The 72,089-nt window shown below is 36.0% G+C and overlaps 1 pseudogene; it reads right to left on the bottom strand.

Moving 5' to 3' along the window:
- Window positions 1-42,594: 42,594 nt before the first annotated feature.
- LOC129143130 (endogenous retrovirus group K member 24 Env polyprotein-like) lies at window positions 42,595-44,450 on the bottom strand (annotated as a pseudogene).
- Window positions 44,451-72,089: the final 27,639 nt, after the last annotated feature.

Here is a 72,089-nt window from a genome sequence, read left to right as displayed (position 1 = left end):
TATTAAACTCCTTCACAGTATTCACCTCCTAGAAGAGAACTCTGTATCATGTATGTCTTCTTCAAGCATTGCTTAAATAAAATAAATTATATTTTATCACCAAGATACTGACTGATTTGAATCCAATATTTTAGACCTTGTTATAATATTATTTTTTTAAAATCATATGGGTAAATAAGTAAGCATAAGAAATGAAAAACTCAGCAAACTGATGCAAGGGAGATAAACTTGCTGTAGAATTTTCCAAGGGGGTTAAATTAAGAAAAGTGGGTAATAATGCTTTCAAAAATTATCAGTAAACAGTGATTTATTATAAATCAGGTATCACTGTCAAGGCTATTACCCCAAGCTACTTCCTATGTAATTGATTAGAAATCATTGCAATTTGACCATTAGTTAATTTTTAAAAGCTTATCATATCATATTGAGGTAAGTGGAAAGATACAAGGGCCATAAAAAAAGTACCCTTGCAAGGCTCAAATGTTGGAATAGGTATGAGCTGTTAGTTTTTAATAGTTTAATAATGAAAAAAACAGAATAATAGCTATAAACAAAATTTAAGACATATTTTCATATTGGCAAAATGTAACCGACTTGTATGATGTCTGAATGAAGGCTAATTTTGTGTTTACATAATTATATCCAAACAATAAATTGCATGATTGCTGAAAGAGAACAATATTAAAGCAAGTGTGCAATGTTCTGCCCTCCCATCCATATTCAAATAGCAATTGCAATGTGAAAAAGAAAAATTTAACTTCTTTTCAGTTCTAACTCATAGACTTTTAGGGATTTGAGATGGATGTCTCTTAATTTTGGGTCACCTAAATACTAACTCTAAAAAAGGGATTTAATTGCATGGAAATATATTTGGTAGATTATCCCAGAAAACACTTTCAGTCAGGAAAGAGAAAGAAGCCAGTAAAGGGTGTTTTACTAAGACAGTCACAACCCTGGGCAACTGGAGCTCAATGAAGCTGGTCAGCTCTGGGAGACAGTGTGGAACATGCTTTGCAGCATCCCCAACCAAGGGATGAAAAGACTGGCACATTGATGCAGCAAATCCCTGTTTATCCAGGCTTTAAGACTGCTTCTGGGAGCACTAAATTGTTGGCACTTTCAGGTTGCCCTGTGCAGATACAAAGTATCTCCATGCAGCTGGATAAAATTCTTGCAGCAGTGAATCACAGATGATTGTAAGAAGCAGCCTTTCACATGTAGGGACAGTGAAAGCCATAGCAGGACACTGATGGTGTCAGCTACGATTCTCCCCATACACCACCCAGTTCATTCAAGCCCCACATTAGGGATATTTTGTCCTGTCATTGATTTTCCAAGGTGTGACGGGAAACAATTAAAAATAATTAATAGCAATAGTAAGATGAGTGGAAGAAGCTACTGTCCTACTATTAAAGGTGATCGTAAGTAATGTTTATTATTACCCTTTCTCTACAATGTATTCTATATCCCCCTTGTCATTGGCATATACGCTGGTGTAAGTTACTTGTTTAATGGGGTAACCTAGATCTTCTTCCCTGGTGGTTTATGCCCTTTGTTATCCTGCATTGTAGTACCTTGGTAGCTGCTATTTTCTGTTCAAGTTGTAGAAACACTCTTTTTGTACCTTATACTGATGGTATACTCTACCTTGATAGGGTTGTAATAACAATAATTTATTATAACTACCCTATCAAGGTAGAGTATACCATCAGTATAGAAACTGCTTTTATTGCCTATTGTCCTACAGCCATGAGGAGCACAAAATAACTGCATGAGAAGCACACTTTAGACATAACAGTCTCCTTAGCCTGTCCATTGGCAGAGGACCCGTTTGGGAAACAGCAGAACCTAAAATTATAGATTTGTAAAGAACAAATTCCCCAAATGATTCACTGGGAGTGTGAATGAGAAGAGCCCATTCTTACTTCCACCTCTTGGATTCAAGACCCATGAATTTTAGCTAATGGTCATTGATACGATGTATAAACCACTTTTTGAAAAGCAGTATCCTAAATCTACAGGGTGTCATTCCACAACTGGTATCTTAAATGAACTTTCTAGTATTATATTAAGTTGGCTGCCTGTTAGGTGAAACCAGAAAATTCTGTGTATATTCACTGAATATACATCGAGTGATAAGAAGTAGGATACTTGGGTAATTGCACTGACTGAGCCACTATAAATAAAAAAGCAAATATTATACATACTAAGGATAGAAAAAATAATCCAAGAAAAGATGAATTGTTTCCATGTTTAAAATAAATATTTTCGGCTGGGCACAGTGGCTCATGCCTGTAATCCCAGCACTTTGGGAGGCCGATGTGGGCAGATCATGAGGTCAGGAATTTGAGACCAGCCTAGCCAACATGGTGAAACCCCGTCTCTACTAAAAATACAAAAATTAATTGGACATGGTGGTGTGTGCCTGTAGTCCCAGCTACTCGGGAGGCTGAGGCAGGAGAATCACTTGAACTCAGGAGGCGGAGGTTGTGGTGAGCCGAGATGGCACCGCTGCACTCCAGCCTGGGCAACAGAGCGAGACTTCGCCTCAAAAAAAAAAAAAGAAATGAAAAATTTCCAATGCAATCAACTTTTAATTGATTGGTTCATTAGACTCTTTCTGCTATTTTAAGGGCTCAGCATTGGTCTCTGCTGCTGACAGCTTGACCCTGCATGGATGTAGCTATTTCAGTTATGGGGCCATTACACAAGGCCTAGGGTAGCCATAAGCAGAGGTGTGGTAACATGCACTAGATGAATTATTCTATCAACCTAGTCGTTCTGGGAATTCTCTCTTGTGGATGGTCTCTGGTAAGCATGGACGTGAGACTCAATCCATCATATATATTTCCCTACTTCTGTAGGTAAATCCACCTGACTCTTGCCCCTGATTTCATAGTCACCAATAATTCAGTCTTCTTTTTTCCAGGCCCGTGATTAAACAGAAAGCTATTGACCACCATCCAGAGTGCATAAATATCTTTACATCACTCACTTTTCCCTCCACAACAAGTTGACGACCAGATATTTCCATAAAGTAGCTCACGACATGGCAGGTAACAAGAGCTCTGAGAGAGAGAGAGCCACAGAGGGAGGGCAGGTTGGAAGTAAACTAATCTTGAATGAAAGACCTCCTATCAAACTTTCCATATTCTGTTCCTTGGATCCAGACCAAGCTCAAGGGATTATATGAGGTGCTGACTATCAGGAGCTGGATATCCCTGGGTACCATTCTAGAAGCCACCGACCACAACAAACTTTATCTTTTAGCTCTATCTTTTCAATCTGATAACCTTCAATATCTAACCATGATTACTGACTATTATAACAAAAATCACTACAGTCATAGTTATTCTTATAAATTTTTCACAAATGAAGAATAAAGCTAGCACCTTTGACATCAGAAAAAAGACAAAAATGCCCCTTACCAATTCTATTCATCATTGTACTGGAAGTTCTAAACATGAAGTAAAAAGAGAAAAAAAATAAGAAACAAAACTGTCTGTACATATGAACGTGTCTGTAGAAAATACAAAAGAATACACATATAAAGCATTAGATTTAACAAGAGAGTTTGAAAAAGTTGCTGGAAATTTTATTAATTTACAAAATCAATTGCATACATGAGACAATTACAATTTAAAAATTAAGTTTTGAAAGATTACCATTTAAAATAGCATCAACTCACAGAACAAAAATCAGAAATAAAACAAGGGGCATTGCTATTAACATTACAGAATTTTTAAAAACTGCTATGAACAACCGTATGCCAAAGAATTAAACAGCCTAACTAAAAAGTACAAATTCCAAGGAACACACAAAATATTGAACCTGACTCAAGAAGAAATAGAAAATCTACATAGACCTATAAGTAAAGAGACTGAATTGGGTATTTTTTAATTCTCACAAAAAAACAAAAGATAAAGAAAATACAAGACCAGATCACTTCACTGGTGGATTATACCATAAGTTTAAAGAGAAATTAAAACCAATCATTCTCCAACTCTTCAAAAACTAGAAGAGGAGATAATACTGTCCAACTTTTTCTATAAGGCCAGTATTACTCTGCAACCAAAACCAGACATTAAAAAAGAGAAGAAAACTATAGAGTAATTTTCTATATAAAGAAATTATTTTAATCTTAACTTTTGTCTTCCTAGATCAGTTTTTCCCAATTGTATTTTAATGCGCAGTTATATTTTTTCACTTACTTTATGAAAATTTCTTCTACATTTTATATGCTTTATATATACATTATCCTTTTGATACCTCATATTCTTGCAATAATTTGTACACCTTTATAATTTACAACTTGGTTTCATTTGGTTTACAGTTTATGCTTTGTATTTCTAAAATGACTTACATTTGGTTTTTAAAATTTCTCAGAATTATTTTCTAATCATTGTTTGTAAGTCATTTTAAAGCACAAAGAAAAAGCATATGTGCCACATTTTCTTAATCCAGTCTATCATTGTTGGACATTTGGGTTGGTTCCAAGTCTTTGCTATTGTGAATAGTGCCGCAATAAACATACGTGTGCATGTGTCTTTATAGCAGCATGATTTATAGTCCTTTGGGTATATACCCAGTAATGGGATGGCTGGGTCAAATGGTATTTCTAGTTCTAGATCCCTGAGGAATCGCCACACTGACTTCCACAATGGTTGAACTAGTTTACAGTCCCACCAACAGTGTAAAAGTGTTCCTATTTCTCCACATCCTCTCCAGCACCTGTTGTTTCCTGACTTTTGAATGATTGCCATTCTAACTGGTGTGAGATGATATCTCATAGTGGTTTTGATTTGCATTTCTCTAAAAAATGATGAGTTCATATCCTTTGTAGGGACATGGATGAAATTGGAAACCATCATTCTCAGTAAACTATCGCAAGAACAAAAAACCAAACACCGCATATTTTCACTCATAGGTGGGAATTGAACAATGAGATCACATGGACACAGGAAGGGGAATATCATACTCTGGGGACTGTGGTGGGGAGCGGGGAGGGGGGAGGGATAGCATTGGGAGATATACCTAATGCTAGATGACGAGTTAGTGGGTGCAGTGCACCAGCATGACACATGTATACATATGTAACTAACCTGCACAATGTGCACATGTACCCTAAAACTTAAAGTATAATAAAAAAAAAATTAAAAATAAAAATAAAAAATAAAAATAAAAATAAAAATAAAAATAAAAAAAAGAAAAAGCATAATTGTATACAGAGTTAGGGACTAAGTGACACATACAAGAAAATCAAATAAAACAAAATTGCAAAGGGTAATGGTATATAACCAATGATGATCAAAAATAAGTATAAGAGAAATTCATGCCATATAAAAAGTCTGTGATATCTCTTACATAAAGATAATATGACATTTTAATTAATAAGTACAATGGCAGGAAAAGTAAATTGTGCTATAACAATTGCCAGATGTGGATTTAATTTTTACACAAAATGCCTGAATATTTCTAATTACCATAAATATATGGTTATATGTATGTATTAATATAAGAATATGAGAGTTACACAGAAATAATATAACTAATATTTTTTGAAATTTTCTTATTTTAGTATATCAATTTTGGACAGTAGATACTATGGATATATTGAAGCAAGACTTTAGGAACAATTACTTTGAGTAATTATGACCAGCATACAAATATTGTTCTGTACCTACACCAAATCTGGGAATTTTCTTCAATGCAGTTAAATACTCAAGTCACTGTTAAAAAGTACTGGTGCCTCTTAATGACCTAAGAGAAATAAGGTCATGCTATTCAAAGTGTGGTCCTTAAAATGATGTGGGTCCACAGGTTTTTTTTCTTTCTTTCTTTCTTTCCTTTTCTACAAAAGGAAGAGTTAAAAAATTGAGAGTAAACATTTAGAAACTCTTATAATAGTGTAGCAGAATAATTTATGTCTGTTGGGTCTCATAAAAATTAGGAAAATAAATTATATCAGAAGGATACCTACACATGTATGTTTATCACAGCCCTATTTACAATAGCAGATATGTGGTATCAACCAAAGCGTCCATCAGTGGATGGTTGGATAAATAATATAATACAATGAAATACTAATCAGCCATAAAAAAGTCATTAGTATTTCAATAAAGTCTGCAAAGCTCTCATTTTAAAATATCAGTTTCTGTAACTAGGCAGTAAGATTGTCTAAAATAAAATTTCCCAGCATTCTTCTGAGAATGTTGAATATAAAATACAATCCTGTTTTTTATTTCTTTTATTTTACATTTTTTTTGAGATGGAGTCTCACTCTGTTACCCAGGCTGGAATGCAGTGGCACGATCTCCGCGCACTGCAACCTCCACCTCCCTGGTTCCAGTGATTCTCCTGCCTCAGCCTCCTGAGTAGGTAGGATTACAGGCGTGTGCCACCACTCCTGGCTAATTTTTGTATTTTTAAGAGAGACGGGGTTTCACCATGTTGGCCAGGCTGGTCTTGAACTCTTGACGTCAAGTGTTCTGCCCACCTAGGCCTCCCAAAGTGCTGGGATTACAGGTATGAGCCACTGTGCCTGGCACTCCTGTTGTTTTAATACCATAATAGATGACTTACAGATTTATAATGAGGTTTTGGGAAAGTCAATGATGAGCTGAGCAGGAGCCGGCATACAGGAAAGGGAAATGAGATCTGGAAGAGTTTGGGCAGAAATCTGTGCCACAGATGATCGGCTGCTCTCTGCCACAGGTGAGGTGAGGCCAAGGGGTCATCTCGGATTATTGTTTTGGGATTATAAGAAAATTCAGTAAGATCCAAGAAGAAAAGTTGTGAGATTCCCTAAGTGGCCCACTTCTTTCCATGTTACAGAGGCTTCTTTCTATGCTTGTTGTTGTGTTGTTTTAGTTGTAAAAACTGAGGATTTTTCAGACTGTAAGACAGAGGACCTCAGAGGAATGGGGCTACTCCATCTTCACGAACTAGAGTTTCCAATGTCATTATTTTATTGTTTAACTTAGATTGCTTCAGATTTTTTCCTTCATCTGATGTTTCCAATTCTATTCTCTTGCCTCTCATTGATATGCACATACAGCAACATGCAGATTGCGGTATTTTTAACTTTTGTCTTTCTAACATACTCGAAATAAATTTTCATATTGATGACTATCTATTAAAGTATATACTCTCATTTCTACATGTTTTTGTGTGTTTCCATTCACATTAATGGTAGCACCCCTCACATTTGGCTTTTGCTTTATTCATTAACAATTTTGGAACTCAACCAAAAAATGACATAAATAGCTATGCTAAAATTCTTTTAATTACTGTCTAAAATCACACTCAGGCAGAAAATGTGCTCTATTTATACATTTAAAAATTGATACTTAATATGTCTTTGATTTTTTGCTGAGTTGGGTAATTGTTCCACAAATAACTTTATAAATATTCTCTTGATTATTATTCTGAATGCATCTCCAGATATAGAAATGGAATTGCTGGCCATGGGGCATGTATATTTACAATTTTATTAGAAACTGCTAAATTACTCTTCAAAGCAATGCTAATTTACACTCTGGTCATGTGCTATTACTAGACACTTTGGGTTAGGTTTAAATGCGGAAATGTGCCCTTTTAAAATTTTTCTGATTTCTAGTGGGTTGAGCAACTTTTTGTCCACAAATTCACCATTAAGTTTTGTCTGTAAGTTTTTTAATGTAATTTGTTCATTTTCCATTTATGTCATTTTTTCATTTTCCATTTACTTTTACAGGATTGCAGATTGTTTATGTAATGTGGAAACATGAATAGAGGGCATTTTCTCCCAGCCTGTCATTTATTTTATTCACTTGTTTATTAAGCATACTTTTTAAATTTTTCCTTGGTATTTTTATACTTTAAGATTTTTATTGAAGTATAATCTATTACATACAATGTATAAAGTATGCATATCTGGTGTACGAACTTCTGCCCATCTGTGTAACCATCACACAAATCAAGATACAGAAATCTGCCAGGAGCTCAGAGGCCTCTTGAATGTTCCATCGAAATCATGACCCCCACAAAGGTAACCCCCACTCTTTTTGAAACATCGTTTAATTTTACCTGTTTTTGAACTTTTTGTAAGGTGAGGTATATAGGATGCATTGTTTAGGGTTGTTTGCTCTTCTCTTTTTCTTTTGAGATTCATGCATGCTTTCTCATATAGATTCAGATCATTATCTTTCCATTGTTATATAGGATTTATCATTTGCATACACTACAATTCATTATTCATAATTAACAAATTTTGTTTGTTTAAAAGCTTGGCAATTTTAAATAACTGTGCTATAAATTTTCTTGGGCATATTTTTCTTAAGTGGTTTTACCAATTCACATTCCACTAGTGATTGATCTCGCACTTCTGCGATACTTAGTGGGATCACTTAATTTTTTTTTCTATTTTTTGTGTAGTGGTATCACTAAATACTTGCATTTTCTTAATGATCTTGAGTCCCTATTCACTATCCAATAGATTAACTATTGGATAATCTCAAATTCAAAAGTAAAATTGTTTGAATGATCTTTATTGTTCATTGTCTTCTTACATGTTCTATATATTCTGCATAAATACTTTATATATTCTGCATAAGAAATAAACAAATATTGACCAAGGATATAGTAGAATAATGCAAAGAATAAGGTACTATTGCAAGAGTGGATAAAGCTGGAAACCATCATTCTGAGCAAACTATCGCAAGGACAGAAAACCAGACACCGCATAGTCTCACTCATAGATGGGAATTGAACAATGAGAACACTTGAACACAAGGCAGGGAACATCACACACCGGGGCCTGTCATGGGGTGGAGGTCTCGGCGAGGGATAGCATTAGGAGAAATACCTAATGTAAATGACGAGTTAATGGGTGCAGCAAACCAACATGGCACATGTATACATATGTAACAAACCTGCGCATTGTGCACGTGTACCCCAGAACTTAAAGTATAATTAAAATAAATAAATAAATAAATAATAAGAAAATTCACATATAACTTTCAATTTCCAAAAACTTAAAAAAAAGAGTTAAATTGGAAAAATATCACAAAAATATAAGAAGAATCTTCCATTCTGAATAACTTCATTTATAAAGTTCAAACAAATAAATCTTAACTATGATTGCAGATGTTAGAATAGTGGTTATGGAGTGGGGTATTAAGTGGGAGAGGATAAGAAGAAATCTGCCTGGTTCCTGGAAATGTTTAATCCTGTGTGGGTGAGGACTACAAGAGTACATACTCATACAAAATATGTATTCAACTGTGATTAAGGTCCATGCACTTTACTGCTAATTATTTATACCATGCAAAAAAGTAAATAGCTACCTACTCTAAGGTAACATGAATAGGTCCTTATGTTAGCTTTTGGAAGACATGTTTGTTTAATATTTACATTTATCTTTCTCACTTAGCTCCAAGCTCCTTTTAAAATGATTTTGGGATATGCTGTAGAAGGCAGGGAGCTGTTGGTATTCACAGCTCACTGATTTTCCATATGGATAATAAATTAGTTCAGAAATATTTAGGGAAAGGACCATCTTTTCTTCATTATATTGCAGTGTAACTGTGTTTACATCAGTTGACAGCATGTGTCTCAGGCTGTTTCTGATTTTTGTATTTTTTATGTTTGCCCATTCATCTCCTTGCATCAATACCATACTGTTATAACTACTGTAGCCATATACAATGTAATAAAATTTACCCAACCTGGGATTTAATTTCTTAATTTTTTTTGCTTTGATATCTATCATCATCTTTTGAAACTATGTAGCCATTAACTTTTGAAGTTTTGTTTATCTCCCATGAAGTTTTTCTTCTACTTCTGGGACTTTACTTCCATATAAGTTAGGCTCTTTTTATTTCTTATACGTTCTACTCTGTTTTTTTTTTCAGTCCTTATTTCTCTTCACGTTTCCATCTAGATAAGTTTTTCTTGTCTATATCATTGTCACTAATTCTCTTTTTCTTACTGAATTTCTATAAATACTGATAATTTCAACTCCAAGATTTAAATCTGAGTGGCTTTTAGAAATTCCAGTAACCTGGCAAAATTATTCATGTTTTCTTTAATGTCTTAACTCTATTAACCGTAATTCTGAAAAACATATCTGGGGGTTTGGGGGAAGTCTGGTTTCTCTCTATAGATAAGTAGATAGATATAGATAGCAATACAGATATAGATATGTCTGTAATTTAGTCTTGTATGACATGCCTAATAATTTTTATTGAGTACATAAGTTTGGGTATTATGAATTGTAGAGGTTTTGGATAACATTATATTCTTCCAAAGAGGATGTGATAATTCTCTGGCAGGTTGGTAGAATTTGGGCACATGTTTCTTGTAGATTTCTGATGTGTTCTTTTATAAGGTTAAGGCAGTATCCTTCTATTTTTAGATTGCAAATATGTGTATTTGCGTGTGCATGTGTGTGTGTAAATATTCCAATTGCTCATTTTATACGTTCAAAGGTTCTGCGTTTCTATTATATACTGGAATAAATCCTAGATTGTTAAAATTATCACTTTGTTATTGTATTTAGGATATCAGCGTCTTCATGAATGACAGAGATTGCTTTTTAAATATATTTTCTACTACTTTTCTTCCCTGAATTTGGTGTTAAGATAGTAACTATATAAAGTAAATGTTGTATTGATCCTTTCTTCTATTCTCTTTCTATCCCTTGAATGTTTGGCAGAATTAAAGTATAAAATATGTGTGACAAGTTTATATAAATATCTTGGTGGGATATTTTCACTATTGGCTCAATTTATTTAATGAGTACATATTATTAATTTTCTATTTCTTCATATTTTTCTAGAAAACTATCCATTTCCTCTAAATTAACTGTATGCTATGAATCTCTTAGGGAGGAAATCTAAAAGGGAGATATAGTAAGTTTTTTCATCCTTTTTATTTAAAGGATGTCCTAGGATGGAGAAACATTTGTTTGCTTAGGAAAGAAAGGTGATTTTGCATTATTCAGAGATTGATATTGAAGTTTATTTATTGGGCTTTGAATTTATAATCGTAATTTACCAGTATTATTTCTAAAACACATGGCATACTAGCACTCATGATTTATAGAGTTTGAATGTTTTGTTTCCTCTGGCTAAATATAAATTGATATTTGATCAAAGTGTGTCTGGGGTTGCAATTAGATCTGTGTAGAAAATTACATAATTATGCAGATATAAATAATAACATTTCAATCTGAATGAAATTATGAAGGTAGGTTTGCATGGATAAACCATTATAATTATGAACCTTTGACATGCCATAGTTGTTTTTACTGAGTTGCTGTCCCCCAAGGCCTTCTTAGGAAAACTAAGGAATGGTTTTGCCATGCAGAAAAAAAAGGGGAGATAGAAAATTTAATAATCTAAGACATTATTTAAGAAAAATAATATTTAGTGTTGTGGCAAATAATATTTAAAATTTTGCCTATACAATACTAAATTAGAAGAAAATGAGAAAATAAAGAAAAAAATGAGGGGAAAAAGTCATTGGATTTGTGGAAGAAAGTCTTGGGTTCCCGTAAGCTTTGTTTCTTTATTCTCATTTGTAAAACAATAAAGTTGGGCTAAAAGATATTTATTATTACTTTATGTTTTGAAATTCTGTGACTCTATGAAATAATATTAAGTCAAAAATTAAGAACAAAATATATCTGGGTTTCCTATAGATCTTTGTAGAGCTTTGTTTTGTTTTTGCCCTGTAGATGAAAAAAATCAGTTTTAAGGCAGAGAGTCTATGAAATAGGACGTAGGGATAGTAGTGGATAAAATGTAGATACTCTAAAACTGCCAGGCTGCACATTGCAACAATTCCCTTCTATAAAGTTCAGATTCACCTATCTTCCAAGGATTTTCTCCCTGGTTTCATTAAGAAAGTTTTTATTCTTCACTTTGAAGCCATTATCAGTTGGAAAACAATGCAGAGAATAGCTTAAAATTACATAGCCCTTACTGTTCCCTGTGGGTTTTCAATGTCTGTTTTCCTTCCTTTCTAGCTGTAAAATGTCCTGTGTTGCATGCCAGTTTTGCTGTGAATTCAGCTATGTCCACATATTGAAATCAGCAAAGCCTGACTCCACCGCCCAGGTGTCCTCACTGCTGTGCTGTTTAAGCCAGTACTCCTTCACTTCTTAATTTATTTCATCTTATTTGTGGTCTTTTAAGTGAGGACAAAAGTTACTTTCTACAGTGAAGTGCTTCCAGCCAATCTTGGATGTTTTAACCTCTAAGCAATTATACCCCTGTATGCCTTAAGAAGCAGTTCAGGTCTTTCAAATTGACAATCTGTAACAGATAACTTAAAAAAATTAACCTTTTTGTGGATTCCCTCTTCCACAAGTAATATAATTTTTTGATTTGTAAATCTCTAGGCCCTAAAATATTATGAAATATTTCCATGATGATCTCTGGGGTCAAAATAGAAAAGGTAACATTTGAAACAAAAAGTCATTGATGATATTTACTTCATGGTCCCCAAATAACATTCTTTTTGAATAACAAAAATATTTATCTATGAATAATGATGATAAGAAATTGGCTTAAATGTTAAACTTAGATCTGTACAAAAAGAATTAAGAGACATTAATCGTATTGATCCTTACAAATGCTATAGATGTTTATATATTTTATTAAATACTTGAAATTTTAATCAAACAGTTTCAAAACACCTTTTTATAAATTTGTGGTTTCACTTGAGCATTCTCATAATATATGTATAAAACTCTCATTTAATTTCAGCAGATTAAAATATATTCACGCAAAAAGATTCAAATAAACTATTCAAATCATTTACATAACAAATACCTCAGTGACAGGACAAATTTAAGGCAGAGGGGTATCATATCATATCATGATAAAAGTTGCTTTTACAGATTATCTTATCTTTAAGGATGATTTATTCGGTTGGTGCAAAACTAATTGCCTTTTTTATCATCACTTTCAATGGCAAAAACCACAATTACTTTTGCACCAACCTAATAAAATCTGGACAACATAATGAGATTTTTTCTTTCATTTAAAATTTTGTTTTACTTAGCACAGGCCTGAAATACTTAGAAATCATCTTACTGCATTAAGAACCATATTGCTGGCCATAAGACATCAACTTGAATAAATTAGCTCATTTCTCTAGAGTTCCCTATATATTTACTCTCTAGAAGCTATAGGTTGTCGATTCACTGTGCTAGGTGCATGAAATACAAAGGTAAATAAAGCATGCTCCCAGCCCTTGGGGAGTTTTCAATCACATAAGGATTACATACAAATTTAGAGATTTGTAGAGACAATGTAGTAAGTGCAATCATAAAGATATGCTGAAAGATGCTGCACTGTATTTCATAATCCACGCTTCAGGTTCCTTATTTGACAAAAAGGTGAACATTTTTCATAGCAATTTAGAAGGATTTACAAAAGTTAACACTGGATATTACATTTGGAAAAATATTCTTGAGAGAAGTAGAAAATGCTGTAATTTTGATTATTATAAACCACCACTCTACACTTACAGTAGAAAAATGCTTTAGTCAGATTCTCTGATTAGATAGGCTGGGCCTACACATTTATGCTCATTGTATCTCCTGGGCCACAAACCAAAATTCTCTGATTATCACTGGCACTGGAATTGAAAAAAAAAACAGTAATAAAAGTTTATATAATTTATTTCAGAAAAACTCCAGGTGCCTCTCACTCTCATGGTGTCTTTTGTAGAGAAGGACTAAGTATTATTTCTGAGGCCTCATTATGCTTAGTGTTGTTTTTGTTGACAAAATTATTGCTACGATGTTGAAATGTGAATTCTAATCTAGATGTACTGACATACTAAACACTCTCTATGCTTCTCTTTGCTTAACCATATTTTGCTCACTTTATTGATCCAATATGTGATTGAAATATTTTGGGTATGCAAAAGTTAAATATGAATATTTTTATTTTAAAACATTTTGATCACAAACTAATTAAAAAGCACAAAATTAGCTGAATTAAATTGGCATGTCAAATTTAATATAAAGGATAAATACATCATGACCATGTGAATTTTTCCCCCAAGGAAAAAACAATTCATGTAATTCATCATATTAACAGATTGAAAAGAAAAATTAATGAACAAAATCCACCTATTCCTTATAAAATCCTCTAGGAAACTAAAATAACTGCTAAGTTCTTCAAATTGGTAAAGGGAATTTATAGAAAACCTACATTTAACATTAACAGTCTAAAATGGGAAAAAGCGAATACCTCTCCTACAACTGCAAAAAAGATAAAGTTGTTCCCTCTCACAGCTTCTATTTAGCATTGTACAGAAAGTATTAACTATTTCAATAAAGAAAGGGGGAAAAATCAAATACATAGAAAAAAAGAGGAAAACTATCTTTACCTGCAGAAGAAATCATCTCTGTAGTAAATGTTAAGGACTGCACAAAAGAGCTATTTTCATGCTTAAATTTAGCTGTATGATTCATTTGAGTTCATTTTTAATATGGTGGGAGTTTTTTTTTAACTTGGATCTATTATATATGAGATATTTCTGGACTTTCAGTTTAATTCCATTTTTCTATATGCTTATTGCTTATATTTTTTGTCAATATTACACTGTGCTGATTACTATAGTTTTATAAGAAGTTTGAAATTGGGTGGCATAATATGGGTTGCCTTAGGGCATAAGATACAGTTTTGATATTGTATCAAAAGTTATTAATATATAAAAATTATTGTATTTTTATAGCTAGAAGTGGGATATTAGAAGTGAAATTCAGTTTAAAGAAAACACCATTTACAATACCTTTTAAATTAGCATCAAAGACCAGTACATTTAAAATTATGAAACATTGCACAAAGAAATTAAAGAAGAATTAAGTTAATGGGAAAATACTCTGTGCTCATTTCTCGAAGACTTGGTTTGTTTAAAATGTAATTTCTCCCTAAAATGTTCTATAGATTTCTTGAAATCCCAATCAAAATCACAGCCGGCTTTCTTAAAGTATAAAATAACTTATATATGTGAAAAGATGAAGAGCATAGAATAAACAAAACAATTTTTCAAAGGAGGAAAAAAAAAATGGAGAACTTATGCCATGCAATTTCAAACTTCTTATAAAACTATAGTAATCAGCACAGTGTAATATTGACAAAAAATATAAGCAATAAGCATATAGAAAAATGGAATTAAATGGAAAGTCCAGAAATATCTCATATATAAATAGATCCAAGTTAAAAAAACTCCCATCATATTAAAAATGAACCCAAATGAATCATTCAGCTAAATTTAAGCATGAAAATTTGAATAATATAGACAAAATATTTAGTGATTTTAGGTTAGGCCAAATTTCTTTGCTACAAATAATGGAATTAGAAAATAAAAATAGTAAGGTTTCAAGAAAACTAGAACTCTTTGCTCTAATAAACACACTAATAGGAAAATGAAGACACAAATCACAGAGTCGAAAAAATATTGGCAAAAAGTATATACAATAATGAATTTGTATGCAAAATATATTAAAACATTTTTACAGCTCAGTAATACGACAAGCAACCTAATAAAGTAAAAGGAACAAATTAGGTACATAAATAGAAAAGAAACACATGAAAAGATTCATAAAATTATTGCTATTAAAACAATGCAAATTAAACAGTAACAATAATTTGGGAGTGCCTACTCACTAGAATTGTTAAAATTGAGAAGACTGACAATATCAAGCAGTGTCAAAGATGTGAAAAAATTGGAAATTGCATACATTGTTAGTGAAAATGCAAGATGACACAACTTTGTAAAAAAAAAATCTGTTTCTTATAAAGTGAAAAATCCATTGTAATTGTAGTTATTGTATAACTGATGGGTATACAAAATACCATAAAAGTAAAGGTGACCTAAAACAAGAAAAGTAATTGTAGGCCCATTCCATGCTTACGTTTATAATCAGTAGGTGCCCTTCCTTCCAGTAACTCAGGAACTTGGCTGTTTTCCATCTGTTGGATCTGCCAATGTCTAGGGCTTTTGTATCCTACACTGATCCTGTGCATTCAGGCAACATATGAAGGAAGAAAAAGTGTGACAGATTGCTTCTGCGATCATTTGATTTACTTGATGATATGATAGGACCTAACTACAAGGGATGCTAGAAAAATGTAACGTAACCATGTTCCCATGATGTAGAGGAAGAGTTTTGATGAATCCTTCACAGTATACATCACTATTATAAAATGTACATAATCTCCAAATAGAAATATATCCAAGGAATCATTTTCTTTTATTTTCCTAATGCATAAATATCACCCAATTAGATGCTGCATTATAGAGATTATAGAAAATAACATAAAGACATATTTTATGTGACAAAGGCCAATTTTCACTTCTGGATCACAAGTAATTAGCTATACAACTGGTAGTTAGAAATCAATAAATTGCTGTGTTTCTTATGACCATCTGTCAATCTTTAGTAATCATATGCATTACTTTTGAGTCACACCAGGCTAAATTCTAAGCCAGCAACTGAGTTAAGAGTTAGATATGAGAAGGGAAAATAAATGGTTTTCTTTTTATAGCATAATTCATATCCTTAAATATAAAATAGTTGCAAAAGGGAAAAATTATGAGTAGCTATGTTTAAAAAAGCCTATATATACATGAAAGCTTTTATGTGCTTTTCAAAAATTTTTATAAAAATATATAAATAGGCCGGGCATGGTGGCTCACGCCTGTAATCCCAGCACTTTGGGAGGCTGAGGCATGTGGATCACAAAGTCAGGAGATCGAGACCATCTTGCCTAACATGGTGAAACCCCGTCTCTACTAAAAATACAAAAAATTAGCCGGGTGTGGTGGCGGGCACCTGTAGTCCCAGCTACTCGGGAGGCAGAGCTTGCAGTGAGCTGAGATTGTGCCACTGCACTCCAGCCTGGGCGACAGAGCGAGACTCCAAAAAAAAAAATCATATATATATATATATATAAAATTTTATATATATATAATTTTAAAGAGAGAAGTCACTGTTACTTAACTTAAAATTTTAGGAAGCATTTTAAAAAGTTTTTATTTCCAGATATTTGTAGATTCACATGCAGTCATAAAAACGATACAGAGAGATCTCAAATATTCTTTACCTGGTTCTCCCAGTGGTAACATCTTGCAAAACTATAGTGCAGTACCACAACCAGGATTCTTCATGTTGCATATTTACATGATAGCTGCATTCTCTTCCATCCCTCCCTACCCTTTCTCTTGCAACCACTAACCTGTCTTCAATTTCTAAATTTTGTTGTTTCAAGATAGTTATGTAAATGGAACTATATAATATGTAACAGTTGGCATTTTTTTCACTCAGCATAATTCCATAGAGATAAAGAGATACAAGACAAGACAAGACAAGACAATACAGAGATGCAATACAAGATGACAAATCAATAGATAAAATGGCAACCCTAAATTATATGTCCTCAGTGAAATGTCTTTAAAATACTTTAAACAATAATGGACAAAATGGAAGGAGAAATAGACAAATCTACAATCATGTTCAAAGCTTTTAAAACACTTGTTTTATTTTAGTTACTAAGGCAGCAAACAAGCAAAAAAATAGAATATGGGAGATTTGCAATTAATAAACGATGTAATTGATACTTTTAGAATGTACATCCAACAACTGCAGAATACATATTCTTTTCAGGTGCATATAAAACAGCCACAAAATAGAATATGTCTTGGTCTTCAAAGGAAATTAAACTATTACAAAAAGTGGAAATCATTCAGTATTTTCTCTCACTTCATTGGAATTAAAAGAGAAATTAATAATTAAAAGTTAATTAGAAACTGCTTAAATATGTGAAAATTAAGCAACAAACATAAAATAGCCTATGATTCTAAGAATTAGAAATGAGAAATTTTTTATGATAATTAAAAGGTGACAATAACATTTTGAGATTAAGCTAAAGGAGTTGCTGAAAGGGAAATTTATACATACAAATACACAAATCAGAAAAATAGAAAAGTTTAAAATCAACCTTGTTTAACTAAAGGAGATACAAAATTATAAAATTATTTTAGATAAAGGCTGGAAAAAGTAAACAATAAATATGTGAATAGAAATCAATTAACTGTGATTTCTACTTCTAGTCATGTTATTGTCCTGTTATAAAAACTCGGCACTATGTATGAGAAAGCAGTTTTTTGGCATCAGGCTACATGCAGCATAGAACTATGATTCCAGAATAACATGGAATCAAATTAGGTAACTAGGCTTTTCTTCTGTGGAAGTACATTCTGGACAGTAAAGTGAGAAGACTGAACCAAGTAAAGTGTCTTGGTATTGCACAGTTGATTCAAACAGACCAGAGTTTGAGGATGGGGGAGCTTGAATTTATAGGGAAGAATATGGGAAAGGCAGGAGCTACTCTGAGATGCAGCTTCAGACATCTGCATAAGGATCTGCTTAAATCTATTACAAAAGAAGTATCTGTGCAAGTGTAATTTGAAATCCAGCAGGCCAGGCAGATTATTTCTGAGGAGCTATGAGCTCAACAATTGTAAGAGCCTCCCAGACCTGGCAGACTCTTGAGTTCCAGTAAATCATTGTGGAGAGGCCTCATGAAACACCCAGGCTGTTCAACAGGGACTCCAGCTAACTCAGGTCTTAGCAGAGCTAGACTAGCCCTGGAGAAAAGGCTACTTTAAACCTTCCCTAACAAAGTTTGAAAACAAAGCTTATAATTATTGAATGGATCCACGAGTTACTTAACTCTCTTTCCAAACAAATTCAATATTCTTTAAAAGAAGACCATAAAATCCAAGTGTTAAAGTTAATGAAGCAGGAACACAGGATCATAACCAGGAGAAAGATCAGACAACAGAAATAGGTCAGAGAGGATAGAGTTGATGGGATTTTAAAATAAGGACTCTAAAAGAATTAATATTTAATATAAACATGCACAAGTATTTGGAGGACAAAAACATGAATATGTTGGAAAGGCAAATAGAACATTTTGTAAAATCCTATGACAGATGAAAAATATAATCTCTCAAATGAAAACCTCAACTGATGAAATTAATAATACATAAAACAGAATAAGAAAAAGAAAGATGTTTGAGCTTAAAAACATAGAAAATATCCAAAACGAATCACAGACAGTAAAATACTGAAAAAAGTTAACAATGATCTCATATTAGTCTGTTTAATACAATCACACATTGCTTAATGAAGGGATATGTTCTGAGAAATGCATCCTTACGCGATTTTGTCACTGTATAAAGACTGTGCACTCAGGCTACAATAAATTTGCAAATAATATTGTTTTCTTCAATAATAAATTAACAATAGCTTACTGTAACATTTTGACTTTATAAACTTTTCAATTTTTAAAAATTTTTGACTCTTCGATACTACTTAAAACACAAACACATTGTAGAATGACACAAAATGTTTTATTTCTTCAAATCTTTATTCTATAAGCATTTATTAATTTTAAAATTTCTTTAATTTTGTTTTTACTTGTTAAACATTTTTGTTAAAAACTAAGACACAAACACACATATTAGCCTAGGCCTACACAGTATCAGAATCAGCAAGATGTCACTAGGTGATAAAAATTTTTCATCTCTATTATAATCTTATGGGACAATCTGCATATGTGTGGCCTGTCATTGACCAAAACATGTGGCACATGACTGCCTATGTGAAATTTGAGTCACAGAGAGTGTGTTAAAAAAAAAGCACTTAAAGATATATTGTAAATTTTTTACCAAATTTGATGAAAACGAGAAATCTTGACATCAATGAACATCGAATAGATTAAACGCAAAGGAAACTATGGCAAGGTACATTATTATCAAATTGTGTAAAAACAAATAAAAAAATATCAAATTGTGTAAAAACAAGTAAAAGCCAGAGATGAACAAAAAAAACCATAGAGAAATAAATTTAAAAATAAGAAACAAAACAAGCTAGAATATTATGGAATATTTTGAAAGTGCTAGAAGAAAAGACCTGCTACCTCAACATTGTATATTGACATAATTTATCCTTCAAAATTAAAGGAGGCTTAAATACATTTTATTTAAACAAAACTTTTTTTTAGAATGAGTCACTAGCAAAACTAAACAACAATAAATAAAATAAGAATTTCTTTAGGGAAAAGAAAAGCATATCAAGTGGAAACTTGGAAGGGTGTGGGAACAACAAATATTTAGATAAAAAATGTACTTCTCATTAAAAAATTTATCACAAAGCACTGTTTAAAAATAAGATCAATTAGAATATATTGGGAGGTTTGTAACATACATGAAAATAAAAATATTTGAGAAAACAGCACAAAGAATGGGGTGAGAAGTATCCTGGTGTAAAGCTCTTACACATTGTGCTTGAATTGGTATAACATTACATGGAGGTCAGCTATAATAAATTAAAGCTGCATTTTGAAACCCTTATGTATAGGTATAGAAACTTTTCCATAAAGGGTCAGATAGTAAATATTTTAAACTTGCAGGACATCCATTCTCTGCATCGGCTTCTCAACTATGGCATCAAATAGCAGCCTTAGACAATTACACTGACAAGGTAAAGGAATGTGTTTGGCATGTTCCATTAAAACTTAGTTTGTAAATAACTGATACCTCAAGGCCATAATGTCCAACCACTGCTGTAAAGTAATGACTAAAAATTTCAAACAAATGTTTGAAATTATAAATCAACAAAAGAGATTAAAATTATAAATTTAATTCATAAAATGTAACAAATGTTAAATCAGATTAAAGGGTACAAGCAGTAAATGAATAGACTTAAATCCTATAATATTGATGGCTTTATTACGCATAAATGACCGAAATACTCAAATTAAAAGGTAGAGATTATCAGACTGAATAAAGAAACAAGGCCCAATCATACTGTCTACAAAATAAATCTCATTTTAAATATAAGGATATAGAGAGGTTAAAAATGAAAGCATGAAATACCTAATAAAAAGAAATTACAATGCCAGTTCCCATATTAATTTCAGGCAAAATAATATTTGAACAAAGAGCATTGCCAAGGATATAAATATTTCCTAATTATAAAGGAGTCAGTTTATCCTGAAGACAAAACAATTCTAAGTATGTGTAAATGCATGTAATAACTAAACTTCAAACCATTTGAAACAAAAAGAACTGAAAGAAAAAGGGACAAATATGAAATTAGATTTGGAAATCTTAATAGTCTTTTCCCAGTACTCAATAGTATAACAAAAGTGAAATTTATTACGCTTATAGAAGATTTGAAAAATACTATGATTGATATTTACAGGACACTTCATCCAATGAAACCAGAATACATATTCTCTCCATATGCACATAAGACATTTGCCAGAAAACCCCAAAAAATGAACAAACAAAACGTAAGATGAGCAAAAACAAGTTTTTCCCTGCATAAGTTTCAAATCATAAACAGTGTGTTGTCCAGTTAATAGTTAAATTAAAACTCAATGAGAAAGAAATCTTATTTGAGGAAAAATCATCAAATAGTTGGAGATTAAATAATACATTTCTAAATAGCATATGACCAAAACTCAAGTAACAAGGGTAATTAGAAAATAATTTGAAATAAAATTAAAAACAATTACATAACATATCAAAAATCATGAGGTATAGCTACAACAGGGCTTAGAACATTTTTTATAACTTTAGATGCTTATATTTGACAAGAATAAAATGATCTAAAATCAGTAATGTAAATTTTCACCATAAGGAGATAGAGAATGTAGTGCAAATTAATCTCTTAATAATAAAAAAATTTAGAGATGAGTAGAATTTAATAAAATAGGGATGGAAAAATAATAATCGAAACCAGAAGCTCTTCTGTTTCTTAAAGATTAATAAAATTGATAAACTTCTTGATCATGAACAAAGGAGGAAATCACACACTGCCAATATTAGGAACAGCTATTACAAATATTAAGTGTATAAAAATGAAACACAGTTGATCCTTGAACAACGTGAGGATAAGGGAAGCCAACATGTCATGCAGTTGAAAATTCATATATAACTTTTGACTCCCCAAAATTTTAGCTACTTGACTGGAAGCCTTACCAATAACACAAACAGTTGATAGACACATAATTCATTTATTACATGTATTATATACTATATTCATGTATTACATACCGTATTCTTACTATAAAGTAAGCTCGAGAAAAGAAGATATTAAGAAATAAAGAAGAAAAAATACATTTACCATTAATTAAGTGGAAGTAGATCATCACAAAGGTCTTCATCTTGTTGTCTTCATGTTGAGTGGGTTGAGGAGAGAAAGAGGAGAGGTTGGTATTGTTGTCTCAGGGATGGCAGAGGCAGAAAAGGTGGAGAGGGTGGAAGGGGAGGAATGAGAGGTAGAAGAGGCAGGCATACTCTTTACAGAACTTTAAGAAATTGCATTGCAATTTCTGAGTCTTTGCTTTTTCATTTCTCTAAAAATGTTTCTATTTGGTACCAATCTTTCTTCTATTGGTGGTTTAGTTTGAGTGCCCCTGTCTTAGAAGGGTCCATGTCATAAGAGACATCAAAAGCAGTCACGAACAATCAGAACTCTTCTGCAAGATTGCCTGAAGTCAATTTGTTTTCTGGCACTGTTTCTTCTGCATCTTCTTCCTCATCATTTGGCACTGATTTGGAAGCACTCACCTCCATCATGTTATCATCTGTTATTTACACTGATGTGGTGTCTATTAGCGCTTGAATTTCTCCAAGATCCATATTCTGACACCCTTCATCTCTCACCTTTTTTTTTTTTTTGCCATATCCACAATCTTTTTCATAATTTCTTTGATTGGCTCTGTTTTAAATCCTATGATGTCATGCACAACATCTGGACAGAAATTTATTGTTTTGGGATTGATGGCTTTCATGATGTTTTCTATAACAACAATGGCATATTCAATGCTGTAATTCTTCCAGACTTTCATGATGTTATTCTCTATTGGGGTTCTCTTCCATAACATCGATGATCCTTTCCATAGAGTATCATGTGTAATAAACTTTAAAGGTCCTTATGACCCCCTGATCTAAGGCTGAATTAGAGATGTATTTGACACAGATAGATGACTTCCATGCTTTCAGTGTTGAATTCATGGGGTTCTGCCCTGCCAGGGGCATTGTCCTATACTAAAAGAACTTTAAAATACAGTCCCTTACTGACAAGGTAGTCCTTGACTTCTGGGACAAAGCACCACCGAAACCAATCCAGAAGAAGCATTTCCATTGTCAAGGCCTTATAACTGTACAACCACATAACTATCAGCCGGCATCTGTCTTTCCCTTCAAAAGTCAGGTGTTAGCAGCTTTATAGATAAAGGTAGTTGTGATCATATATCCAACTGCATTTGCACAAAACAACAGAGTAAGCCTATCCCTTCTTGCCTGAAATCCTGGTGCGCAACTCTCTTCCTTACTATTAAATACCATACAGGGCAATTTTTCCTAGAATACGGCACTTTCATCTGCATTAAAAACCTGTTCATACACATATCTTTTTTCCTCAATGATTTTCTTAATGTCACTTGGAAACTCTTCTGCTGTCTCTTGGTCTGAAGAAGCTGTTTCTCCTGTTATCTTGACATTGCTTAAGCAAAACGTCTTTAAAAAATTATCACACTATACTTTGCTGACATTAAATTCTCCAGCTTTAGATCTTTTACCATCCTTCTGCTTTGAATTGTCTTATAATGACTTTGCCTTTTCTTGAGTCATATTACAGTCTATAGTTATGTCTTTCTTACAGCAAACCTGCACCCACATAAAAGCTGCATTTTTAATACAAGATTTAAAAAGTATTTTTCAAAAAGTGTAAGATTTTTGTGCCTGCTGGTGCAGCTGTACTGATGGCTTCACAAATGTCCTTTCTTTTCTATAATGACTTTTACATGGAATTAATTTTCTGGAAATGGCAGGTAACCACAGCTGCAGACTTCAGCCCATGGTACATATTAAGCAAATTAACTTTTTCTTGTAATGTCATGACTTTTCTCTGCTCCTTGGGAATATTTCCAGCATCACTATTAACACTTCATATGGGTCCCATTCTGTTACTCAAGATTTACGATATTACACTAAAAATGATTTTTTAATACATGAGAAAAATGAGATACAACTTTTTACAGACATACAGTTTACTGGAGAAATGAACTGTTCATGCAGAGATGACTAGCACCACAGGCATTTTAAGCAGATACTGGCAATCACAGCAGCAGGCAATAGACAAATTCCTAGGGAGACAGGGATGGGTCCCAAGCGAAATCTGACCTTCAAACCAAAATCAGCTTGAAGCCTGAAAACCAAGCTGCCAGTTACAGGTGGAGTCAGTGACTGGAGTGAAAACTTCCTCAATGCCTTTTAGCCAATCAAATCATGCTTTTTTGAGGCCTATCCGTAGAACAATCAGCATGCACTCCCCTATTTTGAGCCCATAAAAATCCTGGACTCAACCTCACAGATGGCTAACCACTTTCAGGCCCCCTCTCACACAGAGGGCTTTCAGGTCCCCTCTTGCTGCCGAGAGCTTTTCTGTCACTCAATAAAATTCTTCTCTGCCTTGTGGACCCTCTGGTTTCCACGTACCTCATTCCTCTTGGATGTGGGACAATAACGCAGAACTCACTGCGTGGTGGGTGCAAAAAAAGCTGTAAAATTCTTGCTCACCAGGCTATGGGAGTGAAAAAACCTAACCCACTGGGCACCACACACCCCTGTTTGCCGAGCTGCGGGTGAGCTGCGGGCGAGCTGCGGGCAGCAGGAACAAATGAGAGCTGTAACACTCCATGGAGGCTCAGACCTCAGGACTCACCAAGCAAAAGCTGTAACACCTCTTGGGGATCCGTGTTTGCTAGCATCTCGGAGTTTTTGGATGCTGCCGCATCCCCCTCATCCAGACACTGGCGCTCAAGGTGGAACCGTTCATGGCATGCATGGACCAGCTGTGGGCTGAGTGCAGTGCTGCGACGAGTACAGGATCCTGGCTGGCAGCACAAGCCAAGTGCAGCCTGCCAGGCTGATTGGGTGGAGCAAGCCCAGCAGGCCCAAGCAAAGCCCAGGCAGGGGCACTGCTGGCTGCCTGAGATTTCCAGCTGAAAAGCAGCATCAAAAGAATCCTGTGTCAGTCAGTCGTGGTGGCCCACGCCTGTAATCCCAGCACTTTGGGAGGCTGAGGCGGGTGGATCATGAGGTCAGGAGTTCAAGACTAGCCTGGCCAAAATGGTGAAACCCCTTCTCCACTAAAAATATGAAAAATTTAGCTGGGCATGGTGGCGGGCACCTGTAATCCCAGCTACTCAGGAGGCTGAGGCAGAGAATTGCTTGAACGAAGGAGGTGGAGGTTGCAGTGAGCTGAGATAATGCCACTGAGCTGAGATAGCACCACTGCACTTCAGCCTGGGCGACAGAGTGAGACTCCATTTTGGGAAAACAAAAAACAGAACAAAACAAAACAAAAGAATCCTGTGTCATTTCTGGGGGCTTTCCAGGATTGTCAGAAGAGTAAGAGTGAACCTCTCTCATTTTTATTTCTGAAGCTTCTTGTCCTAAGAATTTTTTTCCCCAAAAACAGATAAAGCACCGGGCTCTGTCAGCCAGTTAAGAGCTAATGGCACAGCTGCAGAACACAAGCTTGCTGGGGAGAACTTTGTCAACACTCCACCATTGCCCTTGGGTGTTGGGAATGTTGGCTTTGTTTCAATCCAGCTTCCCTTCACGGAGGTCTAGCCATCTGTGGGAGGGGAAGGAGGTCCTGGGGCAATTGCGGGTATTGGGCTGAAGCTATACCTTGGTGTTATCCAAAGGCCCCTGGACTGGCTCCAGTCCCCGACAGCCCACTAGGGTGTTGGCACTAGGACCTCCAGTCTTTTCTATGTCATTTTTATCCTTTCTTTTGAGGCTGTCATAGCTCCTATCTCGTTTTTATGTTCAATGATAAGGGTTTTGTTGCAAACCAGAGAGAGAAATAATGTAACTGAGCACTTGGCTCAGTCATCAGGAGTATGATTTAGAACAACGTGGTTTCTGTCTATTCTTCGAAGCAAGGAGTATGCCATGATTGAGAGGTTTCTTTTCCCTGTTGAAGAAACCCAGTAGCATAGGACAATAGGCTATTTCCTCCAGGCACGTTCCATCCCCTGCATTTAAGGTTTTTTTCCAACATGTCAGGAGTCAACATAGTCCTGTGAATACAGCAGGCTTTTCTATGCAAGGGATTAGTTTTTTCCTCTTTGGAGGCATCTTATTAGGCCAGATCCCCAATTCCAGAGACTCCTTTTCTTTCCTTTGTTTGAGGAGGATCTGGCTTCACAATGTCACTTTAGCATCACTGCAGTGTATTCTCCAAGCTTTCGTTTGGAAGCTTAGAAAGAAAACTAGATCCGAGGGACCCAGAAGCAGTTGACAGCAGAAAGCTAGGGCACAGCATACGTACACACAACTATCCCTGCCGATTAGGCCTTACTGCTCATGGGTGGAGGACGCACTTGCATTCATAGGTGGCACCTCTAGTGGCCACCGGGACTCAGGAAAGGAAAAGAGGGAAGAAAGGAAGGGATACCTTTTTTTCTCTCCCTCACATACCACAGGTTTTCACTGGAAGAGAGAAAGGAATGAAGGGATGCCTTTCCCCCCGTCTCTCAGATGGGTAATGATATGGTTTGGCTGTGTCCCCACCCAAATCTCATCTTGAATTCTCACGTGTTGTGGGAGGGACCCAGTAGGAGGTAATGAATCATGGGGGCAGGTGTTTCCATGCTGTTCTCGTGATAGTGATTAAGTCTCAGGAGATCTGATGGTTTTAAAAAGGGGAGTTTCCCTGCACAACCTCTCTTCTCCTGTCTGCTGACACATGAGACATGCCTTTCGCCTTCCACCATGACTGTGAGGCCTTCCCGGTCATGGGAACTGTAAGTCCATTAAAACTCTTTCTTTGTTAATTGCCCAGTCTCAGATATGTCTTTATCAGCCGTGTGAAAATGGACTAATAGAGGTAACAAACCATCTTTAGCCTTTACACTCCTCTTGAGTGCATCTTGAATCGCTGAAACTCATTTGAGCCTCAGACACTGGGAAAACAAACAAACAAAAACAAAAAATGAAACAAAGAAAGCACCTCATATTCCTTTCCCAAAAGTTTCGCTGAATTATGATTTGCAGAAAGGACAGGCCTGGCCTCTGGAGGGAAGCATTAATTTCAAAGCTATCCTGCATCTGGACCTTTTCTGTAAACATGGAGGAAAATGGTCTGAGGTCCCATATGTGCAGGCTTTCTTTGCCTTGCAAGGTAATCCTGACCTTCACCAGGGTTGTAGGATTGATTCAGCCCTCCTAGCAGCCATCTCAGGAGAGGCTGCAAGGGCAATTCTAAGGGACTAAGGAAGCAAACCTCAGAGGTCCCTCCAGTGGGAGATTCAGCTCCCTCCAGTCCTGCTCCTCCTGGTCCACCCCATCCTCCCTATCCAAGTTCTCTCTCAAGCTTGCTGCATCCTAGAAATCCTCATATTAGGCACATTCTAGTCTCACTCCTGCCCCTATAAGAAATGCCTGGGGAATATGGTCCCATTAAGGTACAGGTTTCCTTTTCCTTACAGGACGTAAGGCAAATTAAGCAAGTTATCAGATGACCCTGACAGTTAGATAGAAGCTTTCCAGAACTTAACCCAAGTATTTGAACTCTCATGGAAGGATATTATGTTACTTTTGAATCAAATCCTGATGACCACTGAGAAGCAGGCTGCCCTACAAGTGGCAAAGAATCTGGGGATGAGCTTTGTATCTCATAAAGAATCAGGGAAGGGGGTGAGTTGTATCTCATAAAGTATCAGGGAAAGGGGTGAGTCATAAAGTATCAGGGAAGGGGGTGAGTTGGAAGGATAGCAGTAGCGTTGGAGGACCCTAAATGGGACCCCAGTGATGAAATGGGGGAATGGAGCAGAAAACACTTCCAGGTGTGCATATTGGAGGGCTTCCAAAGGACTAGAAGTAAGCCTCCCAATTACTCCAAACTATCCATGACAGACCAGGGATTAGATGAAAATCCCTCTGCTTTCCTGGAAAGGCTAAGAGGGGCCTTGGTACAGTATACCTCTCTATCTCCTCATTCTGTCGAGGGACAACTATTCCTAAAGGATATGTTTATTACTCAGGCAGCCCCTGATATCAGGAGGAAGTGTAAACAGGCCAGGGGACAAGGCAGTACTTTAGAGAATCTCCTGAAAGCGGCCACCTTGGTCTTTTACAACAGGGATCAGGAGGAGGCCTGAAAGAGGAGATATAAGAAAAAGGCAGAGGCTCTAATGGCCACCTTGCAGGCTCACAAGCCCCAGAATCACTGAGATGCACCTGTTAGCTGCTACAAATATGGCAAGCTGGAGCACTTTAGGAAGGACTTCCCAGGCAGCATGAGGAAGCCACGTTGACCCTGTTAAATCTGCAATGGGGATAACTGAACGGTGGACTGTCCCTGGAAATGCAGGTCACCAAGTCCAGAGCTAGTCTCCCAAATTGTCCATCAGGATTGATGGGTCCTGGGACCGCTCTCTCCAGCTCCAATGGTTCAGACCACCATTACCATCCAGGAGCCCTAGCTGATTCTGAACATCAAAGGGAGGAAGGTAGAACTCCTCCTTCATACCTGAGCAGCCATTTGTCTACTCCTTTCCAATCTGGGCCTTCCCTCCTCTCTTAGCATAGCCATGAGGGATGTCTTAGGAAAGCCTTTAACCCAATATTCTTCCCAACCCCTTAGTTGTAACTGGGGAGACCTCTTGTTTACCCACACCTTTCTAATCATGTCTGAAAGCCCAACTCCTCTGTTGGTCAGGGATATTCTGGCCCATATGGGGACTACCATCCTTATGGCTCCAGGATAGACTCTTTGTCTCCTTCTAGGGAAGACTGATATTAACCCAGAAGTTTGGGCAATTCAAGGGGAAATTGGCCAAACCACAACCACCATACCAGTCTGAATCCTCCTTAAGAATACCACCTCCTTCCCTAACCAGAGACAATATTCTTTAAAACCAGAAGTTAGGAAATGACTAGAAGCTATCATTGATAACTTGAAGATGTAGGGCTTCCTCAAACCCTGCAATGGCCCTTGTAATACTTCAATATGGTGGGGGCAGGTATAAAAACTCAATGGAGAATGGAGGAGTGATTTTTCTACCACACTTAGGAAGTTGTAGATAAATAAGCCAGAACTGCACAGTGAAACAATTCACATATCCTGGGAGTATCACCAAGGAATTTAGATAATAAAAGTTAAGTTTGTAACTATATTTGTATTTGTCCATTTGTATATTTGCTAGGATAAGGCAGACTGCATTGACACTAAATATGTAGTTGTTCCACATCATGGAAGTTTATTTCTTGATTATGCAGCAGACATAGGAAGTTATGTTTGCAACAAATATCAAGGATTATGTGTACATTAGTTCTAGTATAGACCTAAACATGTTGGTCCATAAAAAATCATTCAATATATAGAAGCATTTTTCTTTACTATCTAAGAGATCAGGATAGTCCCAGATTTACTGGAACTCTGGATCTTCAACGTGTATGCTCTTGGTCATTTATGAGTTGTTTCCATCTCAGTCCATCGAAAGAAAAAGAAATGGAGACACGCACACTAGACAGACTTAGAAACAGACCTGAGAGTGGCACAATGCAGTTTTGTTCACAAAGTATTGATTAGAAATCACTGGTGTAACTGCATCTAAGTGCAAAGGAGAATGAGAAACATGATTTAAGTGTGCGTGTAGCAGGAAATGGAAATGGATTTTTATGAATAGCTAGAAGCGCAGCCAAAATGTAAAAGAAGTATTGTGTGTTTGGCGATTTTAAGGACAGTTCATACTGGAAGACACAAAAGCTGCAGCGTATAGCTTAGGAAAGGTGGGGAATGCACACATAATCAGTTGATAACAAATGACTATAAAAGAATTTACAAATGAGCCCAAGAAGGAATAGGGCTTGAGGGGGGCAGTAGTCAGCTAGAATTATGTAGCATTTAAAATGTATAGAGACTATTGAATACTTAAGCACAATGTATACAACAACAGCAAAAGTATTGGGAATTGTTGATGTCCATATATCGTTGCTTGCTGTCAAGTAGATTTTTCTCAAAAAGTGCAAGCTTTAAAGATGTAATCTTTTAGATCTGTCCACACCTTTGTATTAAACTGCACGTGACTTCTTTGCAGTTTTCTGTTATAGAGAACAACCTTTCCTAATAGGAAATAACTCAGTAAGCCAGGAGTGTGTTATGTGCTCTATCCATATTTAAAGTTGACGGTATTTTCCCTGTATAAAATTGTGTTTTATCTGGAAGCATTCTTTATTACAACATCATCCAACTGTTGTCTAGATTTTGCAAAAGTAAAAGTCATAGCATTCTGTCGTGATTCCCAGGAGACATTCCATCTGCTTGTTCATATTAAGTTATAGTTGGTTAAATTGAGACCACTCCCCTTTAAATTTATTGATGTCCTAACCCCTAATACCTCAGAAAAATAAACTTATAGGGAAATAATATCATTGTAGATTGTAGATGTAATTGTTTAAGTTAAGATGAGGTGTTACTGAAGTAGGGTAGGCTTCTAATCCAATATGACTGGTTACTTTATATGAGGAGAAATTTGAACAGAGATAAACACACTGGGGAAATGTCATGTGAAGATTGGAATTACACTGCCACAAGCCATGGAATGACGAGAAGCCACGAGAGACTCCCAGAACAGAGTCTTTCCTAGACCTTTTAGAGGTAATAGGGCTCTGCTGACACATTGATCTCAGATGGAAACTGTGAGACAATAAATTTCTGTTTCTTGAGCCTCCCATTTTGTGAGATTTTGTTACAACAGCTTCAGGAAACTAATACTCATGGACGCTAGAGCTTGCACCACTCAAAAAAGGTGTATTTCCCTTCTGTACATAAGGGATTTTTAATGAGATTTCAAATCACTACAAGGATTGCATTTTTTTCTACAGTGGAGTGGATTTCTACAAATGTAATAGTCATCTAAATAGTTGTATTATTCTCATGTCCAGTGATTGTTTTCTGGGTGATAAAATATACCCAATATATTCAATGACCACCTGTAGGTAGTATGCCTTCTTCCATGCATTACTTTTTCTTAAATAATGTTATTTCTTTTAAATATTCTTCCCTGAAAGCATTTATTTCTAATGTAGAAAGCATGTGCCATAGCCGATGAATTGCCATACTGCTTTTTCACAGTTGTATCCCTCTTCCCTCAGTGACTGCATTATAATTTTATCCTTTTGCAAAGCGTTATAGAAAATCTCAACTTCTATGACAATGCAAGATTTTCAGAATAACAAAAAACAACTTAGATTTCAAATAAAAAGATTCTTGAACACTCTCAAAATATTTACCAAAGGAAAAAGAAAAATGTAGGAATTCTGAAATTTTAATTGCAATTACTATATTCTGAAAGTTTACACATATGTATGCATTCTGGAAAGAAGCATACCCCATGCCCCATATTCAATAAATGGCACCTAAAGTATCGTTCACATTTGGTTTTCGGTTCTGTGTTGCTCCATTATATTTTTCTTTGAATTATGTCAAAAGGCGATGAGCAAGTCAAAGATGTTAGCAGGGCATTTTATGGTTTAATGACTCGTAAATACGAGTCAAGGCAAAGAAAGTCTTATTTTTCTCTAAAACAACATTTTCAATAAGTTATTTCCACCAAAGATGCTAACTCTATATTTAAGCCTAGTGTTGAAGGAAATTAGTAAGATACTGCCTGATTGGGCTAAGAGACAGGTGAATCCCTGGGGTAGGCCAGGTAAGGAACAAATATGCAGTCAGCATCTGCTGCCATGGTAATGCCAAGCCTGAGTTCCTTCTTAAAGCTGAAGAACCTTTGCTGGTTCCTTCAAATACCAAGCCTGAGTATGTACACTTTTCTTAATTAATACCTTACGCAAGTGTCCTGGAATAAAAATAACCCTTGATTCTGTCTCACAAACATACCACTGAAGCAAGAATGTGATTCAACACCCAGAACTGCATACTTTCCTTAACTACTAGACAGTCCTGTAGTCAATTTAAATTTCAAATACAGTCTTGATGATTAAAGGATGAAAAGCACCTCTGTCAAGATGAAAATCAATTCTTACCTTCATTCAAAATTAAGACTCTCCTGCACTTCCCCTTGCTTAAGGCTGCAGTTAGTGGCAGCCTGACTTTAGAGAAAGAGTTTATGGATTCTTCATTTTGCTTCTTCACCTTAAACTTCTCCAACCCACCCCCAGCTTGCTACACAATTTCTGATCCTTTTTGAGTCTGGCGAAGCTTGGGAGTGGGGATCAAGAATGGTAAAAAGAGTTGCAACAGAATAAGAAATGTCTCACCTGAACTAGTGTTTTCCTAAAGAGCTGAGCCCACTTTCTTAGGCAGCACTTTTTACCTCTCCAGTGAACCCTATCCCTGGAGATCTCTTTCCTGCATTGGCTCAACTGGATGCATTTCAACCCAGGACGTTCACATGGAACATCTCATATAATCACTATGAACATCACATTTTTCTCTGTTTTTTTTTGCTGACAGATTCTCTCTGCCTCTCTTGGAGAGCTTAAAAGCCAAGGCCCAGTACGACCCCACATTGTTTTTCTCCCTCACACAGCCCATAACTATGCGACAAAAGCAAATTTCCTTGCCTTAATAAATTGAGTCTGGAGATGACGCCGCACACAGCCACTTCTGCCTTTCTGCCATGGGCTATGTCAGCTTTATCAGGGTGAGTCAATCACTACTCCTGCTTCTGTCACAGAACACACCTTTGAAGGTCTTGCAGCCAGCTCTTGCTGGCCTGAGATGAAGGAGGTAATACTCCTACCATTGTTTCCTGTGGGCGGACTTAGTCTGGCAAACGCTTTCCAAAGAAATTTCTGCCTAACGCCCTCCCTCTCTTTCCACTCTTATCCATAAATTTAAATCCTTTATCATGTTGAAGAGTCCAAGCCTCATGGAACCAATTCTTAAAATACTCCTTTGTGATTTCTGCATACAGAAAACTCCCTCACACTCAATTTGGGAATGAATAGCTGTCATATTGACACCTCAGTTGAAACCAATTCAGGAACAGTCCTGCCTTAAAACCATTTTATGTGAAAAGGAAATGATGGGGGATTTCATTTCCAAGCTAAAATAGTATCAGCATTTTTAATTTGAATTTTGATAAACCAATTTTAGTTAGAAAAGTTTCACCAGCATCCTAATGAGAAAATCTACCAAATTCTTCCAAAATAATTTATCTAGCAGTTATCAAATCAATGTTTAAAAAGCACTTGGAGTATAAAGTAATTATTTTTGTCTATCCGTATGCAACATAAAAGTTTACCCAAACTACCGAGTTTTACATGAGCATAGTATTTCATACTGAAAATATATGTGACTTGCAAGACACTTTATGGTATTGGGGCCTCTCTCTTTTAATCTTCTGGCAAATGAAGGTGACAAGAAAACCGGCAGAGCACAGTCATGGTACATAGATGATTTCCAAACAAGGTCTTTTCCAGTGAAAAGATCTCACAACATTGTTTGCACTCAAAATACACATTTGTTTCTCCCAAGATGTGGAAATAATAATAAGAAATAAAGTCTAGGGAAATGAACACTAAAAGAGGGATATAGTTAGAATGTTATATATGTGTATCATAATTTTACTATATATTATAATTTAACTTTAAAATAATAGTCACAGCCAGGCGTGGTGGCTCATGCCTGTAATTCCAGCACTTTGGGAGGCCGAGGTGGGTGGATCACCTGAGGTCAGGAGTTCGAGACCAGCCTGGCTAACATGGCAAAACCCTGTCTCTACTAAAAATACAAAAATTAGCCAGTTGTGGTGGTGTGCGCCTGTAATCCCAGCTACTCGGGAAGCTGAGGCAAGAGAATCACTTGAACTCAGGAGTTGGAAGTTGCAGTGAGCCAAGATTGTGCCACTGCACTCCAGCCTAGGTGACAGAGTGAGACTCCGTCTCAAAAATAATAGTAATAATAATAATAGTAGTCACTAAATAGGAAGAAAAAAATTGAGAAAAGAAAATTATCACCACTAATTTACTTAACAATAAACTGTAATTTTAATATATCCTTTCTCCTATATCTTCTTAAGGTATTTCAAAAGCTGAAAGCATCCCACTTGACCATGATTCATTGTACCTCTTCATTAAAAACCATTAAGGTTCGGCATGGTGGCTCACACCTGTAATACCAACACTTTGGGAGGCCGAGGCAGGGGGATCACCTGAAGTCAGTAGTTTGAGACCAGCCTGGCACACATGGTGAAACCCCATCTCTACTAAAAACACAAAAAATTAACCGGGCATGGTGGCATGCACCTGTAATCCCAGCTACTCAGGAGGTTGAGGCAGGAGAATTGCTTGAACCCGGGAGGCAGAGGTTGCAGTGAGCTGAGATCACGCCACTGCACTCCAGCCAGGGCAACAAGAGCGAAACTGTCTCAAAAATCATTCACAAAGATTGCATATTATCCATCACACTATCGGCCACTATTTATCTAGCCATTTCTTAATTTGATCACATTTCGTCTATTTAAAATTTCTGCACTCATAAGCACTGTTAATTTATGTCTCTGGCCAACAGACAAAATGGACTCCCAATGGCTACCTGAGGGGCTCAAAGTTACAACAGAACCAGGCAGCCACAGCTGGATGTGGGAGTGGCCACATATTCTGTTCTCAGAAAGATGGAAAAGTGCCACAGGATCCCCCTTTCTAGAATCAGGTCAATCCAGTCCTTGTTGTGGGTGCCAGGATAAACTGTGGCAGGAATCTTCACCTTCCTAAGCAGTTCTTTGAAAAAACATCTGAGAGAGACTTTGGGTTTGGGGCTTGGTAATCACCCAATCAGTGCTCAAGTATTTTGGCCAATCAGAATGGAACATGTCTGAATCTTTCATTTGCATAAATAGACCTGTTTGACACTGAGGAGAGGACTCACCCTATTTAGCCAGACCTTTTCTTTGTGTTTTGAAGAGCAAACCTTCACTTGTCCTGGAGGTTATGCTTCCCCAGTCTGCAGATTGTTTTTTTATGAAAAATAAATGTTTCCCTTTGTCCTCTATAGATGCCACGGTCTTCTGTTAACAATACTATTACTCTGGGCATTTTTTAAATTTTGGATTATTTTGTTAAATTTTCAGGTTGACTCTGTTGGTTTGGAAGTTCACCTCAGTAATTTACTCCATTGTTCAGATAGCCAGTATTTTTTTAATGCTCTAGTAATTATATCTTATGCAAATATTATAGAAAGCAACTTCTTTTATGATCAATAGTTTATTGTGTTCACTTCAGAAAATCTTGCTTATTCCAAAGTAATAAGGAAATCTGCTATGTTGTCTCATACGAGCTTTGTCATTTTGTCAATTAGAATTACATCTATTGAACATCTTGAATTAATTTCTTTCTGCATGACATGAAGTAGGGGTTAATGTACTTTTTCTTTTTTCTCTTCTTGTGGAGCTCTAGCTAATCTATTGTTATTTGTTGGGAGAAAATAAACAGATTCTGGTGTATGTACCTACCATCCCAACACAGATTAGTGAAAATAATTAGAATATATTTACAATTTCTTAAAAGTCCATCAAAAACAACATTGGTTTACAGTGAAGCCATAAACATATCTGATGTTTGAGAAATTCCTGGAGGTACTAAAGGAGTTGGAATAAGACCAATAGAGAAACAAAGCTGTAGAAAATCTCAGGCACAAACATATGCAAGATCAGACCGTAGAAAGGGAGAAGACAGAACAACTAAAGGCCTGAAAAATGTGAGCAATGGAAATCTCCAGCAACTATGTTCCAGGGTAGCAAGGCTGCTCTGCCACTCTCTGCACGCTCTCTCCCAAGGACTGCAAATTTGGACAGTTCAGACCTGAGTCAGGTCAGTTTCCCAGGCAATTGTATGTATGTATATAGGTGGGTATATAGGTGTGTATGTGTATATGTATGTGTGTAGACTATATTCTGGCATGTTATTGTAAACTTTGGAAAGGGAGAAAAACTGTGCTCAAAATATATCACATTCAGAAAAATACGGCACTCTTCCCACAGTGTCTTAAGATGGTAACAGATTATAGCTACTAGATAAAGCATCAGCAGATACTCAAACAAGATATTTCATGCACAAAAATAATCATACAAAGTTCTTTGTACAAAACATAAAAAATCTGAGAAAACAATAAAGCCCAAAGAAAACTTTACAATTAAGTACATTACTCTGGTGAGGGGAATGTTGTATAATTTCATATATGATAAATTTGCATAACAACCATTTGTATGTTATGAAACAGAACCAATTAGAACCAATTTGAGATCTTGGAAATTCAAAGTCAATTTGTAATAAAACAAAACAAACAAAACTTCAGTAAACAGTAAGGAAGACATGCATGAAAAGTTAATGAATAAACAGGGAGATGGAATCAAGGGATTAGTGTCAAAGAAATAGGAGAGAGAAAGTAGGAGTTGAAAGTGGAGACACAGAAAATCGATCTGAAGAGTCAAATGTCTTCTACTAGGAATTCTAGAATTTGAAAACAGATTGGAGTGAACAAACCAGGGAAGGGGAGGGAAGGGGAGGGAACGGGAGGGAAGGGGAGGGAAGGGGAGGGAAGGGGAGGGGAGGAAACAAGGGAAGGGAAAGGGAAGGAAGGGAAGGGAAGGGAAAGGAAGGACGGAGAGAGGGAGGAAGGAAGAAATGTGGCATTTCTAAGAGCAGATCTGATGAGTCTTTGGACTATTATAGACCTACCAAGTGCTGAGAATGAATGAAAACAGAAAACAATAACAATGCCTAGCTACATCCTGGAGTAAATAATTCTGAATCCCAAGGTTAAAAGAGAATCCCAAGCACTTTATATTTTACCTTATAAGAAAAAGAATACATTATTGTCATGTTTCTCATCAGTGCTGAAAGAAGAAAAATTAATTCTTTAATTTCTAAAGGAAGATCTTGTAGTCTGTTACACACTGCTAAAGTGGAAAACTGTTGAATGAGTATTGACTCTGTAAGCAAATTTACAACCTTTAAATACTTTCTTATAAAAAATAACACGCCAGAATATAGTCTACACACATACATATACCCATACGCACCTATATACATACATACATGTGTCCAGGCGCACAAAAGAAGATGCATTTCCAACAGCGAGAGACAAAGAGAAAATTGTATAATTAGTGTAGGAGATGCTTGAACATCATTACGGAATATGTGATACTTATTTTTGATAGACAAAGGAAGAAAGGGATCGCTTATCGCTCTTCTGCAGTTATTAATGTGAATACAAAAATTCAAGACTTTCAAATGCATCTTTTACAAATGACCACAGTAGCTTTCTCTTGGCATTCATCAAGGATCAAAAACAAACAAAATCAAGGTCAAATTCATCCTGCATATTAAAATGCTCAGTTTCTTGGTTTCACAACAGCACTGCTGTTTGAGCACTGTGTCTGGTAAATCCTGTACCTTTCTCCTGTAACTAACACACACATCTTATGGCTGATTTTGCGTAACTGTCATGCATCTCGTAAACCAACCCTGTCATGTATCTAATTCGACCCATACCTAAAGTTTTTGAGCCCACATTATTCTTGCCGACATTCACAAATTGATATTAAGCAGTTTGCTTTATTTCATATGTGTGTTTATTTATGTGAAGCAGGTTCATGGTCCTCAACAAGTCATGTGAAGCCAATTTATTACTTACAGATAGGCAGCAGAAGCCTAGGATTTATTGTAGTCTGTTACACACTGCTAAAGTGGAAAACTGTGGAATGGTTATTGACTCTCTAAGCAAACTGACAACCTTTAAATAGTTTCTTATAAAAAATAACATGCCATAATATAGTCTACACACATACATATACACATACGCACCTATATACATACATACATGTGTCCAGGCTCACAAAAGAAGATGCATTTCCAACAGTGACAGACAAAGAGAAAATTGACCTGTGTTCAGGTCTCCCAAGACTCTGGAGAGCTGTGTATGCCTCACTTGCACCACAGCTGCAGGACTCCAGAAAGCAGCTCCACTGGGTCTTACACTCTAGGCTCCCAGGGTGGACTGGGCTAAACTGTTGAACCACATCCTTTTCTAGGGGGCTTTGCTGAGACAGAGCCCAGCCTGTTCCAGCCAGTCTCTTATTTCAGAATATTGCATTCCCAGCACATTCTACAGTTATTCTTGAGAACTACGAGTAGAAAAGGAGGGCAAATGGAGTCCTTCCAAAACCACCCAGAGAACTGTCCTGCACTTTAATACCTCAGTAAAAGTTTATTTAAACATTTTGATTTCCAATGTGAACACCTGACAAAGAAAAAAATTATAGAAAGACCAAGACAAATCTTGAGAAGCATACACCAAAATCATTAAAATAATACGTAAAGAGAATATGATTTAGTTTCAGAATAGGAAAATGTTTATTAAGCTTAGGAGAAAAAAAATCATAAAATAGCATGTTGATATATTTGAAATTATAACTTTTTTTTTTTTTTTTTTTTTGAGACAGAGTCTCACTCTGTTGCCCAGACTGGAGTGCAGTGGCACCATCTCGGCTCACTGCAAACTCTGCCTCCTGGGTTCATGCCATTCTCCTGCCTCAGCCTCCCCAGTAGCTGGGACTACAGGCGCCCGCCACCATGCCTGGCTAATTTTTTTTTTTTGTATTTTTTTTTAGTAGAGACGGGGTTTCACTGTGTTAGCCAGGATGGTCTTGATCTCCTGACCTTGTGATCCGCCTGCCTTGGCCTCCCAAAATGCTGGGATTACAGGTGTGAGCCACTGCGCTCGGCCGAAATTCTAACTTTTTTACAAAAAAACTTAATCAAATTTAAAGACTACTTAGTAATTATATGCTGAATACAACGTATGTACGTCAGTGGAAGAAATAGCATCCAGGATATTTTTAAATTTTGTATTATTAAAAAAAGATAAAGAACCCAGTTTTTAAAAAGAGGGCCAGGGTAGAAACTAAAAACAACATATTAAAACTGGAATGGACACGCATGTAATCCCAGCACTCTGGGAGGCTGAGGTGGGCAGATCACGAGGTCAGGAGTTCGAGACCAGCCTGACCAACATGGTGAAACCCTGTCTCTATTAAAAATACAAAACTTAGCCGGGCGTAATGGTGCATGCCTGCTACTCAGGAGGTTGAGGCAGGATAATTGCTTGAACCCAGGAGGCGGAGGTTGCAGTGAGCTGAGGTTGCGCCACTGCACTCCAGCCTGGGTGACAGAGTGAGACTCCGTCTCAAAAAAAACAAAAAAACAAAAAACTGGAATGGAACTAATAAAAACAAAGATGTCCTCAAATAAACAATTAGGAAATTCAAATTTAAACAAGTAACTGTAATTCCTTCCTCAGTTCGAGCAAAGCTGAAAGATCTGATGACACCAAAATAGTATGAATATAATGTGGATATTGTTTCTTTCTCTTGTCCATACACACACAGAAATATGGCTGTATCAGAACTGGTAGTTCATAAATTCTTTGTTGTCATTTCAACTGCCTTATTTACATTTAGGTTAGATTTTTAAAAAATATGGGCCTGTCCTTTTTTCCTCAGATATTTTTGGCTTTTAAAACTTAAAAATCACCAAAAATATAAAACATACGACTACAGAAGATCATCTTTCTGTACTTAATACATTGCATTATAATTCAAAACATTTTCAAAAGTTTCACAACTCCCTGTTTATCATTCTACAAACGAGAAATATGTAGATATTTGAAGACGTGTCTTGATTCATTTATTTATTCAAATTTAATATATCCAGGGATAAAGTATATGCCCCTTTCCAGTTTTAGTTCATCTTTTTCCTGTCTCATTAAAATGTTCGAAAAAACATTGTATACCTGCAGCCATCATTAATTTACTTCTTTATCTTTCATGATCTTTATATGACTATATCCTGTGCTTATCAGATTAATCACAGGAAAATATCTGCAGGCACACCTTGGAGATTGTATTAGTCCGTTTTCATGCTGCTGATAAAGACATACCCAAGACTGGGTGATTTATAAAGAAAAAGAGGTTTAATGGACTCCCAATTCCACCTGGCTGAGGAGGCCTCACAATCTTGGTGGAAGGGAGAATGTACCTCTAACATGGCTGCAGACAAGAGAGAGAATGAGGACCACGTGAAAAGGAAAGGCCCTTATAAAACCATCAGATCTTGTGAGACTTATTCACTACCACGAGAACAGTATGGGGGAAACCACCACCATGATTCAGTTATCTCCCACTGGATCCCTCCCACAACACATGGAAATTATGGGAGCTACAATTCAAGATAAGATTTGGGTGGCGATTCAGCCAAACCATATCAGAAATATTGTGGGTTCTGTTCCAGACCACCCCAATAAAGCAAGGATCACAATAAAGTGAATCCTATGAAATTTTTTTCGGTTTCCCAGTGCATATGAAAGTTATATTTATACTACCTGGTAGTTTATTAAGTGTGCAATACCATTATGTCTAAAAAAAGTACATACTTAGATTTAAAAATACTTTATTGCTGAAAAATGCTAATAATAATCTTAGCCTTCAGTGACTTCTACTCTTTTCGCTGGTGGAGAGTCTGCCTCTATGTTGATGGCTAATGATTAATCAGGGTGGTGGTTGCTGAAGGCGGGGTGGCTGTGACAATTTCTTAAAATAAGACAATGAAATTTACAGCATTCACTCTGCCTTTGATGAGAGGTTTCTCTGTAATGTGCAATGTTGTTTGATAGTGTTTTATCCACAGTAGATCTTCTTTCAAAATTGGAGTCAATCTTGACTCCAGACCCTCCCATGGCTTTATCAACTAAGTTTCTGTAATATTCTAAATCTTTTGTTGTCATTTTAACTATGTTCATGGCATTTTCATCAAGAGTAGATTCTATCTCAAGAAACCACTTTCTTTGTTCATCCATAAGAAGAAACTCTTCATTCAATAAATTTTATCATGAGATTGTAGCAATTCAGTCACATTTTAGGCTTCACTTCTAACTCTAGCTCTCTTGCTAGTTTCACCCCGTCTGCTGTTATTTCTTCCACTAAAGTCTTCAAGCTCTCAAAGTCATCCGTGAGGGTTGGAATAAATGTCTTCTGAACTTCTCCTAATGTTCATATTTTGACCTCCTCCCATGAATTGTAAATGTGCTACATGGTGTCTAGAATGTTAACTCCTTTCCAGAAGGTTTTCAATTTACTTTGCACAGACCCATCAGAGGAATCATAATCTATGGCAGCTATGGCCTGAAAAAAAATGTATTTCTTTAATACTAATACTTGAAAATTAAAATGACTCTTTGATACGTGGGCTGTAGAATGGATGTTATGTTATCAGGCATGAAAACATTTGTCTCCTTATACATTTCCATCAGAGCTCTTGGGTGACCAGGTGCAGGGTAAGTGAGCTGTCATATTTTGAAAGGAATCTTTTTTTCTGAGCAGTAGGTCTCAGCAGTGGGCTTAACATATTCAGTAAACCAATGTGTAAACAGATGTGCTATCGTCCAGGCTTTATTGTTCCACGTACAGAGCACAGGCAGAGTGGGTTTAGCATAGCTCTGAACGGCCATAGGATTTTCAAAATAGTAAATGAGCATTGGCTTCAACTTAAAGTTAACAGCTGCATCGATGAAGGGGTGGCCTGCCCCTCCACACCTGTGGGTATTTCTCATCAGGTGGGACGAGAGACTGAGAAAAGAAATAAGACACAAAGTATAGAGAAAGAACAGTGGGCCCAGGAGAGCGGCACTCAGCATACGGAGGACCTGCACCGGCACCGGTCTCTGAGTTCCCTCAGTATTGATTGATTACTATTTTCACTATCTCGGCAAGGGGAATGCCTCAGGAGAACAGGGTGATAGTGGGGAGAAGGTCAGCCGGAAAACATATGAGCAAAGAAATCTATGTCACAAATAAGTTCAAGGGAAGATACTATGTCTGGATGTGCACGTAGGCCAGATTTATGCTTCTCTCCACCCAAACATCTCAGTGTAGCAAAGAGTAACAGAGCAGCATTGCTGCCAGCATATCTCACCTCCAGCCACAGGGCGGTTTTCTCCTATCTCAGAATAGAATGAATGTACGATCGGGTTTTGCACTGAGACATTCTGTTCCCAGGGACATGCAGGAGATGGAGGCCTTCCTCTTATCTCAACTGCAAGAGGCCTTCCTCTTTTACTAATCCTCCTCAGCACAGACCCTTTCTGAGTGTTGGGCTGGGGGTCAGTCAGGTCTTTCCCTTCCCACAAGGCCACATCTCAGGCTGTCTCAGTGGGGGGAAACCTTGGACAATACCCAGACTTTCTTGGGCAGAGGTCCCCACAGCTTTCTGCAGTGCATTGTGCCCCTGGTTAATCGAGAATGGAGAATGGCGATGACTTTTACCAAGCATACTGCCTGCAAACATATTGTTAACAAGGCATATCCTGCACAGTCCTACATCCCTTAAACCTTGATTCCATACAGCACATGTTTCTGTGAGCACAGGGTTGGGGCTAAAGTTACAGATTAACAGCATCTCAAGGCAAAACAATTTTCTTAGTACAGATCAAAATGGAGTTTCTTATGTCTTCCTTTTCTACACAGACACAGTAACAGTCTGATCTCTCTTTCTTTTCCCTACATATCGCCCTTTTCTTTTTGACAAAACCGACATCGTCATTATGGCCCATTCTCACTGGTCGCTGTCTCTTTGGAGCTGCTGGATACACCTGTAGACTAACAACAGACAGAACAGGCATACAAGGATTAGTATGAAATTTACAATAGTGGAACTTCTGATGGTTTTAACCCAAGTGACCAGGTTAAGATTTGCAAGGCCATCAGCAGCTTTCACAATTGCCTCAGTTCCTGGCACGAAATTTAAATGGGCTTTGGATGCCTCAAAAATTTGTTCTTTTAATTTTGAAATGTCTAAAGTAAGATTATCTTCTCTTTCTTGTAGTTGGTGTCTAACCATGTCCCAGTGATGCTCAGACTCACTATAGGCTTGGGGTGTAATACAAAAATCTGACGTATTCCAGTCACACTGTAACTGAAAAAGATATTCCAAGCTCATGGGCCTATCTCCCATCCAAATGACAGTTTGTCTAAGATCATTAATTTGGTTTGCCAATTTTTGATGTATTTGGGTCTGAGAATTCCACAATTTTGAGGAATTCTTTTGCCAATTATTTACATATTCTGCAGTTTGAAGAGAGGAGTGCAAAGCAACTCCAGCAGCCGCAGCAGTAGCTGCGACTGCAATAAGGCCCATAATTACTGCAATCAAAGTAAAAATGAATCTTTTGGATCTAGTTAGAATTCCTTTTAATACTTCCATTAAAATATGGACAGATGGGGAAGCCTCCCACGGGTGGTCCATGGACACAGGGATCCACAGGCCCTCTCTTGCTCTCACTTGTAGAATATGGTGCTGCCAATTAAAAGTTGAATCAATGTAAGTAAACAATCTACAATTTTCACAGGTTATAGTTTGGGAATCTGGTTTAATAACTATGTTTCCTACAACTAGCATATAAGAGGGTTTTACACAACTTTGCAAAGGAATTGTCAGACTGGAATTTAGGTTGATAGTATAATATGGCTTACGATCTCTTGTCCCTATAGCTTGATTTCCAGACCAAATTCTAATGTGGTGCAAGGCCACAGTAAGCTTCCATAATTCTGGGTGTTCAGGACCAGTAACAGGACTAACTAACTTTGGTTAAGGTGATGAAATTCCCTTTTCACCCCATTTCCTATGGTTAGGGTGATTCTAACCTTCTATAAATCTGGCCATCTTTCAGTTAAATCACTCTCATAGGCCGGATTAATGGGCCAGATGGACGGGACCTGTGAACCTGAGCGAATCTCTACCAATAGGATCAGGCTGTCCTTCGAAGCTTTGAAGACAGACCTTGATTTCTATCTAGTTATGAAAGTTCTAGATGGCATCTTCTACATTTAGAAAATATAAACTTTCTACATTGAAAATCTGTTGTTTAGTGTAGCCACTTTAATCAAATCTCTAAGCCAGATCTTCTGGATAATTTGCTGCAGCTTCTCCCTTGCTGCTTCACCTTGCATTTCTATGTTATGGAGGTGGATTTTTTTCCTTAAAGCTCATGAACCAACCTCTGCTAGCTTCAAACTCTTCTCCTGCAGCTTTGTTACCTCTCTCAGCTTTCATAGAATTGAAAAGAGTTAGAACCTTGCTCTGGACTAGACTTTGGCTTAAGGGAATGTCGTGGCTGCTTTGATCTACTCTCCAGACCACTATAACTTTCTCCACATAAGTAATGTTGGAAACAAATGCACAGTGCTGCAAAGAAGAACCAGCACTGAGATAAAGGATTTCTCAGCAAGGCAAATTTACTTCTGCAGAAGGGTGCTGCCTGCATCAGTCATGATCACAAGAGCACACAGAACAAAGGAGAGTAGGAGTTTTTATTCCTAATGCAGATTTTACCTCTGTATCTTTCCCCCATTGGCTGGGGTTGGACCACAGACTCTAAACTAGTCCCGATTGGCTAAACATTTAAACTTTTTTGGATAAGGCATGTGTGCGATAGAGGAGAGAGGGAGAGGAGGAAGAGGTCACCTGTGGGGGACTAGAAAGCTAACCTATTCCACATAAGAAAAGAAATGTGGACTGGGGCTTATCATGTGTAAGCGTGTTTAGACAGGTTACTGTGCAGCAAAAGCTGGGGGTGGGGGTACTTGGAATTTAGAGAATAAAGAACAGGGGAATTGAACAAACTGTTTGAATAGGAACCTAGCTGTATCTAACAAATAATAATTCTGTTTTGATTTCTTATCATTCATGTGTTAACTGTGATAGCAATTTTAATTTCTTTCAGGAACTTTTCCTTTACACTTACAACCTGGCTAATTGTTTGGAAAGAGAGGCCTAGCTATTGGTCTGTCTTGGCTTTCAACATGCCTTCTTCACTAAGCTTCATCATTTGCAGCTTTTGACTTCAAGTGAGAGATGTGTGACACATCCTTTCACCTTTACACTAAGAGGTCATTTAAGGGCTATTAGTTAACCTGATTTCAATATTGTTGCATCTCAGGGAATAGGGTGTCCTGTGGAGAGGGAAGAGACAGGATAATGGTTGGTTGGTGGAGCAGTCAGAATACACACAAAATTTATGGAGTATGCTCTCTGTTTTATATGGGTGTGGTTTGTTGCATCCCAAAAACAATTACAAGAATAACATCAGAAATCACAAATCATGGATCACCATAACAGATATAACAATAATTAAAAAGTTTGAAATATTGTGAGAATTACCACAATCTGCCATAGCGACATGAAGTAAGCACACATTACTAGCAAAATGGCACCGATGGATTTGCTGGTTGCAGGGGTGCCACAAACCTTCAATTTGCAAAATATGCAATATTCATGATGCACAGTAAAGTGAAGCACAATGAAATGAAATAACAACAAAAATATCAATTTTCTATTGTCACCTTAATGATTTACAGGTTGAGACCAGGTGTGTTAGCTTATGCCTCTAATTCCAGTGCTTTGGGAGGCTGAGATGGGAGGATCACTGGAGGCTAAAAGTTCAAGATCAGCTTGGGCAATCCATCTCTCATTAAAAATAAATTAAAAATTAGCATGGTACACCCTGAAAGAGTCTTTAGCATAAAATAAAGAGGAAAGCTGAAGACATTCCCTCAAGGAAGATCAATATTTAGGGACACTAAAAGAAAAGATAGAAAAAGTTATACTGAATGACTAGGAAAATGTGGTACAATGAAAACCAAGACCTGAAGTTAACATAGTTGTTGAGCTGACACAAAAGTACACTCTAGATGGAGGACCAGCATGTAGAATTTGATATAAAAAGGATGAGATGTGTGCAGTGCCACATGCCAATGGCAGTGGGTGTTTCTAGGATATCAAGATTCCCTCTCAGATTTCCTTCTTTACTTCAAATTGTTTATGCTCCATTTCTACAAGATGTGGTTCCAAATTCTTAGCCTCTATGCATTATTCTCTTTTCCTGGCATTACACCTACCTCATATGGGATTGCTTTGCAATGTAGCCACACTCTTCTCTTACCTACCCAAAGAGACAGACAATATAGCACTTTACAATTACAAAAGGGTTGAAAAAACAATCTCAAATATCAAAATAATCTCTCCTCAACTGTATTCTCTTTAGTTATCATTCTCTCTTTTCAAGAATGCTGTTTATTTATTGAATCATTTTCCCTTATTTATCCTTTGTATTATCCATATATGTATTATATTTAAAAATTAATAATTTTTTTACATTGAAACTAGAAATTCTAAACTAGGAATTTTTCTTACAAGCATTGAAGAGTAGGGTGATTATTTGGAGCAAGGTTTTCCTTTTATAGTTTTCAACAAAATGATACCGTTAACTAGTCACATCATTATACATCATTATCTATAAAAGATTTAGTTCCTATCTTAAAGGCCTTAAGTCCAAAATTGCAATGAATATTCAATTGTCAGATTATTTTATCATTACTTTTCTTCACTAATACAGTAAATCAAGTACTGAGCATAAAGGTAATTTGAAAGCTTTTCTTCTTTTAGTTTGAATAGGACATTTCTGCCATGTATGTGCTAAGGCCTAGCTTGCTTTATATATGAAAATTAGTAAAGTTGCCTATGCAATGACACGAAAGCATGGCATGTCATGCTGTGGAAATATTGGCTTCCAACAATTTCATTTTCTCCTTGAGAACAGAAAAATGGATCTTCAAACAACCACAATAATGAGGAGTTCTGCTAACGGGTTTCTGCCAAGGTTGCTTTATTTCAAAATTCTTCCTGATTACACCGAGTTCTTCACAGGATGAGCCATCTGGCAATTTTTCTGAATTTCTCACTAGGATGATGGCAGAAATTGAGAGCAGAGCCAATTCTCAGAGAATACAAAGGAAGAATGTCTAGATTGCCATGGCAGATTTTTACATCAATGCCAAGAATCTCTGCACAAATGCCAGGTAGGATATTACCACTGAAATCTGATTGAACTGTCCAGGGACATCTGACTCTGCATTTACTAATTATGCTTTTGCTAATTGAAATTTGCAAATCACCCTCCTGTGCAAAATTTTTAAAAAACTACACCTTCACCATACAGATTTGCAAAACCAAAATATTGATATTAACACATTTATATTTAAACTGACACTAAGCTCTTTTGTGGAACTCAAAATCTAGGAAGACTAATTTTATCAATATAACATGAATTTAAGTAAGAATAACACCAGGGCAATATAATGAATAGATACAATATGATAACCTGTTGCAAAGACTAAGGCTAGTACTTCATTTTTAGATGGATTTCTATGAAGAAAATAGATAATAAAATTAACATCGCTTTTCCTTTTTTTTTTTTTTTTTTGAGACAGAGTCTCACTCTGTCACCAAGCTGGAGTGCAGTGGCACGATCTCAGCTCACTGCAACCTCTGCCTCCTGGGTTCAAGTGATTCTCCTGCCTCAGCCTCCCAAGTAGCTGGGATTACAGGCACATGCCACCATGCCCAGCTAATTCTTGTATTTTTAGTAGAGACAGAGTTTCACCATGTTGGCCAGGGTGGTCTCGATCTCCTGACCTCATGATCTGCCCGCCTTGGCCTCCCAAAGTGCTGGGATTACAGGTGTGAGCCACCATACCCGGCCTAACATGGCTTTTTCAAACATTCAGAAGTAATATAGTTTATACTTTATCCAGATTCCATAAGCTCTTGATAATAAATGGAAATAATTGATTTTTGTCTCCAATTAAAATGTTGAAATAAGTGTAGTAGCTGTATTTTGCATTTTTTTTCCTAATTCATGTCTAGGAATTGTATTCAGTCCTCATTCAGCATACATGTATTGATGTCTACTGTGTGCCAGGTATTGGGAGTTTCTATGAGTACAAAGAGTAATAAAACAGAATTCTGACCACAAAATTTCAGAAACCAGCATGGAAGACAGAGAAATGAATAAACTGAATGTAAATAGTAGATCTTTACTATCTTTAGAGAAAAATATATTTAAACATGCAGTCTTCATTTGGTTGTCAGTATCCTTGGTTTCTTAGCTGTTGAATTTCGTGAAGATACACATTCTACCAGACCTGAGGGTCTTTGAGACTAGCTATTATATTTTAGGTTTATGCTTAATTAATAATTTTTTACTAAGTATTAATGAATAAAAATAGCTTTGGAGGACAAATTATTAGCTCTTATTAATTTTTGTAGAATTATATATTCCCATTTTATGATAGCTTTGGGAGAGCTAAGAGTAATAGCTCTGAAATTCAATATCTAGCTTGCATATTACTGCTATAGGCATTCATGATTTTCCTCTCAGCCATCAGCAGGGGTAAGGGGGTTGGAGAAAGGTGTCCTCTTGTGATTACAACATGGCTGTAGCAGCTCCAGGAATTATATTAACCTATGACACATTCAGAAAAATGGGACCATTTGTTACATTGCATCAGTTTAGGAATAAGTAAACTTCTTCTAGACTCCTTATTGGACATATCTTTCTGTCTCACTGGTCAGGATTTCATCACATCCAACTCCCTAAACCAATCACTGCATTTGTCTCAGTGAGCTAGATTCCTAGATTTATAAGCTAGGGTGATGTGAATGCTTGAGGTTTAATCATTTTGACTGACTTGGGGCTACATTTCAATCATTTTGATTCATTCAGAGATATACTCATAGACTAGGGATTTGCATGGTAAGAAGCTCAATCTAATGGAGATTTGATGTGCACCAGTTTGGTGGAATGACCACGTTTAAACTCAGAGGGAATGGTTTACATTTGTATATAACACAGTACATATTACTTGGAGAATCTATTAGTCCAGCTTCCACAAACCAGGGGAAGCTTCAGGAAGAAAATAATCTTATTGCTGATATCTTTAAGATCCTGTCTGAGCCCTGACAAACACAGGAAGACTGTGGATTAGAATGAAGACTCACATGGTTTGAATGGGAGGTATTTTCCAATACAGATAGTTGAAACCTATTGGGTAATGAAGGAGGAGTTTGCATCAGAAGAAACAGCGATACATATGAACATCACTGATTAAAAAAAAAAATACAAGACCACAACAACAACAAAACATATTTGATAGTATACGTGGGAAACTTAGAAATTACCTGAACATAATTTAGAAAGTTTTTTAGATCTGGACAAGGTCAGAAAAAACATTGACTCTATTATTGTTATTAAAATAATGTGTCTTATCATGATTTTTGGTCTGGCAAAATATGAGTTAAATAGAGTAATTAGTAAAGCAGTTTTTTAAAGGAATGACAATTAGCTTGGTTTTGGAAATATTGATGTTATTGTTTCATTTAGGCATTTAATTGTTTAATCATTTTTTACAATGTAGCCATAAAATTACTTGTAATTCATGACATTTCATTACCTAATAGTTGTGTTAGAAATGTATACTCTAAGTAACATGGACACAAAAATTTGCTTTCAATATATGAAAGAAACTCACCTACACTCAGACAGACACACATGTAAAACACATATATACATAAAAGGTAGTTAATGTTTACCATCTGATGTACCAAATACAATATTTCTTTCTAATTGTTTGAAAAATAGAATGCTATTTCCTTTTCAAAGCAAAAGTTCTAATTTGATATTACATATAACTCAGCTGAAGGAACTTCATATGACTATAAAATTTGCGATTAGCCTTATATAATTAGCTTTCTTAATGAACAGTCGAAGCCTAATAAAACATTCATCTGTATTTTTAAAGTGTACGTGTGCAACCACTGGTTTCAAAATGACAATTTCTTAATAGAACAAGGATTTAATTTCTTCAAAACATTAATGCTGGCCTCACTGAATGTTTGAGTTGAAAGCAACTGGATTGGAAAATTGGAGTAAGTTTGTTTATGGGACTGTTCACTTTCTCTGGCTTCCTGGAAAGAGTTTATATTAACTTGCAAATTATTTCCTGCTGCCTCATTTTCTTCTTATTTCTTCTTATTCCTTAATTTTTATCCTTAATGGGCTACATCCCCAAAGCTCTCCAAAGCTTATACCCTCCCAGTTGCACTTATTATCTCTCATGTGAGCTCAAGGCACCCACTTCTGGGTAGTTCTCTAAATGTGCCAAGAACATTGCTGTCTCAAACCTTTTGAGTTTGCTATCTCTCTGTCTCCTGAGATCCATATGACCCCAATTCCTTCCATTCATGTGCCTGTCCAACAGCCGCTGTTTTAGAAAGGGCTTCTTGATCTTCTATCTATGATAGCAACCCCCTCCATTATTTTCCTCCTTTTATTTTTCTTGAGACAGGGTCTCATTCTGATACCCAGGCTGGCATGCGGTCACACGATGACAGCTCCAGCCTTGAACTACAGGGCTCCAGCTATCCTCCCATCTCAGCCTCTTAGGTAGCTAGAAATATAGGTGCATACCACCATGGTGGGTTACTTTGAAAATTTTTTGTAGAGACAGGATCTTACTATGTTGCCCAGGCTTATCTCCAACATTTGGCCTCAAGCAATCCTGCCACCATGGCCTCCCAAAGTGCCGGGATTACAGGTATGGTCCACTGCACCTGGCCTCCTCATTCTCTTTTATCAGTTGTCCTAGCACTGAACTTATATTTTATGGTCAAATTATTTACTTTTCTCTTTCTTACTAGAATATACAGTCTATAAAGTCAGTGTTTTTTTGTGTTTAGTACATTGCTATATTCCTAGCAATTAGACCAATACTTAACTACAGAACATATTGGGAAACACAAATACTTCCTCATTTAATGATGGTTCAACTCACAATTTTTCAATTTATGATGTTGCAATAGCAATATGCATTCAGTATGCTCCTCAACTTAATATGGGGTTATATCCAGATAAGCCCATCATACATTGGAAATATCGTAAGTCAATAATGAGCTTTCGATTCACCATATTTTCAATTTACCATTGGATTATCACGTCATCACACGCCATACATCAAGGAGCATCTATAAATAATGAAGTAAAAGGGGCAAAATGTTCTGTTCTGAATGTTAAAAATGGTTAATGGAGTAAATTAGTAGCAAAAGATATTAGAAAGGTAAAGAAAAGACAAATACAGAGAGACTTTTATTTAACAATAGGAAGTTTGAATTTTACCTTAGGTATTCCTCTGTTATTTAGCATCACTCTCTCCACACGATCAATTACCAATATAATTGATTTCCTCTATACCAAATCCTTTTCCCATCATGTTGCATTTTCCTTTGGTATTATCTTCTTTCTTTTATTACGTGGCCCAAATGACGTTTTCTAATGCTGGCTTTAAGACTTTAAATATTCTGATATATTTAAGGTCATGTGAATTGTAAATCATAATTAGTTGCAACTTGTGGTTTAATTCCTTTGGAAAGGTTGTGCTATTCCTTCCTTTACCATTTTCATATAGTTAAATATGACAAATAAAATGTTTGATCTGGATCAAGACTATTTCAAATTAAAAACTAAAATAGGAAAACAAAACGTAGGATGATTGGGCTTGTGCCATACATAGTCACTGCAGAGAAATATTAAGGAACTTAGTGATCACATATAAGTTGTTCTCAGCGTTATCAGATGTAATGCCTTCTTAGGCCAATATGAAATGTATGCAAAATATACATATACCTACCTAAGTATGTAATTTTAGGAAAATCAATGTAATATATGAACTGTAGTATAAAGGATAAAAGGAAAAAAAAATTTATAAAATAGACTTTGTTTTCCATATGTAAATGCTGGATAAGACCATTACAAAAAAATTCTAATGAAAATCACCTACTTGCACTTATGTGTCACTGTAAATGCTGTAACTACAAATGCATTCTTATGTAGTTACAGTTTGTCGGTGACTCAAATAATATGCATGGCATTGACAACTGTTAAAAGATGTTTCTCAATAGTGAATACTCCTCAATAAAATTATGAATAAAAACAATGAACTTTTGTCTCAATTTGCATGATGTTTGCATTCATGGAAAGTTCAGAGTGCATTAGATTGTGCACAAAGGTTCTTTGCATATCTAAAATGAAGTATTTCTAAATTCACATAATTATAAAGAGGCGTTTCATCTGCATGACATTCGAAAATCAAGTAAGACACGCTATGATATTGAATTGTTCAGAATTATCACAGGCACTGCGGGAAAACATCATCCCTGGCCCACATCCACCGAATGTCAATAGCACTCCTTAATTGTTGTTTCAACCCAAAATACCTTCAGATGTTGGAAAAATCCCTTCTGTGGAGTATGCAACTGCTGCCATCCTTTATTCCAGCAACTGAAAACTACAATACTGAAATACAGTCACTAAAGTACCCTAATGAACTTTTTCTTGTAGGCCATATCAGCCTCTTGAAATATTCATTTCTAGCAATCTTGATTAATTTCACAATTATAACTCTTAAATGCATTCATTTGCATTTTCCGTTCATTGAATAAACATTTATTAAGCACCTGCTGCTCTACTTGTCTATAGCAATACAAAAAAGGACCTCCCCAGCAAAAAATCCAAAGAGAGTAACAAAAAAAGACAGTTCTTTTCTTAACGAGCGTTACAACCTAGTGAAATACAGAGGTTTTTGGCCTGTAACTTTAATTAAAAGTCTCCAAAGCTTCTGCTTATTGGGGTTAATAAGCAATAATTAATCAACACATTTCACAGCTTTTATTCATTCTAGTGATCCCTTACACCCACCCTTAAACCTCCAAAATTATCACCAAATATGCTCAAGAAAGCAGTAACTACAATAACTTCTAGCTTTGGTGGCTGCTTTTGTAAAGTAGACCCGTGGAGTTAAATTTTTAAGAGAGGTATAGTGAGGTATACAGTTCATGAATTTGAATAAACACACACAGTCATGTAACTGCCAAAATAATCAAGATATAGAATATTTCTGTAAGCCCCTGAAATTTTTTCATGACGCTCGGGAATCAATCTCCTTTTTCAAAACCCAGCTTCTGGCAACCACTAATCTCTTTTCCATTGTAAAAATGCTCCTATTCCAGAACGCTATATAAATGGAATTCATACCTAATGTAGCATTTTGCTTCTGGGTTTTCATTTCGAATTAGGTATTTGAGATTCATTTATATCGATGTATTTATCAGTAGTTCTAGTCACTTTTCATTTTGAGTGTTTTTCCATTATTTACCTAGAAACAGGTTTCTTAGATGAGATAGTAAGTTCATGTCTACCTGACATGCTAAAGAATTTTCCAAAGTGGCTATTAAATGTTGCATTCCCACTAGCAATATATGAAATACCTTGTAGTTCCACATTATTGCCAGGACTTGGTGTTGTAAATTTTTACCATATTATTGAGTGTAAATTGGCATAATTCTGTGTTTTAATTTGCATTTCTCTGATGGCTAATAAGGTTAAGAATATTTTCCTATGCTTATTGCTAATTTGCATGTCTGATTTGATAAAATATCTGGCCAAATATCTCATAAAAATTGGCTTGTCTTTTATTATTGAGTAGTAAGGGTTCTTTACATATTTCAGATACAAATATGTTATAAAATATATATTTCACAAATATTGACTTCAAATATGGGGCTTAGCTGTTCATTTTCTTAACAACATTTTGTAAGAACAGAAGATTTTGGTTTTGATAGAGTCAAATTTATCATTTTTTCTTTTATTATTTGGAATTTTTATATATTAAGAGGATCTATTTGCTAATGCCAAGATCACACAGATACTCTTCTACATTTCCTTCTGTAAGAATTACAGTTTTAGCTCTTGCATTTAGGTTTTAATTCATTTCCATTATTTTTATATGATATGTGTAGTAATAGTCAAAATTATTATCATTATTATTTATTTTGCATTTGAACTTCCAAATAGTCTGGCACCAATGGTTAAAAAGATTCTCTTTACCCAATTTATTCACTTTGTCACTTTGTAACAATGAATGGACCAAACCATATATATGTGAGGTTTACATCTGGACTCTATTCCTTTCCATTGGTCTATATATTAATATCTACCCTTTCCCGAAAATACATTATTTTGATTATTGTACCTTTGTAGTAAGTACATAATTAAGTATATTATCTATTAATTGTATATTTAGTTTTATTTAAAAATTATTTTTGCTATTCTAGGTCCATTGCATTTGCGTATAAATTTTGGAATCACCTTGTGTGTAGATATAGTGAATTGTATTGATTGATTTTCAAATATTAAAACATTTATTTCTAGGAAAAATTTTACCTGGTGACAATTTAGCATCCTTTGAGAATACTGCTAGATTTGATTTGCTAATAATTTCTAAAAAATATTTGTGTCTATTCATGGGGTATATTGAAGTTTTCTCAAATTTTTGTCTAGATTGGGTAACAGAGTAATGCTGGCCTCATAAAATGAAATGAGAAGCCATCTCTCTTCCTCAAGTTTCTGTTTAAATTGTGCATAACTGGTATTATTTCTTCCTTAACTATTGGTCAGAACTTTGCCAGTGAAGCTGTCTGACTTGAATTTTCATTGCGGAGATTATATATACATAATATATATAATTAATATTTAAGCATTAATCTGTATAAATAGATGTAGTCATTGCTTCAGGTAATTTATTTCTTCAAGACTGAAATTTATGACCATTGTTAGTTTTGGAAAAAAAATTGACCATTTTATTCATGTTGTCTAATTTATTGACAATGTTTTGCATAAACTTGTTTTATTGTATTTATAGTATGTATAATATGTGTAGTGATATTTCCTACTCCCTTCTTTATTCTTGATGTTGTAATTTTTTTCTTTATTATCTTTTTTTTTATTATTCTGGCTAAAGCTTTATCTATTCCATTGATATTTTTAAAGAACCAGTATTTGGATTCATTGATTTAGCTGTTCTTGATTTCCTTGTTTTTTTTTTTTTTTTTTGACAATTCAACATTTTATTCATTATCTTCGAGTTCTTTTTCTAGATTAGCTTTAGTGTTTATATACTCATAAGCACTTTAAGGTGGATGTTTGGAAGCTGGGAATAAAACATAACCTCAGGGGAGAATTTTTCCCAGAGGAACTGCTTGTGTTCTTATGGGTTTATTCACATCATAAAGAAAAACATTCATAATAAAACAATTCACTATTATGATTTATCTAGGTGTTATCATGAATAGTGGCAGTGAACTCCCTGCATTCTTAACAGTTCCTTGGAAATTTCCTTCACTTTGACTCTTGGTCAAAATGACTTATTCTTTAAGCTGTTTTTTTGTTTGTTTGTTTGTTTGTTTGTTTTAAAGTACAAAACCGAAATGTTTATGGAACCTTGGTGTATCTGAGAATGTCATTTTGCATCTCAGGTTTTTACCGCAAAATTTTGCTCATTATCCTTTGGCTTTTAATGGGGATGTACAACTGCATTCTGCAATCACCTTCAGTTTTGTTTCCTTAGATGTTAACCTGTTATTTCTGTCTGAATGTTATTAGCATTGATTTTTCCATATTCTGAAAAATCTCATCAATAGGTATTCAAAAAAAATGTGAGTCCTATAGTCAAATATTTGTGGTAAATATTGGATTACATACATGTGATATTGTGAAATATCTATTTGGTCTGAATCCCTATTTCCTGGCATACGGCTCCTAAAATTATCAAAATTGACACAGTGATGAGTGTCCTTTGTGCACTAATGAGATGACTGGGGTTGTGGTCCCCTATATAGCTTCAGAATGGGGGCTGGTCACCAGAAATGCCAAGGCATGACTAAAGGGTTGGGACTTTAAGCCACAACCAGTAAGCTCCAGGAAGAAGAGAGAGGATGAAGGTTAAGTTGATTGCCAATGGCCAATGATTTAATCAATAATGCCTGCATAATACAGCCTCCATAAAAACCCAAAAAGACTGAGTTAGGTGATCTTCTAGACAGTGAACAAGTGGAATTACCTGTAGGGGCATGGAAGCTCCATGTCCTTTTCACTTACCTTACCCTAAGCATCTCTTTCATATGGCTGTTCATCTGTTAATATCTTTTATCGTAAACTGGTAAATGTAAATAAGCATTTCCCTGAGTTCTGTGAGCTGTCCTAGAAAATTAATCAAATGCAAGAAGGGGGTCACGTGAACCCTGATTTATGGTCAGACGTGTAGGTAACAACCCATATTTACATTTGGCATCTGAAGTATGGGAGGAGTCTTTTGGAACTGAGCCCTCTAACTTGTGGTATCTGACACCATCTCCAGGTAGATAGGATCAGAGTTGAGTTAAATTATAGGACATCCAGTTGGTTTCCACTGGAGAATTGCCTGGTATGGAAGGAAACAACCCTTATAACATTGGGTGTCAGAAGTGAGCTAAGTGGTATGTGACAGTAGGTAAAGCATTTTGGGTTTTCCTATATTTATAATAATCTAAAATGCTAAATAAACGTTGTGATTGTAGGACTTCTGATGTGAACAGTGAACCTTCAAAGCTTACATAGAATTTCCCAAACATACTTAACAACAGAACACTTTTGAGCTCATGGAACCATGAGTATGGGCTCTTGGCCACCATCAGGTGCCAGCATCTCCCTGCAATAGCACTCACTGTAGCCTTGTTAAAAGAAGTCCTACAGAAAACATACCTTCCAAACCATAGAAGGTGCTGCCCTGGACAACAGGTAAGAGTAATATTTGCCTAGAAAGTGATCAAATCGCACCTGCCAGGCAGTAATTAGAATACATCGTGGGCCATAAAATTTCCCCTGCATTTTCTTGAGAATGTCTGTGGTTAACTTCCTCAGGGAATGCTTTCCCAGGGCAGATTTGATCCAGAGTCACCTAAAAGACCTGAACTTGCACAGCAGTTGCAGCAGAAACATTTTTATATTCACAAAGTCAAAACACCCATTGACAGTAGATGCCCAGTTTGATAATGGCTAGCAAATTTGTTAACCACTCCATAATCATTTGCAAAATACTCCATTAGAAGAGAAGGAATGTCAGCATAAGCAGTGGGCCACACTGTCCCAGTGATGTGTTGGTAATGACTACATCCCTGCATAGACTATACGGCATAGCCCATTTCACAAGCGAGATTTTCTACCATTTCAGGAGTTAATAAAGTTGGTGAATTTCTTAGAAGAATGGAGATGACTAAGCATGAAAAGTATGCCTGGGAGTTGATAGTCTTCATTTTCCTTTAATGTGCCTCCAGGAATTGTAAAATGGTAATCTTGATGTAGTCTGTCATTTTGCTGAAAAGAAGTCACAGATGTATCCCAACAATCCTTGGGATTCACCAACACAGCCAGTTTTCAAACATTGTCACACCACACATCTCCCTTTTTCAGACCGCTGTTCAGACAACAAAATCTCTCACAGTTTATTAAACAAACCATTCAGACCTTCCACTCGTGTTCCATGGGAGAAAAACGTGCAAGATAAACTGGGCACAATGTCATACTGCCCCTCGGCATAAATCACACCATCGTAGCAGGAAGATCCCAAGGCATTAATTCAGAATTTTGAAGATTTAGACACATTTTTATCCCTCGTGTCATCTCAAATATTTTTTAGTCCTTTCAGAAAGTTTGTCAGATAGTTTCTTAAGGGCATGAATGACAGTCTGGGTTTTTGGCTATGATTCTTTAGAAAGCCCTGTGGGAAAATGTAAAATATCCTGACTCACTACCAGAAGACCTCTATTGCTGAGCAGTTCTTCAATTGACCAGAATTGGGATAAAGAAAAATTGTGTAAGAAGCTTCTGAAACCAAGTCATCTAGTGCTCCCTCATGTAGACTATCAACTGTTACATGATATCCACTGTACTGGGAAGACATGACTATCAATCTTGGGAATATTGGTTCCCTTAAGAAATGTACTATCCAAATCTAAGACTTGAACATCAAAGTCGACTGATCTTTTAGGCTTTTCCTTGTCTAGATGGAGTTCACTGAGTTCACAATCAAGCAAACATTTCAGCCACTTGGCCGGTTTCTGAATTAAGGAAATCTACAAGTTTTTTTTATCATCTAGTAATTTTTTCAAACTGAATATAATTTCACATTTGTGTTCAACTTTTCTATAATGTTGCAATACTTCTATAAGCTTCTTCTGCCACCTATTTTATTTTATTTTATTTTTTCAAGATGGAGTCTTGCTCTGTCACCCATGCTGGAGTGCAATGGCACCATCTCAGCTCACTGCAACCTCTTCCTCCCAGGTTCAAGCAATTATCCTGCCTTAGCCTCCTGAGTAGCTGGGATTACAGGCACCCACCACCACACCCGGCTAATTTTTGTATTTTTAGTAGAGATGAGGTTTCACCATGTTGGCCAGGCTGGTCTCGAGCTCCTGACCTCGTGATCCCCCGCCTTGGCCTCCCAAAGTACTGGGATTATAGGCGTGAGCCACCATGCCTGTCCTATATACTCTTTAATGCTGCCACAAGGTGAGCAAGTTTCAAAAAATCTGTCAAGTCCACCAGTCTGTCTGTACAAGGAAACAGAGAACTCATCAAAAAAGAGCATAACATGGAGCCCAGGTGGTAAAAAGCACGATGTTCCACAGGCAATGCCATCTTCCTTGAGGCTTGACATAGAACTGATAAAGAAATTCAGTAAATTTGTAGGATACACAATAAACACACAAACATCAGTAGCATTTATATATGTCAACAGTGAAAAATCTGGAAAAGAAATAAAAAAGCAATCTCCTTTACAATAGCTGCAGAGATTATAAAATACCTAGGAATCAATGTAATCAAAAATGTGAAAGATCTATACAAAGAAATCTATAAAACTCTAATGAAAGAAATTAAAGAGGACATAAAAAATGAAAAGAGAGTCCATGCTCATGGATTGGAATAATTAATACAGTTAAAATGACAGTACTACCACAATAATTTACATATTCAATGTAATCTCTATCAAAATATTAATCACATTTGTTTTGCAGTAGGCAAGTCTATGAAAGCCTACCTCATACTCTGAGGAAGCCGAAAGTCTGAAGAAAATTCAGCATATATAGCAAGACAAGGTGGTGGTTCACAGCATTATTACCTCCTGGATCCAGGGATTATATACAGTAGGGGAGGGGCACATGTGCTCCAGAGGGAATGGGAAGGAATTTGCTCTAAAGGCCAGATTTATGGTAAGTATGAGTTTATTAAGGTTGACTTGCTCTCTGGGCAGAATTTACAGTATGTGCTCTTACACAAGGAGCAATAGATAAACTGGAAATGTCAGAGGGCTTCCTAGACCTGGGGTTAATCAGAAACTAACATGGCAGTTTAGTATCCAAAATGGATTTGCTTCAGTCTCCACAACATTCTTCAAGCAATAGAAAAAACAATCCTAAAATTTATATGGAACCACAAAGGACCTCAAATAACCAAACCCATCCTGAACAAATTTGGAGGCATCACGTTACCTGACTGCAAAATATGCTACAAAGCTATAGTAAACAAATCGACATGCTACTGGCCTGAAAACTGACACATAGACCCATGGAACAGAATAGAGACCCTTGATACATAATAAATCTAGGCATTTATAACCAGCTCATTTTTAACAAAGGTGCTGTGAACACACAGTAGAGAAAAGGCAGTATCTTCAATAAATAGTACTAGGAAAACAGGATAATTGTATGCAAAAGGATGAAAATAGACCCCTATTTCTCACCATATACAAAAATCAAATCAAAATGTATTAAATACTTAAACCTAAGTCCTTGAAACCATAAAACTACCAGAAGAAAACATCTGGGAAACACTTCAGAACATTAGTCTGGGCAAAAATTTTTTTTGGTAAGACCGCAAGGGCACAGATGACAAAAGAAAAGATAGACTAATGAGATTACATCAAGCTAAAAAGCTTCTGCACAGCAAAGAAATCAACGAAGCGAAGAGACAACCTACCGAGTGGGAGAAAATACTTGCAAACAATCCATCTGATGAGAGATTAACTCAAACAATTCAATAGAAAAAACCAAATGATACAATTTTTAAAATGGGCAAAAATGTGGAGAAAAGTGAACCCTCATAACCTGTTGGTGGGAATGTAAGTCAGTACAGCCACGATGGAGAACAGTATGGAGGTTTCTCAAAAAACTAAAAATAAAACTACAAAACTACTGTATGGATACAGCAATTCTACTACTGGGTATGTATCAAAACAAACAAAAAAGAAAGAAAATCAATATATTGAAGAGATGTCTGCACTCCTATATTTACTGCAACACTATTCACAATAGCCAAGAGGGGAATCAACCTAAGCAGCCATCAGTGGATAAATGGATAAAGAATATGTGGTATAAAGACAAACAGAATATTATTCATCAAAAAATTTAACGAAATTTTGTCACTTGCAGCAACATGGATGGAACTGGAGGTCATTATGTTATGTGAAATAAGCCAAGTACAGAAAGACAAATATCGCATGTTCTCATTCATATATGGTAGCAAGAAAAGTGGATCTTATGAAGATAGAAAGTAGATTGGTGGTTATCAGAGGCTAAGAAGAGTAGCAGGGAAGGATGAAGAGAGGTTGATTAATGGATAAAAATATAGAGTTAGGTAGAATAAACAAGACCTGGTGGTATTTGATAGATGAGCATGGTGTCTATAATTAACAATAATCTATTGTATATTTCAAAATAGCTCCAAGAGAATAATATCAGAGTGCTGCCCATCCCAAATGTGGGAGGTACCAAAGGGGATGTCCTGGCCGTGTGGGAAGGCTGGCTAGGGGTTTGTTCCAGGAGCCCTGTGGAATGTGCCTCCTACAGCATGATGGTGCTGAACAGACATTCTGATTTGGCATCTCCTTTGGCTGAGGTACAGGGCAAAGTTTCCAGGGCTGAGAATGGTAGTTCCACCTCCTTGCTTTGTCTCTGGCTGTCCTTAGGGAGATTTCTCCCTTTGGGCAGTCACAATGCTTCCTGTGGGTTAAGGCAGGCACAGGTCTTCCTCCAGGGAACACAAGATGGTGGGGAAACTGTCCACCCTGATCTCACTTTTTCTAGTGTAAAAACTGTGAGATGAGTACGAGAACATTGTCCACATGCATGGTGTCTGGAAGGTGGGAGGAAAGGCCTCTCACATATGGAAGTCTCATTCTCTTACCATGTGCTCACAGTTTCTTCACTTCTCTGTGGCCCCAAGAGTTGTCTTATCCTTATATTCGAGTACTGGGATATTGCTGGTGCTAACCTTGGCGCTGTATATGTTGTTTGGGTCTTCTATGGAGGGCAGTGAAGTTAGCTTGCTCCCACACCACCATTTTGGAACCAGAAACTCCTGGTTATTTTTATGAGATGAATTAGTGGATTTTTAATTATTTTCTTTATATGTTTTTCTATTTTTTAAACATGAACATAGACTGATTTTGTAATCAGAAAAAAAATCTCTAAGTTAAAATAAAGAATACTCTAAAACAAAAGGTTCTGCCTTATTCTACAAATTATCCCGTATTTAAAGAAGGTTAAACTGACAGTATTGCACAGAACTTCTATGGAGAACAGTATGGAAGTTTCTATTATAATTTTTCATCTGAAATGTGGGTTCTAATTTTTTCTCTACTTCTACCAATCACTAACAGAGGAGTGTTAAAGTTTCTAACTATAGTTTTGGATTTAAAAAAAATCTCATTTTAAGTTCAATCACAGCTGGATCAAGAATCTTAAAGTTCTTTTGATAGGTGCATACACGTGAAGCATTACCATGCCTTCCTGCTACCTTGACTCTTAGTTCAAACGTCTCCTTTATCTAAAATTAATATTGCCACTCCATCTTTCTTTTGTGCCGTATCTCTCTCTATCCAGTTACCTTTAACTTCTTTGTGTGTCTACATTTAATGAGTTTCTTATAGACAGTATGTAATTTGTTCTCACTTTTAATTCAATCTAACAATTTCGCCTTTTGAGTTGGCATGTTTAGAGAACTAGAGTTAGTGCAGTTTTTCATTTCTCCCCTCTACTTTTTGTTTGATTTTTCCTCTTTATCCTTTGGATCATTTTGAACATTAATTGTACTCAATTTTCATTCACTACTTGCTTATCAGTTAAACCACTTAACTTTATTTTTGCATATTGTTAGTCTTTTCTTCTAAATCCTTTGAGATACTACTCACAGTTATTCTGTAGTCCTTTGAGGATAGTTCCACTGTATCTGGGTCATACATGTCTGGGCTAGCTTCAGATGACTATTCCTTCTCTTATCAGTCTGTTTTTACTGTTTTGTGTGTGTGTGTGTGTGTAAATTTTGAAGGATTGCTGAACATGCTGTGTAGGACACTAGAGACAGAGAAATCATTTTCCATGCCTCCTCTTCTCCCAACACAATAGTATTGTGAATTTAATCAGTCTAATCAGTAGTTGAACTGGGATTAGTTTTAGTCATGGTGGTAGTCACCTTCCTTGACTTCGAATTTCACCAAGAAGGTATTGCTGCAACCTTTTAAGCATTTGATGACTCCCAACCACATAGTGTAAAACTAAAAAACCTGCCATAGCCTGTAGGTCTCAGATCTCTGTCTTCTACCTTTCTCAACTTTTTAACGTCCCCACTTTCCATTTTGTAATCAGAATAAGCGCTCTCATGTTTTGACCTATTATCTGCTTATCTTTTCTAGCACTGTTCACAATTGGCGATTATGTATTCAATTCTTGCTTACCTTAATAATTTTACTCCATTACTGAATTATAATTTACATTAGTTCTTAGTACAGTCTGACAGACTGTGGGTTCCTGGTAATTTTTAAAAAAATAACATGAGAACTATAACAAGAAGAAAACATACCAATAAAATTAAGACTAGATGTTAATCAGGATAATGGAATTACCTCCAACACGTGTGCCGTACTGAATAATTTCAGACTTATAAAAGTTATTTTACATAGTATTTCTTTATTTGAAAATATGATTATATTTGATGCAGTGACTTTCCTTAAAATATGCTAAAACCATTAGAATTAAATAGATTTTGCCATAAAGTGGCCTGTTCCATTTTGCAAAGTACAAGTGCTTTAAAATAGTGGCTGATGGGTCTCTGGGTCTGGGTACAAATTCAATATTTAATCTCAATATATAAATACAAGCATTCCATTAATTTATTCAAATGGGATTTATGTGAGTCATTTTTATTTTGTCCCACATATCTAATCAGTTTTTTGACTTTCTGGTCCTATGGTTGTGAAAGCAAAACTAAAAGAAAAAAAATGGAAGGGATAAGAGTTTCAACCACTATGATATTTTTTAAACTCCTTTTGTCTTTTCTGTCATCCCCCAACATTTGGCTTGATACCACAAGCCTTTTCACCTTAGAGACAAAATAAGATTAAAATCTAAATGTATGGTGCTCAAAAATGTCATTATCACATTGGTGCAACATATAATACTGAAAGGGTGATTTTAAAATTCTTTTCTAAAACCACCAGTTACCAACATATTTACTAAGTAGGCATGGGCTAATCAGGAATTTACAATATGTTACAAAATGTATAGTTCATTTCTAGATTCATATAATTTGTGCATGTATACAATTGATTTGAATATATGCATAACTAAGCTTGAGTATTCTAAATTTTATTTTTAAAACGTTGACTTTAAAAAACTTGAAAATAGTATAATAATTTTGCTTCATACAGCATAACTTTGCAAAATACACACAGATTAACAGAAACCATAAGGTCTTCAAGAACATCTCTAGCTATTTTGAGTATTTGCTTACAGTGGTAATTTGTGAGCCAGAGGGAAACAGAAGTTGGAAGGTCTTCATGTGTTTGGTACCAACAAAAAGTTTTTCTAATTTTTTTTTTGACACTGAGTCTTGCTCTGTTGCCCAGGCTGGAGGGCAGTGGTGCAATCTCAGTTCACTGCAACCTCCACCTCTTGGGTTCAAGTGATTCTTCTGCCTCAGCCTCCCAAGTAGCTGGGATTACAGGTACAAGCCACCACGCTCGGCTAATATTTTGTATTTTTAGTAGAGACAGGGTTTCACCATGTTGGCCAGGCTGGTCTTGAACTCCTGGCCTCAAGTGATCTGCCAGCCTCAGCCTCCCAAAGTGCTGGGATTACAGGTGTGAACCACTGCGCCCAGTCAAATTTTATAGTTTTGACAGATCCACTGCAATAGGGAAAAGGGAAGCTAGAATGTAAGAAATATTTTTCTATGTTGTAGCTGTATGCTTTCTTAAATAAAAATACAGTGTATCTATGACGTCTTATATCAGTGAATTTCACAGAAACAATTGTAAATTATGACAAAGAACATCCTAGTAATGTGTTAATGATGTTACATAGGAGGGTATTGACATGGCTGTTTCAGTCAAATGGAGAGCAAAGCTATCTTACGGCCTAACATACGCCTTCATCCCTGTAAATGGGTAGAAAAGTAGCAGAGCTGGCCAACATCACACTGACCATGCCCAGAGCATTATACCATCATTGTCATCGATTGTCATCACATCATTATTTGATAACACAGTATTATTATGTATCATTGTGTAATGTATTACATACCATAAAATTGCATATGAGTATATCATTACTATTATGTATTTATATAATCTGCCAATTATTATATATTTTATAGTTATATACCTTTCTAATCATTATCATATTTATATGATAATCACTCCCGATATTCATCACTCCTCATGTGCACCCTCATTATATTCCCTTAACAAAATTATAACCCAGATTAAATATGAATTTCCACCTGTCTCATGCATGTATGATGAAGATAAACATGGCTATAGATAAATACATAAATATGCTGACTGAGACCACTTGACAACTAATTGGGTACTGAATCTGGCTTCACTAGTCAATTTCAGTCTTGAAAACCTCAAATGTCTATTCCACATTTTTTTTCCATCTTCCTATTTCTAGCACCTCCTCCCCATCTTCAATCTTGAGGACAATGCTTTCTTTTTAACTGAGAAAATTAAAATAATAATATGAAGACTCCCTGAATCACATCTGTGTACATGCGACACTGGTATTCCCATACCATATTCAGACTCTCTTCCTCTTATGCTAGTTGAACTAAGAATGCATGCTATGATCCAATGTAATCTTAACCTGGGATCATGGTGTCTGGATAGAAATCACGCAGTTGATAAACTTGGATAGGAGGGAGGAAAAACTAAGCCTATTTTTATCTTTGTTACTAATCACTGACAAAAACGAGCATTTCCTTCAATTGTGTAATAAATGTAGGTAACAAACTATGGTTGTATTAGCGGACAGTGTGGCTTTATCACCAATATTTTTATATCATATTACAGATGGTACAGGTATCTTGAAATGTCTTCGACTCTTTTCACTGTCATGCAAAGTCATTATAGCTAACATTTAAGCTAAGCAATAGTAACCTTCAAATTTACATTCCCTAAAATAATAAAGTTAAGTTTAATTTGTTGACATTATGTTGTTTTCCTTATTTAAATAATTAAAAATGAGCATAAATTAACATATTATAAATTGTTTAAAATATTTTGATGACTGTATTTGAATTTAATTTTTATAATCTTATGTAATTCATTTTATGCATTTAGAATTCTTAATTATAAGGAGCCCATAGGCATCTACAGAGCTTCAATGGGTCCATGGAGTGTAAACACACACCCACACACCCATGAGCACACACACACTCATGAGCACACACATACAAACACAGATTGAGAGCCCTTGATCTAAAACCATATGCCATCACTCAACAACTGGATAAATAAATTGTGATATATATAGTACTCAGCCATAAAAAGGAACAAAATAAGGGCATTCAAAGTGACGTGGATGGAATTGGAGGCCATTATTCTAAGTGAAGTAACTCTGGAATGGAAAACCAAACATCGTTATGTTTTCTCATAAGTGGGAGTTAAGTTATGAAGATGCAAAGACATAAGAATGATACAATGGACTTTAGAGCTTTAGGGACTCCAGGAAAAGGATGAGAGAGGAGTGAGGGATAAAAGACTACAAACTGGGGCCAGGCGCGGTGGCTCATGCCTGTAATCCCAGCACTTTAGAAGGCTGAAGTGGGCAGATCACAAGGTCAAGAGATGGAGACCATCCTGGCCAACATGGTGAAACCCCGTCTGTACTAAAAATACAAAAAGTAGCTGGGTGTGGTGGCATGCGCCTGTAGTCCCAGCTACTAGGGAGGTTGAGGCAGGAGAATCGCTTGAACCCAGGAGGTGGAGGTTGCAGTGAGCCAAGAATGTGCCACTGAACTCCAGCCTGGGTGACAGAGTGAGACTCCATCTCAAAAAAAAAAAAAAAAAAAGACAAAAAAAGACGACAAATTGGGTACAGTGTATATTGCTCTGGTGATGGGTGCACCAAGATCTCAGAAATCACCACTGAAGAACTTATTCATGTAACCAAACATCACCTGTTCTCCAAAAACCCATGGAAATAAAAAATAAAAATTTAAAAATTTTAAAAAAAGGTTGTACCGCACTCAGTAATTACTGAAAGTTTCTAGGATGATTCCTCGCCATGAGAAAACCAGATGTTCTGTCTGTGCTTCACAGACATATGCAGGCAACACGTCACAATCACCCAGGGCTTTGATAGATGTACTCTATTTGATAATTACTGGTCAGAGTTATGCAATCCATTTGATAATTTATATACTGCTATTCACAAAATGTAAAATTAAAATTTCTGTAATATGTTATTTGTTGTGAAGTAAACCTATAAAAACAAACAAATCACATTGTGATTTTTTGCAGCAGGACGAGTAAATTGGTGCAACTATTTTGGCTCTCACTAAAATTCAAGCATGCATTAATTTGTATGTGCACCTATCAAATCAATATAATTTTAAAATTGTTCTGTGGTCAAAATATGTTTCAAAAAATTCTGCTTAATAAAACTTATTCTGCCTTGCATTATAAAAAAAATGATGAGTAAGGCAGAATCTATGCATATCAAAAAATAAAAGTAAAACCATATGCCACTCTTTCCAATTGAGCACTTTATTCCATTCACTCTCACCTACTCAAGGACAGCCTTTAACAAATACATCCGTCTCTGTTTATATTAACATTTATTATCTTACAACTAGATCATTCCCATTAGCTTACCATTATTTCTATTTTCTTTAAACACACACATGCAGAGAGAAAGAAACAAACAAAAAAGGGTTTGTTTAACTTCACTTTTCTAAAAGCTACCATCTTATCTCTTTGTTCCACTTGGCACCAAAACCAGAAGAGCTTTCTATATTCACTGGGGCTGCTTTTCCTCTTCCCAATTTCCTTTAAACCTATTTTAATCAAGCTTTCTCTTCATCACTCTTCCAAACAGTACCAGCTATGATCACTAATTATATCCATGTTTCAAATTGCAATGATCTATACGTGATCTTCCTGTTATGATCTATCAACACATTTTCATGTACTTTCTTGATTTAGTTCTTGTTTCTTTTTTCCTGTTTCATTGGTTCCTTCTGAGCTATCTCCTTTTTTCCCAAATACTGAATGTAGAAGTGCCACTAGACCCAGTCATTGCTTGTAATTTACTCTTTATCTAACTCACTCCCTTGTACATTTTATTAGACCTCTGGCTTTTAATATCATCAATAGCTAAAGACTGCCAATTTTATTCCTTTAGCTAAAACTCTTTCCAGAATACTAGGCTCACAATCTGTGTACTTGACATCTACCACTGTAGTAGTAGAGTTGAAAAATTTTCTAGACACAAAATCTAACTATGAACAGAGAATAGAAAATATTTGACTATACAGAGAGTTCATGCATATTGTTCAGACACGGTGCTCTATATTGCTCAGATTTTCAAAGAAGAATAATTCTACCTTCCGTAAATACTGAAATATAAAAACCAACATCAATAAAATAAAATACTATGGCTTATAATTTTTTAACTTTTATTTAGTAAATCAAGTAGTGTGGTGTTTTTAAAAATTCCATGAGAAATTTGTCAAGTGACACAATGCCTGACGCCTAATGTCCAATTACCAAAAATGTATGTGCAGGTAAACAAGTGACCATTACCATAATTTTCCTGATATATTCTTGATGCTTATCTCTTTAAATATCTTTCATTTCTTTTTTATTCACTTGGTTATTTTATTAGTAGAATATCTTCTTAAAGAAAAAATAATAGTGTTACTTGTTCACTCTGATACCACAAAAAAAATGAAAGTAAAAAAACCAAAATGGCCTTCTGAGGCTGTGTGTATATGCACACATATATGTATGTAGGCTTATACATGGTATATATCTATAATTAGTAATATATATTTTGCATAATATGTATGCCAAAATTTGTTTCATGTATATAACAAATACATACATAAAACATTTGTATGCACATCACAAAATGGGATATACTGTAAGTTATTATTAAACAACTAAACTCTAATCGAGGTGATTTCAGTAAAATCTGAGGGCAGTAAGACCGCAATGTAATGACAGTAATATATGTGATCCTGATCAACTCTGTCATGCTCTGTCCTTAGAAAAACTGCGCTAGTAGAGTTAGGCTGAGCTTCTTAAAATGTAAAAATGGAAACTCCGTGAGAATTTGTTTACTTACCTATCACTTTATAGGGACACAGGCATGTGACCTTTTTCCATACAGGATTCTACTGTAAGGAAATGGAGCTGATAGGTATGTTTGACTACAATTTCACTATGACCATCAATTATAATAGTAACCGATACATAGTAAGACTTCAGCACATATTTGATGCATGAATTATCTAGATGGAATTTTTTGTTAAGGACATTGTATTCTGTATACCTTTACTAAAATTCAATTTTTAACCAAGCATCTAATCACTGTTTAGTTCTAAAACTGGTAAGTGTTCCCTGCACTGTGATCATGAATATTGTGGTCTTATTAAAAGATGGGCTCCTTTGAAAATGATTAAATTGTCTCTCTGGCTTAGGTATTAGTCCCTTGTATTTTTGATTATGACAAACTGTTCATCAAATGCCATGCTCTTAATGCACTAGGATAAAATTGAGTTTCTGTCACTATAAAGTCAAGCGTCAGACTTTAGTCCATGGTGATCTTATTAAGACAGCGTCACCTATGAAGGCCCATTCAGCTAATCAAGAAAAACAACTCTTGTTTTTCAACTCCATTGTATTTTTCTCTAATTTGGTCTTGAGGTCTTGCTCAGGAGTGGGGCTACAAACTTCAGCTATGTTCTGACACGGCCCCAGGCCAAGTGGATGTGTACAGTCTAGCTTTCACAGGATACTTCTTCATCCTGGTGGATGGCCTAATGACCTGTGACCAGGTGTCCCTCTCACAGGAAACTTATTTATACTGGCAGAAGCCTTTATGGCTCTTGTCCTAGTCATTCTCTAGGAGAGGAGCTCTGACTAGGAGGAGAGTTAAGTTCAGGTGTGTCAGTGAGTTTAGACACAGAGGAGGCAACTCAACAAAACACATGATAAAACAGAAGCAGTATATTACTTACCGGTCCCGGAAAGCAGAGGGCAGCACACCTTGGATGGACTAATGGGAAAAGGGAGATGGCAGGGACATGCTTGCTCAACCAGCAAGTAGTGGGGCATGAGAGACAGCAGACAGCAAGGGCTGTGAAGGCTGAAGACTTTACTGACTCCAGGGCATTACCCTATCAGGTTTCCCATGGGGATTTCTAATTGGTGAGTCTAGAGTGAACAGGGATGAGTCCCGTGGAGTCACACCATGACTGAGTGGTGGTCACTGCAGCATATTTGTGCAATCCATGCGGGGTGTGGGGGTCAGTCAAATAGCCTTTGTCTAGCTGTCCGATATGGATGTAGTCAACAGAAGGTGGTTGTATACTGCAGATATCTGGATCAACCATCTTGAGAAACTAGGAGGGGGTGGAGGATTTGAAACTGTGTCAAGGATGACTAAGCCCTTCTTGAATGAAGAAGTCGAACCTATATTCAACAAGGATGCTGATGAAATATGAAATTATAAATATTCACTACAAGCAATCACTAACTGAAACAAAATATGTAAGCCAAGATATACAAAGGCTATCCCATTATAAAACAGTTTTGTTGTTATTTTTATATGATATAGATGTTTCATTACTTCATTGACTCAATAAGCATTAATTGCTTTCTCTAGCCAAGCTCTACATGAGGCACTGAGGATATTAAAGAGAATAGTGCACATTGCAAACCCTGCAACTTTAAAATAATTTTAAAATAGCATACTTTTCAAAGGAGTAGAGAATACATGATGGGTCTTGATAGGACCCTGAGATCCACATGCAAACATTCTCTCCTCTGAGAGTGCCCCATAGTCTGTGTGGCACACCAGAAATGGCAACAAGCATCAGTCTTCTTGGGATATAGAATTATGGTCCAAATTTAGGACCGCTAGAAGGAAGAAAGGGGATGAACAAAGTAACGAGAAAGAAAGGCCCAATTCAGCATTCAGATAGAGACTGCTTTGGTTTCCGTTTCAACTCTGCATGCATGAGATGAGATGAGAAGAGGCACAGCAGAAAACAGCATATGGAAAGTTGGAACATTTTAGCAAATTCCCAGTACTGGGGAAAAAAAGGTTTAAATTTTTTATCATATCAATTGAGAGGAGATTTTAATAGGGATTTATAATAAGACTCCAGAATGATAATTTTTTAAGCAATTAGGACCAAATTCAAGAGTAAGAATCACGCTATACAATTAAAGGAAAAACATATTTAAATGTGCTTTAACAAAACCTAAAACAAAGCAGACAGCATCAAGGTGATTGTGCCTGCTAGAAGAAAAGTTAGCATTCTTAAAAGGAAGAAAAAATAATCCAGGGTCTTTACAATTAGCATATAAAATGACCAGTAGGAAATTTTTTTAAAAAGCATAGGCAGGCAAATAAGCAGAAAGATGTGGGGTATAATCAAGAGGAAAAAAATATCATTAGGAGCAAACCAGAGATGACATGTATTATAATAATCAGAGAAAGATTGTAAAATAATGCTAACAAATATTTTAAAGTTATATGGGAAAAGATGGATTTAGTGAGTAAAGAAAATAAAAACTTTAGAAGAGATATGGAAACTTTAAATAAGAATGAGATCAAAATCCCAAAACTGAAAAACATTTGAAATCAAATATTTTATCAGATTATTTCTGCTTCCAGCCATGACTAAGGGAGGGGTTTGCAGCTAACCCATCCTCTGTAAACAAGTGTTAAACTGGAAAAATTATATCGACCCATTAATTCACACACTGGACAGGAAAGATGTGGAGTTTTGAAACTTGAGAGAAGGAAAACATATGCAGCAAGCTTCACATTCATTTAATCTTTCTGTTCTCGAGTATTTTTCAAATTATGGCATAAGGAAATGGAGTCTAAACAGTAACAATCCCGTTGTGTAGAGGGAAAGAGGATTACCGTTCAGAATTACTGAGGCAGATGCAATATTTAGAGACAAAGAGAGAAGGTAGCTACTCAGAGAAACAGCTCCCCAAATTTGTTTAGAGGACTCCTTGAGTATTTCACTAACTAGTAAACTGGAAATACTCAGGGCAGTACTCTGCATCATTTTGCCAAGGACAGACATAAAGAGGTGGGAGATTAATGATGATTCTGGAAACCGCACAATTTTAGGAGGTTGTGGAGGTCCAACCTCCAGAAAAGAAACAGCTTAATGAATCGCTAGGCACTAAGTTGAGACCCTAGAAAGACGTGGTCTAAGGAATAGAGTTCGGTTTGCTTTAAATTGAGAATGACTTCATATCCCAATCAAAATGCCTAACATGAAGCAACTAAGACTCATCAAGTTCAAGCTCATTTGCCAGAAAATTATCTGGCTTCAAGACCAAAATTAAACAGTCTTTAAAGAACATCAACAAAATCCAGAAAATGAATAAGGTGGCATCTACAATATTTACCATAAATCAAAAATTACTGGATATGCAATAAAGCAGAATATGACATACCACTAGGAGAAAAACCAGTCAATTAAAATATAACCATATATGAAAATGTTAGAATTAGAATACAATTACTTTAAAACAGTTATTAAAATATTTTCAAGATCATAAATGAAAATTTATCTGTGAACTGACAGAGAATATTTGCAGAAATTGTTA

The sequence above is a fragment of the Pan troglodytes genome, chromosome 1, assembly GCF_028858775.2.
Source record: "Pan troglodytes isolate AG18354 chromosome 1, NHGRI_mPanTro3-v2.0_pri, whole genome shotgun sequence".
In the NCBI taxonomy this organism is placed as follows: domain Eukaryota; kingdom Metazoa; phylum Chordata; class Mammalia; order Primates; family Hominidae; genus Pan; species Pan troglodytes.
This window is presented reverse-complemented; position numbering and strand designations above follow the sequence as displayed.